Genomic DNA, 72089 nt, shown 5'->3' with positions numbered 1-72089 from the left:
ACAGTGCAGTGTATAGTCTCTCAGACAACATTTGCACTTTTGTGCAATTACCACCCTCATGAGTCAGCAGTCTGCGATGCAAGTAGTACAATATTGCTTTGGGGTTTACAAAAATAAGTGGAAGTGGAGAAAATAAGAGTGATGGTACTAAGGAAAAGGTGACAAGAGTGAAACTACTACCATGCTGAAGTTAAAATATATCAAACCTCAAATGGATGCTCATTTGTCTTAAAGTGGCCATTTACACATTCATTTTTGAATGGAAAAACAAATAAAAATGTGTAGAAAATGCTAGAAATAAATATATGGAAGTGTGTCTGAAAGGTGATATGTAATTTGGACTTCAAGAAAGTGTATATACACAATTGGAAGACGGTGATCTGACTACATTTATCAGCAGCTCCTTTTTGGAGGAATCCTGTTTAATTGATCTTTATACTCCAGCAAAAAGCACAGTGGTATCTTTTTTTAAATTAAATTTAATGGGGTAACATTGGTTATTAACATTACATAAATTTCAGGCATACAACTTTATAATACAACATCTTTATACTCCATTGTGTGCTTATTACCCAAAGTCTAGTCTCTTTCCCATCACCACATATTTGACCTTCTTCACCCTGTTGTCCTCCCCTCAACCTCCTTCCCCAATGATCCATTGCAGCATTCACAGTGGCCAAGACATAGAAACAACTTGTGTCCTTCAAAAGATGAATGGATAACACAGATGTGTTATATATACACAATGGAATACAGTCAGCCACAAAAAGATGAAATATTGCCGTTTGCAATAATATGGATGGATCTTGAGAGTATCATGCTAAGTGAAATAAGTCAGACAGAAAAGGACAAGAACCGTATGACTTCACTCATATGCGGACTATAAAACAAAGAGCAACAAACAAACTTCCACACACAGGCAACACTATGGCGGTTATGTCCTAATAGCACTCAAGAGACCTGTGTGCTGAACCAACTCATTTAATTGTGTACCAGCCTCTATTTCTAATTACTCCAGATACGCAAGACCACTCTCATTACATAAAAATGTAGAGTATTTAGTGGTTAGAGTTTTCCTTTCATTCTGTTCACCCACAAGAAAGCATTCCCCTCTAAACTACACGTACAACCCTTACCAAGATTAAGCCACTCATATAGTCTAAACAGATGCTGACTCTGATATAAGTGCCAAAATTCAGCTTTACACTTCTCCTTCTTCTTACCTCTCCATTATTGCATTCACCAGCCACCTTAGTGACAAAATAAATGGATGCGATTTTTACATATGACCCCATTTAAATGAATTCCAGGCCTTCTGCCCCTCTGTGCAAGCCTTTCACGGCTACCAGTGATAGCCTGGCTAGCGAAAGCCTGAAGGGATTGCTCCGTGATTGGAGAATGGAGACGAAGGAGTGTTTTATGAAAGTGGGATCATTATACTGTTTCCTGTTAGAACATTTTTAGTGTTCACATTTCAAGCTTAGCACAGTCTACCTGTAAGTTGGCACTATCCCAGACCTAAGAACCAATACGCTGCTCAGTGCTTCCTGAGGCTTCTCTGGGAATGAAGCAGGCAGCTCTCTCTTCTCATCACCATCAAAAGAATAAATTACTAAACAATAGACAATCCTGCTTCATTTAAAACATATGAAACACTTCGCAATAGTATTGCTGTCTTTTTCCATCAAACGGAACAGCTGTTTTAAAGGCATAGCTTTAGACTTTAAAGATTATGAATGGAACTTAGAATGATTTAGTCCATTAAAATACACACTTCACACTAAATGCAGGCTGTCGATTTCAATGAAGTTATAAAATTGCCTTACAAAACGGTCTTAGAAAAATCTATTTCTTTGAGACAATGTGATATGAGCTTTCTTTCAGAATGTTAAAGACCTTACTTAATAACTGGATCTTTTTAAAAGCCAACAGATCATTTTTAAAATAACAATGAATAGAGACTCCCTATAAACATATCTCTACTCTGAATGCTTATGGGGCTGTGGTCTGACCCTGTTAAGGTTTTCTCGGTTGTGAAGTGATGCACTAAATCATAACCTTGGTTTATTATCTTTACTACCTGTGTATTGTTGCTGATCTCACCAGGTTGAACAATGTCTGTCAGTCAGTGCCACACAAGTCAAATGTCTTTTATTTCTAAAGTTTCATCTATTCTGCAACCTCAAAAAAGCAAATGACGGATTTAGTTTTACCCTTGTTACTAAGCTACTGGTTAGCAATTTCTAGCAACGTAAAAAGAGTTTGGAACCAATGGTTTCAAGTTCAGATTAATATATGGTTATTTAAGCCACAAAGGAAATAACGACGTCTAATCAAGATATTCTTGAACTCAGTAGAGCCGCCTGCTTCCAATCAGAAATCCTATATGCCGAAACATTTTCTGAGAAGTACATTTATAGACATATTTTTGAACTTCCTGTGTGTCTTGCTGTGAGAAGAAAAACATCCCTAAAAGTATAATCCTGCAAAACAGAAAAAGGCATGAGAGCTATGAAGCTGACATATGCTGTTCACGACCCTCTGAGACTTCCTTTTAGGTGGCAGTTAGCAATATTGTGTCACATATGATCTGGCAAAACAGGGAGTCACAAAATCTAATGTGTCAGCAAAGATACCTGACAAGAAAACAAAAAAGCTGTGTGTGTGCCTGTGTGTGTGTCTGTGTGTATGTAGGCATGTGTATGTCTGAGAACATAACAAAAGAAATTATAGTTTATTGGTAAAATTTTATACTAGGGGATTCTATAATCAAAAGTTATTGACTACGTTTCGATCAATTAATATTTTTTGAACTTTATGTGAAGAATTGCTCTAGACACCATAAAACGTACAAGAGAAGTAATTTATTAGGGACCCACCTTTAAGGAGCTTATCGCTTAGTTGAGCCAAAAAGACCAACATATAGAAAGATGACAACTCTCCGAGGTAGAATATAAATGACGAAGAAGTGGCAGAGACAGTACATATTGTGCCTCGAAAGATTATTTTGAGCCAGGGAGGTCAGGAAATATTTCTAAGAAGAGGGAGATATAAGTGACCCTGAGCCTTGTCGGTCAGAAGCTCATCCTTTACGTTCTAGGGTTCATCCTTGGGAGAGTTCCTTGATCATGAAACGATTCTTTAAAAATCAGTTTACACTCGTAGGCTACTCTATTCACGTGACTTCAGTGTCTCCCTCCTATTTTTCAAGGGCCAAGTCAAAACCTCATTTAGTAAAATACAGTATTGTTACTACTGAACAGATGTTGAATTAATCATCAGAGTGCTTATTCTGAACTCAATCCAACAACAAATATACTAAAAGCAACAAACTTTGAATGTATGAAAAACAATGACTAGTTTTTAAAAAAACAAACCAAGATTACATTAAAATGCTTGCCTCCCCATGGTAAAGTGCAAAAGATCCGGAAATGAGTGAAGATACTCTCATTAATAGCAGAATAGTGCTTAAGATATACTAGCACAGTCAAGGCAGCTTCCAGCTAAATGAAACTTGCCCAAGATGGCAATACAAGTATGTGTGTGTCAGTGTATATGTGAGAACGAGAGAGAGAGAGAAGGGGGGTAGAAATGGAGCAATCCAACCTCCAACTAGTAGAGATCTTAGAGGAAATAGAGCCAGCAATACTAAAAGAATACTCGAGGAAGTCAAGTTCAGCTGGATACAAAGAGAATCCCAGTGTAGACATTATAGTAGAACCACCAATTTCTATGAGAATAATACAGGCCTTGAGAAAACAGATGACATGACAAATTAGCCACACATGGTTCTAAACACTAACAAATATAACAGGGCCAATGAGGAAAACAATGACTGGCAATGAAATGTCTGGAATATTGGATATTGGTATGAAGAAGAAATAAATTAGATCCAAATGTCACATCATACACCATAATAAATGAAAGTGTAAAACACACACTAAAAATTATATCTAAGTCAGAAAAAAAATAGAAAAACACATTTGTAAAATGACATGGAGAAATGTTTCAAAAAGAAAGCAATGAAATTCCAAACTGACAACATAATTAATAAAATATATAAAGAACAGATACAAATAATGTCAATGCTCACATTTCACTGACATTAGAAAAGAAATATACATCAAACTTCAGTTCCCACTACACAGCTGTGGAACTCACCATAATAAGTACTACTAATGAGAGTCAAATGTTAAAGACAAGAATTCTGCAGGGAAGGCAAGATATTCACAGTAAACTATTTGACTTAATGTCAAACAATATTTACCAAGCCATAATAACATAGCGTGTCGACGGACATAACCATGGGAGAGTGTGGGGGGTGGACTTGAGAGAGTTACAAAAGCTAAGCGGATGCAGTAGTTCATTTGTAAAACTTGTAACTAAAAATTAGCAATCTAAGCATTTAAAAAAAAATAATATGGACCTAATTACCTGAAGAAACAGATAAAAAGAGTTGAAGGTCATGGCTCTGGAGGCCAGACTTGCAGAGGAGAAATGTGGAACAGAAGACTTCTCTTTTTCATAAGCCTTTTAATATGACAGTCAGCTTTGCAATAGTGCTTGCTTTGAAAATCGAATTTTTTCCAACACAGTTAATTAATCTGAGAACAATTTCAGCATACCACAAATTTCCCATTTCCTTATATGCGATTTTGTCTGCAAGAAACACTAAGAATATTGCACCCAGCTGAACTGGTTAGGAATGCACGAAACACAGACACACACTCTCAAATATCTACTAGGTCCCTCCATGCATCACGTGTATGAGCCACACCCATCCACATGCCTTACTATGTACACATATCACTCATAAAGATAAGCACCAATAAATACGTACAATTGTTTCTTCTTTGTCACACCAACAATGACAATTTTAGGTTTTTTAATTTTGCTCTCAAAGTATTTTAAAAGTATGATTTCCTTTTTAATCATGTGTCAAATCAAGGTATGTCACTAGTGAAGTATTTGAATGTTATGTGCCTAATCCCGTTTTTTACCTGTGGTGTTCATTTGTTTATTATTTGGCTTGTTTGTTTGTTTGTTTGTTTGTTTTAATAGACTTTATTTTTTTAGAGGAGTTTTAGAAAAATTGAGCGGAAAGCACAGAGTTCCCAAACACAATTTCCCTTGTTATTAACAATCTTGCATAAATGTGTTATATGTTACACTTGAGGAGCCAATGCTGATACGTTAACTACAGTCCATAGTTCATTCTTTGTGTTGTACATTCTATGGGTTCTGATAAATGTATAATGACTTGTATGCACATGTATATCATACATAATAGTTTCATTGCTCTGAAAATCCTTTGTGCACACCTATTCATCCCTCCCTCCCTCCTAACACCTGGCAAGCACTAATCATTTTACTGTCTCCATAGTTTTGCCTTTTACAAAATATCATGTAGTTAGAATAGTACATATGTAGCTTTTCAGATTGACTTATTTCACTTAGTAATGTACATTTAAGATTCCACCATGTATGCTTGTGATTTGATAGCTCTTTTTATTGTATTGCGGTGTAATATTCCACTGTATGGATGTACCACAGTTTGTTTATCCATTCACCCACTTGAATTGACAAATTTTGGCAATTATGAAGAAAGGGGTGATCACTTTGTAAGTTATATAAATGTCCAATAACTATGTTATAAACCTGAAACTAATATAATATTGTATGTCAACTGCAATGGAAAATTTTTAAATTATTTTTTAAATGAATAAAGCTGTTATAAACAATTGTGTGCAACTTTTTATGTGAACATAAGTTCTCAACTCATTTGAGTGCAATTAAGTTTTCAACTCAAGGAGCATAATTGCTGGATCATATGGAAAGAATATGTTTCGTTTTGTAAAAAACTGCCAAACTGAAATGCTGTACCATTTTGCATTCCCATGAGCAGTGAATGAAGATCCTATTGCTCCACATTCTTGCCAGCATTGGGTGTTGTCAGTGTGTTGGATTTTAGGCATTCTAATTGATGGGTAGTGGCATCTCATTGTTTTAATTGCAATTTCTAATGGCATACACATATGACATTGGGCATCTTTTCATATGTTTATTTGCCATCTGTATGTCTTCTTTGGTGAGGTATCTGTTCAGATCTTTTGCCCATTTTTTAAATTAGATCATTTATTTTCTTATTGTTGTATTATAAGAAGTCTTTGTATATTTTGGAAACCAGTTCCTTGCAAAATATGTGTTTTGCAAAGATTTTCTCAAAATCTGGCTTGTCTTTCATTCTCTAAAAGGTGTCTTTCACAGAGCAGAAGTTTTTAGTTTCAATAAAGTCCAACTTACCGTTTTTTTATTTGTGGGTCATGCAAAATTTTGCACAACTCAGTGGTTTTTAGGAATTGATAGAATGTGTAATAGCCATTCACTGAATTTCTCCTTTGCAACCTTTCGTTTATTTGACCAGATAATTCCATTTTGAATAAAGTCCCCAAAATAATTGGTACAAAGGTACTGAGTAGCATAACTTACGGTGAAAAATTGAAACCTAATGCCAAACAGTTGAGAATAAATAAGTAAGATAAGGGAATATTAACAATATGAAATACTAATATTGTGTTAAAGATTGCTAGCATATCAACATTCTTTTCATACAAAAATAAATAGAAATGTTAAGCAAATAAAGTAACATATAAAATATCATTCATACATTAATTTCAACTAAGAAAAAAATATAATTTGACAAACAGAAATAAAAATCCAGTAACATGTAGTCATTAGAAAAGTAGCACTAGACGCTGTAAAACAAATCCTATAATCTCATAGTAAAAGTTTATTTTTCATTCATGCAAAGTTGAATACAAATGCCTCAGGCAAGCGGCAGCTAAGGGCTCAAGCTCGTCCCATCTCCTAGGCCATGGAGTCCTTGACCAATTACTTCCTCGGCATTTGGCTGGGAGATGAACAAGAGTGTGAGGAGGGATCACACAGGAAGTTTTTATAGGCCAGGTTTGAAAAGTTGAACTCACTTGCACCCACGTGGGCACACCTACTTTTAAAGCAGGCTGGGAAAACTGTTCTAGCTGTGTGCACAGAAGACAGAGGAATGCTTTTGTCCCCCATGGCACTCTCTGCATTGGACAAAACGAGACTGGTTTTCTTAACCCTTTTGCCATGATGGTCAAATATTTCCAAATGAATATTTCTGTCCACTGACTGCGGATGGAAACTTCAAGAAAAGAAGTTCAGGAAAGCAGATGTATATTTTTCTATATTTTGTGTTTTTCAAGAATGAATAACAATAGGAAAATTTTATGCATAAAAATAATGTCATTTATATACAAAGCAGCTCAAATTGTTATTAAATGCATAAAATAGTCAAAAATCAACTTTTTGCTTTTTGTGAGTTTCTGAACATTTTGAAGAAAAAAAAACACTTGAAATCAATTAATGCAGTGAAAGAGTTAAGGCTCCTTTCTCCTTCCAATTTTGCTTGATCAGTAATAATATATAATTATCTCTTATTATCTTAATCTATTTTGTTTCTGAGTCCAGATTATAAGAGTTTAGATACACTTATCCAAGCCTATTAAGTTCTTGTGTTCAGATAGGAAGAGTTTTGATGGCTAGAATTTATTCATTCTTTCTTTAAAAAAAGAAAATTAAAATTTCCAGCCTCTCTGAGCTCATCCCCACCCTTCATTTCAGCAACACCTCCTAAATCAACTCTGAGTATTGCCTGTCCTATTTAAAAATTTTATAGCCAGATTACACATTTTGCCAAGGAAACAATGTGTAGCAATCCTTTCCATAAGTGGTGCCTCATTCCTAACCTACATCTTTTTTTTCTTTTAAGATAAAGCAAAATGTCAAACGTTGTTTTCTAAGTAGTACAAAATAACTCTACTTAAATCTTCTAGCCTGCATATTAAGTACTAGTGTTTCATTACGCATTGGTAGCATTCATCAATGTCAATTCTTATAGAACTGTTTTATGTTAACACATATTTTATACAAGGATCTGTAAACATGCTATATTTGGAAGTGAAATATGTTTATCGTAATAATCCATTCTAAAATGTCTTTTTTTCTATCTCTATGATCACCTTAACATTGTTCTCCAGTTGCCATTTAATTTTAAGAAAAGTTTTGTAAAGTGTTTGGAAATTTTTAGAGTAAGTCGGTTATTATTGTCTTTAAAAAATTTTTTATGTATTTGCTTCCTGGTTTTTCCAGACATTTACTACTGTCAACTTGTATAAAATGTTCCATACAGGTACCTAAAGTATATTTACATTTAATCTGTGTTTAAAATAAATAGTATTTTTATATTCACTATATTTAATCTCTGTAATTATGAGTGTCTTTATGTATTTTTCCTACTGAGGTTTTATTATATTCTGTTAATACATATTTTATATTCCAAGATAAATCACTATTAGTTTATGAAAGGCTTTTGTTGCTTAGTTCTTACATTTATTTCTTTATTTTCTAACTACATGTCATTAAGGTAACTATGCAATTGATTTTATGAAGATTACATTAAAGTCTTGCAACTTTGTGAACTTCAAATTTTTTGGTTGATGTCCTTGACTATCTGAATAATTATATTATTAGTAAAAGTTAACTTTCTAACAAGATATCCAGAGACCTTATTTGAGGTTGTCCTTCAACCAGATCTTCTTAAACAGTATTTTAAAGTTTCAATAAGATAAAGTTTAATCGTTATCTACTCTTAGTCTTCAATTAAATAAATTGATTAATTAAAACAAAAACTATTTAGAAAGTTATTCAAATTAAAGAAAGTGACAGGTTGGAAATCATGCCATCTGAAAGCAATTGGAATTGGAATTTGATTTCAATTGACATTAAAAGAACAAATTAACAATAATGTATATCTTAAATGAGTATATTAAATATAACAAAATAAATTTTATACATGCACTCTTTGTATAACATTGACATTTTACTATGATGGCAAAGGATATCTCTAAAATGAAACCTCAGGGGAGAATTGCTGTCAGTTACTAGATCATTAACTATTTTGGATGTTATAACATCACCACCTACTGGAGAATTAAAATCAGAAGGTTTTTGTTTCGGAAATCCTCATAAATAACTATATTTATTGAATTCAGACATTCCTAGATTCATAGCATTTTTTTCAGGTATTGAGATCCTAACCCCTTTCCTAACAAACATAATAAAGTAGACATAGAAGGACTACACAGTTCAATGATTTGCCCCAAATCACACTACTAATTATATATAAAATGATTATATAAGACCAATTATATATCAGCCTATACTTCAGGTCGACTAATTCTCACCCCTGTGATCTGTATTCTATAATTTTCCTTTCCAGCGTGACAGACACCATGTTTATTGTAATAATGGCTGAAACACTTGGGACGTGAAAGCAAAGTTGGTTTTCCTACCAAAAATATTTATCGCAATTTCCCATTTTTCTTTTACTGCCTCATAGAATAACTAAGAGCTAAATGTCTAAGTTTTGTGTTTTCTTCTACAAATGCAATCTAGTTTCTCATATCTCCCTTTTATTTTCTCACCCATAATTAAAGAAAGAAGATATCACTTTTGAACTCTCTGACTGACAATTTAAGACTATTGGAAATTGTGTGGGAATAATAGGCTCCCTCTTAAACTGTAAGTCAGGGAGTAATTTGGTGCCAAAGTTTGCTACTAATTTTACAGTATCTATCAAAAATTTAGATCACATAGCCTTTGACACTACAATTCCACTTCTAGGAATTTATTCTACAAATATTTTTGCACAAATATTCATTATAGCATTATTGGTGATAGCAAAAACAAAACAAACTGGAAACAACCTAAATGTTATTAATAGGAAACTGATAAAATAAATTATAGGACATTGATACAACCATACTATATGTGCAACTATTTTTTAAAATGGCATAGTTTTATGCACACTTATAAGAAGACTAAACTTTATATTTCAAGAAAAAGAGCCAGTATTTGCATTATACAAGGTCTGACAATTAAGTTCGTGAACTTTGTTGCAACAATGTTGCTAACCTTTTTTATATCAGAGGGATTATTCATTATGAATTTGTACCAATTAGATAATTAACCAAGTTTACTATTTGGAAGTGCTGAAAAGGCTGTGTGAAAAAATTAGACGACCTGAACTTTTCGCCAACAATTCATGGCTCTTGCTTCACAACAATGCACCAACTCACATAGCACTGTCTGTGAGGGACTTTTTAGCCAGTAAACAAATAACTGTATTGGAACACCCTCCCTACTCACCTGATCTGGCCCCCAATGACTTTTATTTCTTTTTTTTTATTTATTTATTTTCCAATGACTTCTTCCTTTACTCGAAGATAAAGGAAATATTGAAAGGAAGACATTTTGATGACATTCAGGACATCAAGGGTAATACGACAACAGCTCTGATGGCCATTCCAGAAAAAAGAGTTCCAAAATTGCTTTGAAGGGTACACTAGGCACTGGCATCAGTGCATAGCTTCCCAAGGGGAGTACTTCGAAGGTGATCGTAGTGATACTCAGCAATGAGGTATGTAGCACTTTTTCTAGGATTAGTTCACGAACTTAATTGTCGACGTCATATGTGTATTATTATTCCACTGTGTAAAACTTTATAATTTATAAACATTTACAATAAATACATATCAATATACAATTTTACATAAAATGTATTTTATAAAAATATAAATATACATAAATATATACATAAATAAATAAATGCTTTTGTTTATACATTGAAAGGTCTCTAGGACATGTTACATCTTTTTCAAGTTATGACTCATAGCAAAAAAAGTTGTCCTACAGTCTGGGATAGACTGGAGGGGATTTAGGAACATCCATGGCAGAAAATGGCTGCCCATGCTTTGTATGTTTTAACTCCAGCCCCTGGCACAGTCTATCCAAGTCTGAATCCCACCTCCACGTTCTGGGCGAGAGAACCTGATTAGCCAAGCTTGGGTGACAACTGCCAACCCATCTATCTGTGTTCAAGGGTCAGAGTCATATTCGTGGCTGCCAGCCCCATCTCTGTGGATAAGGTACAATCATGAACTATGGAACACCCCAAACCTTAGCACTGCTGCTAACTACTTGTGCTGCCTGGGTCTTCTCATAACCTGTCTCTTTTCCTCAACCATTAAATAGAAGAACTGAACTATGATTTCTAAAGTTCTTTTGAGTTCTAAATTCTATGGTCCAATGAGTCAAATAGAAGGGATTTTAGGAAGCACAGCTGATAAGCAGAGGCTTGGAGTTGGGAGAACTGAGATGGTCAAGACCCAGCCTTCTTTGAATGATAATCTAGCCACTCTGTTCTATCTGTGAGTGAAGTCAGTTCCCCTCTAAGGCAAACAAACAGAAGCACATTTGGTTAAAGAGCCAAATTGTCTTAGATGTAGGCAGATACATATAGCAGGTCCTTGAATAACATCGTTTCATTCAATGTCATTTTGTTGATGAGATGCTGTAAGACTTAACTCTATCAATTAGCCTGTGGTATAATTGGTTTTCGTTATCCATCATTTTGATTAAAGTAACAGGACCTATCCACTACATTGAGGGCTTACTGTATTCTCAAGGTCTTCGGTGCTTTGGTGGCTGGGGTCCAGAGTCAATCGACCTAATCTCCATGATGTACTCATGTGGGCTTAGAACGGGGCTAGATACAGTTGTTCAAAAGGAATATAATGTTTATAATATAAAAATATTTATACAATATCACTTCTTTAACAGTACCTATAGTTCTAAAAATATGCAAAATCAAGGTTTATAAAAGTATGTCAACATTCTCTAGAATGTTTTTATTTATAAGACCCACAGAAAATATTCTTTTGGAAAGGGAAAATAACCTCCTGAAATAAAAATAATTATTTCTTTATTTGTCTCTTTTCTTTATGTAGACTTTGGTACTTTAATATCCTTAAGGTAAAGACCGTTAGAATTTGTTTTCTGGAATAAATTTTTGTTTGTTTTTAGAGCTTTTTTGAGGGGAATTGACAAATAAAACTGCAAGATATTTAAAGTGTATGTGATAGTTAGATACATATATACTGTGACAAAATTCCTACAGTGAAGTTAACACATCCATTGCTTTACATATTTCCTTTGTTTCTTGATGAGAACACTGAAGATCTACTCTTATAAAATTTCAATTACACAATACAGTATTATCAACTATAGTCACCATGATATCTATTATACCCTCAGACCTTATTCATCTTACCACTCGAAGTTTGTACCCTTTTACCAACCTCTCCCCATTTCCCCCACCTCCAGTACCTGGCAACCACCATCTACTCTCTGTTTCTATGAGTTTGGCTTTTTTTTAGATTCCACATATAAGTGATACCAAGCAGTATTTGTTTTTTGTCATTCTCCAGCTTATTTCACTTAGCATAATGGTGTGAATTAATTATTAATTCCTGAGCTCCCCAGGTGGGTATCTCTTCCTGGCCAGTGATGCTTTTTGAAAATCTCTGACTTATGACTGGGCAACAACCGTGGGAAATACCCATTACTGCTGCTTTGGGCAGTCCAAAATGCTCCACTTACCTTTAGCCATATTTACTTATTTAACAGACTTGTTCCCCTAACCCGTCTCTCTAAGGCTGTTACTCCCAGCGTCAGACACTGTTATATATGAGGGCACGATGGCTGAAGAAGGACAATAGGAGCCTGAAACTAACTCTTGATCAAATTAATTCCCATTACCTGGAAAAAAGTGGAAGACAAATAAAATCTTAAAAGAGGGAGCTAGCAAGAGCTTCTCTCTATTTTTTCCAACTGTAAAGAGCAAAGAAACATAGACAGAAACAATATCTAGGTTGTTTAACCTTGGATCTCATCTTTTCTAGGCTAGAGAAGAATCAAATAGCAACAGGCCCAAACCAGTCTCACCCAGTTTCAAAGGCCAGACGGTTCTTTTGATTCAAGAATACAATCATTGTTTTAGTCTTATACCTCATAACTCAAAGATTTTTTGTTTTTCAGATTTATGCTGCACTTTGTCAATGAAGAATAACCTATTGGTTCTATGAATGTAAACTCAACTGTCAGGCTCACTTCTCTTGGCAGGGAGGATCCTTGTGTCATAGAAGGAATTTAGGGTGAAATTTTATGGTGCATTCTTGTTATTCGTCTTTACTGCCCTAATTCTTGTCCTTACTCTGAGAGTGGTGAATGAGAGTGTTTGTCTTGGGACGAGGAGAGGGGTGAAGGGTGGGAGTTGGGAAGGGCCTGGGGAAACGGAGAAGGAAAGCAATGGGTATTTATTAAATCTCCAGAGAGAGTACTTTCCACACAGATGAAGGTTTAAAGAATAGCTTGGTTAAAATTTACAATCAAATCAACTAATAAAATTTGATTATATGAGATACTTAATTTAAGTAATTTTTTGAAACTTTCTTTCCCAGGCTATTATGAAATGAATGGAAACAACCGCTGAGAATTTCACATCAGTAATTCATCTCTCTCTCTCTGTCTCTCTCTCTCTCTTCCTCTCTCCCTCTCTCTCTCGCCCCCACTCTCTTTTGTTGTGCCAAATTTAGCTTTATATTTCAACATAATAACAATTACAGTAATATATTTAATCCTCTCTTACCGTGTTTCCCCGAAAATAAGACCTAGCCAGACAAACAGCTCTAATGCATCTTTTGGAGCAAAAATTAATATAAGACCCAGTCTTATTTTACTATAAGACCGGGTATAATATAATGTAATAATATAATATAATATAATACAATACAATACAATACAATACAATACAATACAATACAATACAATACAATACAATACAATACAATACAATACAATACAATACAATACAATACAATACAATACAATACAATACAATATAATATACCGGGTCTTATATAATATTGTATAAGACTGGGTCATATATTAATATTTGCTCCAAAAGATGCATTGGAGCTCATTGTCTAGCTAGTTGTTATTTTTGGGGACATAGGGAATGTATTTTTTATGTAACACTGTATTCCTGAGAATTTCACCTTCTCATGTTCAATAAAGGTTGAGAGGAAGGTGAAGCTGGAGCTGGAGTCTCTAGTTACAGTTGGTCTGTTGGCTGGTGCTCCCTCTGGTGGATCTTTTCTGCATTGCACAGGCTTTTTCGTTTTTTTTGGTTTTTTTTTTTAATGCAGGAACACTTCATTCACAGGCCAAGAAACATCACATAAAGCCAAGAACGATCAGGAAATCAACTCAGAAGATTGCTGCATGATCACAAATGCATGAATCTGATTAGATTGAGCTGATTATATTCACCAGAATTCTTCTAAGGGAAATAGTTAAAAAGTAATGGCTTAATAACAGCTCCGAGTGGCAGATAAAACTGCAAGGGAGTGCTTAATAATAACTTTTAAAATGTTTGCTCTTATTGATAAAGTATGGGAAATTTGGATTTGGGGATTGGAAAAGGAGAAATTCCATCCTCACCCTGGGGACAGTGTAGCATAGTAGAGTAGGGGCCACAGAAAATATATGCTAACTAGTGTTTGAGTGAACCGCTTGGAATAACCTGGGATGCGAAAGCCTTCCCCAAACCCTTCAAATCTAGAGCTGAGAAGACAGAAAAATAGAGGCCTTTGCAATAAGCCTAAGGAAATATAACAGACATGAACCTCGAGTTTAGATATGAAACTTTCTGACATTTTTGAGGAGTGAGGAAGGTAATGTGTAAGTCAAAGAAGATGACAGCATGTGCTTTGGCGAAGTCATTGATCATGGAGCTTAGAGAAAACCTTTTTGTGTTTCTATAGAGTTGGGGCGTACTGAATACATTTTGCTTAAAAGGTTGGATCCTGGGCTGAGAACAAGCCTGGGGAAGTTAATTTACAACTTTATAAATATAGACAGCCAGAGAAAGAACTCCAGAAGTTCTCACATTTATGCAGCAAGGGAAAATGAGGCCCAGGACTATAGGGCCATCTCAAGGTTATAAAAAAGACACCAGGGCTCATGTGGCCCTTGGAGAGATGTATTTACATTCCAAAAGATTAGCGTGGGAGCCCAAGACTCTTTCCATCCCATCTACAGGAATCAAAGGTTTGTCTCCCTCCTTTCAGGCCTCTTTCTCCAGTGTATAAACAGAAAAAAATTCATTTTTTTTCTCCTTCCCTCATCTATTGCAAATCTAGCCACTTGTCAAACCAGGTGAAAGCACTGGAGAAAAAAAAAGAGATTTTGATTTGAGACATCTAGATGAAAGCAACAGTTGAAAAGACAGTTGAAAATGCAGGTCCAAAGTGATGGTAAGAAGTAAGTTTTGGAAAAATAGATTGGGGACTCCTAAATGTAGTTAATCCTCTATTCCGAAACTCCATCTTTGCAAATTCACCTGCTCAATAAAATGTATTTGCAACCCCAAATCGATACTCATGGGGCTTTTGTGGTCATTTGCGGACATGCACAGAAGCAAACAACTGAGTTGCCCAGTGAGCATGTTCCCAGCTGAGGACAAACAAGGAAACGTTCTGCTTTCTTGTTTCAGCTCTTCTACTACAAATGAATTCATGGTCTATTTATGTCATATTTTTTGCATTTTGTGCAGTTTTTTGGTGATTTTGCTGTGGAAAATGGCCCCAAGCATAATACAGAACTGCTATTTCTCAGTTCAAGTTCCTAAGTCCAAGAAGGCTGTGATGTGCCTTCTGGAGAAAATGTGTGTATTAGATAAGGTCCCCTCAGGCATGAGTTATGGTGCTGTTGGCTGCGAGTTCATATTAATGAATCCGCAACATGTATTAAATAAGATTCATTCAACACAAACAAGCATAAAACAAGGGTATATATCAATCAGTTGACAAAACTGTGCCCGAGACCTTGCAGAAAACTGACCCTGTATTTCTAGGAGCAATGGTTCTGTATCCACTAATTCAGTGTTCTCGACATCTTCATAGAACTTAACTACTGCAAATAATGAGAATTTTCTGTGTACAAATAGTATGCATAAGAGTGGATGATACTGAGTAGTGAAAGCATACACAGTGAGAAAATAGAGGGCTGAAGACAGATCTCTAGGGAACACCACTCCTTAGAGGGTAGACAGGAGATAAAATGTTAGGGGAGCTCAAAAGAAATGGTCAGGTAAGTAAGGAGAAAATGATGAGAATTACTTTCAGGAAATTACAGAAAGTGAACAGTTGTGAATGTCAGAAGCTGCAAAAAATCTCCCAGAAGACACATAGAGGAATAAAAGAAAAACATATACTTTAAAGTAAAATGGACCTGAATTTAAAATTTAGTTCTGCTACCTCATAGCTGGGTGATATGATCATGGAAATTCATCTTATTTCTCTGGTCCTCAATTTTTTCTTTTGTAGAATAGAGACAAATCCTAACTAGAAGGTTGTTATAGATTACGGAAAAGAACATACTCGTATGCAACCCATGAAAATAAGCAAATATATTCTGTAAATATTAAAAAGCCAAGATTAAACTGTTTAAAGGATGAACTAAGGCCATTGTGTCCTACAACAACCTCTGATCATGGCTTCAGTGACGTTCCTGCGTAAGTAAAATGATACAAGTGTGAGTTTCATTTAGGTTGGGCAGTTGAAATTGGATATGTATTAGTCTATGATGATAGGCCTTCATTTTATTATTTCTTTGTTGATATACCTTGTTCTTTCTGGACTTTCCATGAATGGAAAATGAGAAATAGTCCAACCTGGGTTTGAGTTATGATCCCGACTTCCTTCATTCGTCCACTCGTACTCATTAAAAAGTACATATTATGTTCCAAGTTCTATGTTAAGGCACTAGAGATAAAGATGTGACCAATGGCCTCCATGATATTACAGTCTAATGGAAGGAAAACAATAAGTATAACAAGTATTAATATTGTTTCCAGTTTAAGCGGCCCCAGAAACAATACATATTATATATTGAAGCAAGTGTAAGACAGAAATTCCTAGGAGATAGTTTATATAGAATAACTTCCATGATTCTTAAACCCCCAGGATTACTTTGAGAACATAAAATAGTTAGAGGATAAAGGGGGAGTGAGATACTTGTGATCCTATTTCTTTGGAGAACAATGGGAAAAGGCACTATATGAGGTCTGACAAATAAGTTCGCGAACTCATCCTAGAAAAAGTGTTACATACCTCATTGCTGAATATCACTAGGGTCACCTTCGAAGTACTCCCCTTGGGAAGCTATGCATGACACCAGTGCCTAGTCTACCCTTCAAAGCAATGTTGGAACTCTTTCTGAAATGGCCATCAGAGCTGTTGTCACATTACCCTTGATGTCTTGAATGTCATCAAAATGTCTTCCTTTCAATATTTCCTTTATTTTGGGGTAAAGAAAGAAGTCATTGGGGCCCAGATCAGGTGAGTAGGGAGTGTGTTCCAATACAGTTATTTGTTTACTGGCTACAACCTCCCTCAAAGACAGTGCCCTGTGAGCTGGTGCATTGTCATGATGCAAGAGCCATGAATTGTTGGCGAACAGTTCAGGTCGTCTAACTTTTTCATGCAGCCTGTTCAGCACTTGCAAATAGTAAGCTTGGTTAACTATTTGTCCAGTTGGTACAAATTCATAATGAATAATCCTCTGATATCAAGAAAGGTTAGCAACATTGTGGCAACAAGTTCACCGAACTTAATTGTCTGACCTCGTAGTTTTCATCACAAGCTAAGAGAGGGGGGCTTCAAAGGGACCACGTGACTATCGGTTGATATTTTTATTCATGTTAACAAGATATGAGTGAAACAACACAAACATCCGTGATAACTGAATGATACATGAGTAACTTCTTTCTTGAATTGGCTAATAATTTTCAAATATAGGAAGAATATGTCCTCCCCCCCCCCCTTTTTTTGCTATTCACAATATAACAGCTACAGGCATGGCATGCCTTTAAGTTTTAACTTCACTGTAGACATTTTCTCTAACACATTCTTAAATCTAGAGTAGCCAATCAACAAAACAATAGATCAAACTCTTATTTGTGATGTTTTCCAATTTCTGAGGTGTGAATACTCCCACCATGGTAAATTTCAAAACACCAACATGCTGTTACTGAATGCAGAGTTAGGAAGAGGTGTGCAGTAGCATATGGTATGTCCACCATTCAGATACAACAGATGTAAATAACTGCAAGAGCATAAGTAATAATAAAAGGTATTGCAATGATTAAGAAATGATTTTTGAGTATTTATTACACTTTTTCTAATGTGGTTTCATTGTAAGTTTATATAATTTTTAGCAGTGTTTAACAACTGCCTATAACATTTCTGAAAACTTAACAATAGGTTCTCAGGAATCAGTATAATCTACCCTCTGTACACCACTGACTTTAAGTACATTGAAAACATAACCTTTACTCTCCTTACTGTCACTCTCAAACCACTAAAATATGGATTTTCCTATTAAATTAGTTGTAACCTTTGGAGCAGCAAACTCCTCTTCCTTTAATCCAGTGGATAGTTTCCCGTCCTACACTTACTTGATTATCTGTGGGAAATTATACTTTTGGTCTCTTACTTGATACCGATTTGTCATTAGTTTTTCCAGTCTCTTCATCCTACCTCTGACTAATCCTTAAGTTTACTTTGAATGGTCTCCTTTCTTCATTGAATCCTTGAGTGTTGGTGTGTTTTAATATTTCCGTCCTCACATCTTCTTACATTTCACATTGTCTCTGGAAGCCTCATCTACTCTGCTGTCACTTGTATGCAATCAACACCAAATCTATATCTCCAAACCAAAATTCTCTCCTAGCCTCCTAATATCTAGACCCATATTTGCTATTGCTTCCTGATGTATTTTTACCCTAGTGTCCCACATAAATTTCAAATTCAAAATGGCCATAACAGTTGTTTCTTTCTTTTGAAGTTTACTTTGCCCCTTCAACTCAGTAATTTACAGGAAGCAGCATTAACCATATAATCTCACCAACACCCTGGATGTCATTCTTCATTCCTCCTTCCTTCATATATTCCCCATATATTCCAGCACCTACTGAGTCTGACCCTAATAGCTCCACCAACTATTGCTTCTCTCTATACTCACTGTCACTGACACAACTTGAATCCTAATTATCCTTCATTGTTGTAACAACCCTCTAATTTCCTAACTCTGGGTCATCCTACACAGGGATGCCTCTGTGATCTTTCTAAATCACAAATCCTTTAAGGGCTCCCAATTGCCTTAGATCAGTGGTCCTCACCCACTATTGTACAACAGAATCATCTGGGTAGGTTTTTTTCAACCAACTTTATAAATGTGTAATTTACATATAATAAAGTGCACCCACTTTAAGTAGATAGCTCAGGGTGTTTTGATAAATGTATATACCTGTATAACTCCCACCACAATCAAGATATAAAACATTTCCATCACATCAAAATGTTCCTATATGTCCTTTTTAAGTCAAACTCCCCAAGTTCATCCTTCCCCAAAGAGATAACCCCAAGCAACCATCAGCTTTCTGTCAGTAAGGATGAGTTTAGCCTGTTCTAGAATTTCATGTAAATTGAATCAGACAATATTTATTTAGTCTTTTACTCAAGATAATGTCGTTGACGTTCATCCATGGCATGTGAAGCAATAATTTATTCCCTTTTTACTCTTGATTAGTATTCCATTGTATGAATTTATCAAAATGTTTCTATTCACTTGCTAGTGGACTGCTTTCAGTTTGGGGCTATTATGACTAAAGCTTCTCTGAACATTCAGGTACAAATATTTTGTAAACACACGTTTTCATACCTCTTGGGTGAGAATTTAGAAATGGAAGTGCTGGGTCTCGTGATAACTGAATATTTAACTCCAGAAGAAACTGTCTATTTTTCACAGTGGCTGTACCGTTCTCCATTCCCACCAGCACTGTATCAAAGTTCCAGGCAGAGAGCCATAGCAAATACAGCTCGTCTTGCTTGTTTTCCTCTCAGGGATATCACAAACCTCTACTGCCTGTTATTCAATGCCTGAAAACAGTTGTTTCATATTTTTATCTAGTTTTCCAGTTGTTGAGAGTGGGATGGCAAGGCCAGTCCCAGTCACTGACAGAAGCAAAGTCCACTTGGGGAACTTCTTAAAAAACATGATGCTGAGTTCCACCCCGTAATAATTAAATCTGAGTTCCTGGTATGAGGAGGGCAGATGAGGCGGTCCTAATGTGCAGCAATATTTGAGAATCACTGGCCAAGAGAGTAATGTTTAATGTCTTCACTAAGGCAAGATCCTTCAAAATCTGTCCTAAGCCTACATCTCCAGTCTAAATCTTCCCATAACCATCTTGTCATTTCCCTTAAGCTTCAATCATGTAGTACTTTATGAACCTGAACATATTTCAAACCTATGCCTTTCCCTATGGTTCATGTTGGTCCAAAGTCTACTGGAAGTACTTATCCTTAAGATTCAGCCAAAATGTCATTGGCTCTGTGGGACATAAAGGAGAGCCAGGGATTTCTGGCGCAGAATGCTGTGTTAAAAAGAATACTGGGGATACAAACGCAAGATTTAGTATCTGGTACTGTCATTTACAACTGGGTGAAATTCAGCCATCATCTGGTTTCCTCGGGTATAACACAGTATTAACAATACTTACCTGGCAGAGGGGTATAAGAGATAACACACGGAATGCACCCAACATGGTGCACATAGGAGGCGCCAACAGAATATTCCCCTCCACACTCCATATTCCACGCAAAGCTCTATGGCAAATTGCATTCTACTATTTACATTTCTTTTTTCCCCACTAGATGGTGAACTTTATATTGAGCGGAACTACTTTTTACTTTTGCATCCAGGGGGCATAAAAGGGACTGGATAAGACAGGAGCTCAAATAAATTTCAGATGCATGAGGAGGGTCTTGTAGTTTCTAGTTGTGATTGCAAAGAGCATTTACGGTGTTCTTCATTCTCAACACCAACTCGTGCTTTGGGGTCGGCGTGCCACCCAGTCCTTGGTAAGGAAGACGAGGGAATTTGACCAAGACTAGAAAAGTACGTTTGCAATTTTGACCAGATAAACATCCAAAGGACGTTCTCGTTCTCGCCGTTGAGTTAAAAGAACTTGCAAGTCTATGCTGCCCTCTAGCGCGGCCTACAGCACCTTCAGGCGTGCAGCGCAGGAAACACCAGGCTCACGCGGAGGCGTCTCCGGGCAGAGACGCTCCGACCCAATTCCTTTAAGGGAAAAAGGGGGGTAGGACAGGTGGGCTGGTGCGGGAACTGGAGTCGCGAGCGCGCGGAGTCAGGAGATTGCGGGGCGCGCCAGGACTGTCCCCCCTCCTCCCCGCGCGGTTGCCAGGCAACCGACCCCGGAAATCCCGCGAGGTGCGTTGGCTGCAGGCGCCCGCACGCGGGTAAAAGATGGCGGAGGGCGGCGAAGCGGAGCCTGCGGAGCAGGAGCGGAGGTCATCTGGGCCGCGGCCCCCGAGCGCTCGGGATTTGCAGGTGAGGCGAGCGGCCGAGCGCGGGTCGTGGCGGAGGAGGGAAGGCGCGGGTCGGGGCGTGTCGGAGGCCGCCTCTGGCCCCCGCCGTGCCTTCCCCAGACCCAATTTGGGGACAGAACTGGTTTCCCGCGCCACAAGTCTCCCCAGGGCGGCGCAGCGTACAGTCGTGTTCGTGGAAACAACTGTCCGTTTCCTCTCCACCCCGTTTGCAACTTAAACAACTGCCCGTTTAGAAGGGCATTTTGTGGGGTCGGTTGAGCGGTTCACAGGTTGACACTTCCTTAAGGAGACTTGCTGGGGAAGAAAGCTGTGCTGTGCTGCGGGGAAATCAGCGGTCCCTTGATATAACAGGTGCACTGGTTTGATCTTTTTTGTCTTGGGTGCTGCTTGTCTTGAATACATATACTGGGGTTGCCAAAAAATTGTACACAAGTGGACACTCTGGTCAACATTGCTTAAGCAGTAGTTCACGGTAATCAGAAGTGTCTGGACACTGATGGTGACCGCTCTGAGCACCTCTTGTTATTGCAGAAGTCAAACGGGACTTGTATTCATTTTTTGCTACCGGTATATACTGAGGGTTACAATTTTAAGAAGTTTTTTCCTTTCTTAAAATGTGTATACATTTTTTTGGTACCCCCAGTATATACATATCTATATATGTATGTATGTATATGGTTCCTTTTTTATCAGGTTCCTTTTTCCTTAAAAGCGTTGAGCTAAAGTATTCCATCCTACGGCTGCACAGTCTAGTTGTAAAAGCTACAGTCTATAAAACAGTGCACAGGAGGAACGGGGAAAATAAAGCATTATAATATTATAAGATATCAACATTAGGTAGCTAAATAGGACTGCTCCAGATTTTGCTTTATCAGATGTTTAACACTACTTTGCTCAATTTAGGCTATGTTTTGGTCTCCTTATAAGGAGCTGTAATTAAAAATAAACAACACTGAATCCACAGCCTTGGTAAAAAAAAGTTGTATTACTTTTAGAGTCACACCTTTATTCTACTCTGAACATACATATTGACCACCTGCTATGTAGTGTACTGCTAAGCCCCGGGGAATGCAGAGATAAATAGGACATCAAATCCACCGTTGACACTGGTGCTGGACACTGTTGAAAGGGGTAGAAGTGTAAAAGGCATTTCTACCTATTTTTTGCAGAAATAAGATATGCATATATTTAATCTAATATTTTAAGATGGAGTGTGAATGAGTCCCCAAATAAGCAGTGGATATAATGAGGAATTTGGAGAATGGAGAGATCACTGTCAGGTTAGGAGTCGCACGAAATATAGAAGAGTTTCAATGCCCCTGGGTCAATTCTGTAGTAGTAAAGAGACTGAAGGACTGGGAAACTATCATCTACTTCGTCTTTTCTGTTGTAGACCACCATCGCTAAGTGGCAACAGGCAATGTTGGGGGAAAAATGGAGTATCTGGTCAGACCAACTTCAGTTTGCATCGTGGTCCTGCCACTTAGTAGTTGTGTGAATATAGGAGAAGTGTCTTAACCTCTCTCATCCTCATTGTCTTTATTTGTAAACTAGGGGTGATGTTAATGGTGTCAAGGATGAAATAAAGTAATGTCTATAGGTGCCTATGCACAAATACTCCCATACTATCCTGGCCCATACTTGCTTGGTAAATATCTGGTTTCTTTTCCCTTAAAAGAGAAAAGTACTGGTTAGTACTTTTAACTTACTGGTTAGTCCATTGTAATGCCATTAAAGTTAAAACTGTGTAACTTAATAATCTTTCTCTCATTTAAATCCATTTCTTTTTATGTGAACAATAGGACAGTTTGGTTAATGATCACCTGATACTTGACAAATTTACAGACAATCCAGTGGATTACTGTATTGTGCTGTGTGTAATGCGCACACACATTTTTGGCTCAAACTTTCAGGGGAAAATATTTTTCATTTGAATTTTTTAATTCAAATTTTTCTTTGTTTGCATTTAGGTACTTGTTTTTTGTATTATAAAGGAATTTAGCATTTATTTTTAATATAGTACAAAAAATTTTATGTAACAAGTAATTACAAAACACAAGAATATACTGGTGCCAGAAATTTTATGTACCAGTAACAAATGTATGATATTTACGCATCATAGAAGGCCAAGAACTCTTCGTTGTTGCAAGTTCATCATAAGTTCAACAAAACCGAGTATCGTATTCCACGGTATTATTTTGCATCTGGATATCGTTATTGATTTCTGGAGTTACACTTTTAACTCATAAGCATAAATAAAAAAATTAAAAACACTTGTATAGATACGGAATTAGTACTACCCAGGTATAATGCACATCCTTATTTTTCCGTCATAAATTTGGGCAAAAAAGTGGGCATTATACATGGCAAAATATGGTAATATATGATTAATGAATAGAGATATTCTGGTAGATGGCACTAATGAGAATGCCTTTGTTTCCACTGTCACTTAGAAGGTAGAGATTTTTTTTTCTGTCTATCTACTTTCTGGTAAGTACGTTAGTAACAGATTTTTTCATGCATGTGAATTGGTATGTCAAATACACTAAGTATTGCTAATCTTTCCTTTAGAATTTAATAAGAATGTGAAGAACTTGCAAAGAAACCTGAAAACAACAAGTGATGACATATGAAGAAATAGAGTATGTATCAAAGGTTTAAAAGAATTGATTAAAGTTCTTCTCCCTGACTGGTTTCTTGGATATTGATTATTTTTGGATTATTTTGTTATTGTTTAATCTAGCCATGCTTATTATAAGTTATGCAGTAATGCAGTTTTCAGTAGATACTTGTTACTTTTCTGACAGCTTGCTCTGAGAGTCTGTTAAGGTATTATAGAAGAAAAAGGGTGACGTATTACTAATTGGAACAGCAAAAGGACTAAGTACATATATCTTAGCTGCCACATAATGTAGGGTTTGTCAGCATCTAAATCAGGAGAGATTCCCCCATTTCTCAAAAGGGGAAAGATAGGTAGTTGTCTGCCAGAAAACCTCCCAGCTCTATGAGCCTCTGATTTTCAAACTGCAGAATTCTGTGAATATCAAACCAAGAGTAGATCTTAGGTCCCTTCATTCCCCCCAAATTGGGAAACATTCTATGGGAAAGTTTGGGATGGATTTGTTAGTGACAAAACTAACCCTGAAAGCCTCACTATTCATTATATTTCTGAATATTTTCAGAGACCTTTGTCTCTTCTTGTGCCCCTCAATCCATCCACACGCATGGTTTTAACAGTAGGTTAAGGTATTTAATCACCTTATGTACGCTTTTGTCCCACTTCCTCCAGAAAAAGATCCAAAGAAAAATATTTCTGTTCTAAATCCTGTATTTCCATATAGGTTGGAGTTGAGGGGGAATTGAGATTAACCTCAGTACTTATTAGGGTTACGATTGGGCTTTGAGTGGGACAAAGAGGGAGTTCTGTAAGTGAAAAAAGAAAAAGACTATCTGATACTATGTTAAAATTGCCACAAGCATTCTAATCCTGTTGGATATTAGTATTCGGTATGGTTGGTTGTCAATTTTAGTGTGCATCCCAGACAGCAGAAAGACTTGTTAAAGCACAGGTTGCTGGGCCCAACCCCAACCCCAGAGTTTTTACTTCACTAGATCTAGGGTGAGGCTTGAGCATCTGCATTTTTCAAGGGTCCCCAGGTGATGCTGATGTTGTTATTCTGTATAAAAAATCAGTATTGTACCTTCTGGCTGTTGTCACTCAATGTCTGAGAATTCCAGTACTTTTAATCTTTTGTTGTACACTTGATTTCCTCATTCTCAATTGCCTTACCTTCAGGTGTCTTTACATGTTCTTCACATTTCAGATTCTAGAGAAAAGATTATCAGTGCTTACATACATACTTTATTCTCTCTGTGTAATTTAAATATCTTCATAATCTAATTGTTTCACTTGTGGAACACTCCTGATAATTCATAATGCATCGTTACTTCATAATGTACATGTTTTTATCTCTTTATTTGACTTGAGATTTTGTTGTTTTTGTTCTATTGGTTTTGACCAGTATTTCAATTTATGTTGATCCGTTTAAATAATTATTTCCTTTGCTGATGTATCATTTGCTATGTCAAATAATGTAAATTAAATTTCTTTGTAATATCTACTAATGAATTAACTTATGCTATGTGATGCTACAGGGAGATCATGACTCGTTGCATTAATTCCCTGTAAATACCATTCATTTTCCTCTATATTAATGATGTACCGTTAATAACTAGAACCTTTCAGCTAGGTGGATTCCCTGCTCTAATACAATTTTCTCCATATTCCTATTATTTTAATACATTCCTACATCCCATTGATTCAAAGGGGATTGTTTGCTCTATTCATTTAATTCACAGAAGAGAATTATTTGATTGACCAGATTTATGCAAGCTTTCTTAAAACAAAAACCTAACAAGGTACAAAACTGTATAGCAAATATAATCTCAATTTTAAAGTCTATAACTTTATCTATATCTCTTTATGATTTATGTTGTGTTATGGTCTACATAATTCGACATGAATTTGTTGTATGCCTATTAAGTACTAAATTAGAAATAATTTTGAAAACCTGAAATATAGAAGGGGGATAAAATAGTAAGAAAAGTACACAAGTGATGACAATATAATATTTAATATAAACATCAATAATAGGATAGCATGTGCTATGAGGATTTAGAAAAATATCATTTAGCTAAGAAAATTAGGAAAGACTTCATGAAGGTTGCTGAAATGGGTCTTTGGAATACAGATAACATTTCCATTGATGGGAAAAGGAATAAACATAAAAGTAATTCATAGAGCCAGAAGAATATAATCAGCTCAGGAGGAAACCCGTAAAAGGAATACTGTTTTGAAGAGATTCCAAGGAGGTAAAATTTCTGAAACCTTTAGGTCCAAGTTGTCAGTCAGAGTCAATCTCTCTCTCCTTGAAGGGATAGGGTAGGAAAAGGCCATAGGACATATATAGATGACACTGCAGGAAAAAAAAATCGAGGGGAAAATGAAACACTGATATCATTATTAAACTGTTTAAAATAATACTGTATAGTGATGGAGCACTTGGTCTTGTGCTTCACACCCATTATGTATTCCATAAAACAGCCCTCTAAGGTAATTTTTTTAATAGACATTTAAAGATGAGAGAACTAAGTCTCAGGGAAGTTAAAAATTTTGCCCAGCATCACACAATGAGAGCCTAAGTTAGGGTTTAATTCATTTCTTTTAGCTTATAAAGCACTTTTATAACTAGGATGTCTAGCAGAATTACTGTTAGAAATATGAAAGTTGATGTGTATGGAGGTTGGGTGACGGTAAAACATGTAGGGAGGAAAAAGAAAGCCTTTCATTTTTGTTTTCTTGTGTGTATATTTTAAAAGTTGACTAATAGCATCTTCAAAGAATTAACTTTGCCCTAATTTCCTGTTCTTTTTTTCCTTACTGAGGAAAGAAGCCCTGGAGATAGTTTTCATATCTCTTGTGTTTCTGGAAGGAGCGATTTATCTGGGGTTTTTTATAGGTTTGGTCTTATGTTTTTTTCCCCAAAAAAAATGTTTCCCAAAGATTATGGCCATGCCAATTATAATTGAATAGGAAGGTTTTTGAATTGTTGTCCAAAGATATCAAAAGTGGAAACAAAATAACTTAATCGATACTGAAACATTTGGATAACTTTTTAAAATTCTAGTTTCAAGAGCTATGTTTTGTTTATTTCATTTCGAAGATTCCCAGCCGTATATCTATAATACATAACTTGTTAGTATTGCTCTCTAGAAGTTATACAAACCATAAATATGTAATTCACTGCCTTTTCTTTTTCAGTGGCTCAAAAACTATGAAATTTATATGTGTGGTAGACTTTTAAATAGAATAATTTTGGAATTTTTTTATGTGTTTGGATTTTGGAAACTTAAACCGCTAAATGAAGTAAATTTTGAGATCTGATAGGAGCAAGTTAACATTGGCGCGAAACATCTTCAAGTATTTTTTAAAAGGATTGTAGAATTGTGAGTTCAGCTTTGGAAATGATCTGTTAAAAAATACATCCAATCATTATTGTTAAATAATTATTTGAAAATAATAAAATACAGAGGCCGGCCCGGTGGCTCAGGTGGTTAGAGCTCCATGCTCCTAACTCCGAAGGCTGCTGGGTCGATTCCCACATGGGACAGTGGGCTCTCAACCACAGGGTTGCCAGTTTAATTCCTCGAGTCCCGCAAGGGATGGTGGGCTCTGCCCCCTGCAACTAAGATTGAACATGGCACCTTGAGCTGAGCTGCCGCTGAGCTCCTGGATGGCTCAGTTGGTTAGGGTGCAGGCTCTCAACCACAAGGTTGCCAATTTGATTCCTCGAGTCCCTCAAGGGATGGTGGGCAGTGCCCCCCTGCAACTAAGACTGAACATGGCACCTTCAGCTGAGCTGCTGCTGAGTTCCCAGATGGCTCGGTTGGAGCACGTCCTCTCAACCACAAGGTTGCCAGTTTGATTCCTTGAGTCCCGCAATGGATGGTGGGCTGCGCCCCCTGCAACTAGCAACTGCAACTGGACCTGGAGCTGAGCTTTGCCCTCCACAACTAAGACTGAAAGGACAACAACTTGACTTGGAAAAAAATCCTGGAAGTACACACTGTTCCCCAATAAAGTCCTATTCCCCTTCCCCAATAAAATCTTTAAAAATAATAATAATAATTAAATACAGTGGTACCTTGGTTTTCGAGTTCTGAAAACTGTTCTTGGTTACCATTCGAGTTCTGAAATGTTCGAAAACAGCCGACAGCTAAGCCTCAGGATCTTGCACTCAGTGGAAGCAACGTGACATGTTTGACTTCCAAGGCGTGTTCGAAAACAGAATCATTTACTTCCGGGTTTAATGCATTCGTAAACCGAAATGTTCGTCAACGGAGATGTTCGAAAACCGAGGTACTACTGTAATTACTGTAACTAATTCTAATATATGTCGCATTTGGTTAGTTTTATAAAATGAGAGGTGCAGTGGTTTTATTTTAGAAGGGCATCACCCTCTGAAGCAGAAGCCTTCGTTTTTCCTTAGAAACTTTTACTATGCAATTACAAATTAATATTCTCCTGATCATTTCTAGTTGTATGGAAGAGTTTGTTTTTGGTGTTATATTTTATAACAAGTACAAGTCTGTTGTTTTACAGTTGGCTTTAGCAGAATTGTATGAAGATGAAGTGAAATGCAAATCTTCCAAATCTGATAGGCCTAAAGCTGCAGTCTTTAAAAGCCCACGAACACCACCTCAGAGGTAAGTTTTGTTTTGTTTTTGTCTTGTTTTTAAAAATTGTGTCCCTTTTTGGTTCACTGATCCCAAATTATTATAAATGGCCTCAGAATTTTTTTTTAAATCTACAATTTCTTAAAATAAACATTATTTAGGTACTATTCCTAAACCTAATACTCAGAAAGTTAGAAGACAGTTGTGGAAACATTATCTTAAATACCTAATATTTTGGTAGATATTGTGGAATTATACTCATATATTGAATAGTATTTTTCTTTGTGTTTTTGGTGTGTTTTTTTAACTTGTCCTTTAAATGCCTTTTTTTAAATTTATTGGGGTGACAATTGTTAGTAAAATTACATAGATTTCAGGTGTACAATTCTGTATTAACATCATCTATAAATCCCATTGTGTGTTCACCACCAGAGTCAGTTCTCCTTCCATCACCATATATTCGATCCCCCTTACCCTCATCTCCCACCCCACCCCCCACCCGCCTTACGCTCTGGTAACCACTAAACTATTGTCTGTATCTATGAGTTTTTGTTTCTCTTGTTCTTTTGTTGTTTTCGGTTTATATACCACATATCAGTGAAATCATATGGTTCTCTGCTTTTTCTGTCTGACTTATTTCGCTTAGCATTATACTCTCAAGATCCATCCATGTTGTCACAAATGTTCCTATATCACCTTTTCTTACCGTCGAATAGTATTCCATTGTGTATATATACCACAAGTTCTTTATCCATTCATCTATCGAAGGACATTTTGGTTGTTTCCATGTCTTGGCCACCGTAAACAAAACTGCAGTGAACATCAGAGCACACGTGTCTTTATGTATAAATGTTTTCAGATTTTTTGGGTAGATACCCAGGAAAGGGATTGCTGGGTCACAAGGTAATTTTATTCGTAATTTTTTGAGGAACCTCCACACTGCCTTCCGTAGAGACTGCACCAGTCTGCATTCCCACCAAAAATGTATGAGGGTACCTTTTTCTCCACAGCCTCTCAAACACTGGTTACTATTTGTCTTGTTGATGATAGCCATTCTGACTGGGGTGAGGTGATATCTCATTGTGGTTTTGATTTGCATTTCTCTGATGATTAGTGATGTTGAGCATTTTTTCATATGTCTATTTGCCATTTGTATGGCCTCTTTGGAGAAATGTCTCTTCAGATCCTCTGCCCATTTTTCAATTGGGTTGTTTGTTTTTTTGTTGTTGAGTTTCAAGAGTTCCTTGTATATTTTGGATATTAGCCCCTTTTCGGAGGCACTGTTTGCAAAATCCTCTCCCATTCAATTGGTTGCCTCTTTATTTTGTCGATGGTTTCTTTTGCTGTGCAGAAGCTTTTAAGTTTCATATAGTCCCATTTGTTTATTTTAGCTTTTACTTCCCTTGCCTTTGGAGTCAAGTTCGTAAAATGCTCTTTGAACCCAAGGTCCAGAAGTTTAGTACCTATGTTTTCTTCTATGCAGTTTATTGTTTGAGGTCTTATGCTTAAGTCTTTGATCCACTTTGAATTAATTTTGGTACATGGTGACAAATAGCAGTCCAGTTTCATTCTTTAGCACGTGTCTATCCAGTTCTGCCAGCACCATTTATTGAAGAGGCTGTCTTTTCTCCGTTGTTTGTTTTTTGCTTCTTTGTCAAAAATTATCTGTCCATATTTATGTGGTTTTATTTCTGGGTTCTCATTCTATTTCATTGGTCTATGTGTCTGTTTTTCTGCCAATACCATGCTGTTTTGATTATTGTAGCCCTGTAGTACAAGCTAAAGTCAGGGAATGTGATACCTCCAGTATTGTTCTTTTTTCTTAAGATTGCTTTGGCTATTTGGGGTCTTTTGTGGTTCTAAACAAATCTGATGATTTTCTGTTCTATTTCTTTAAAAAATGTCATTGGAATTTTGATGGGGATTGCATTAAATCTGTGTATTGCTTTGGGTAATATGGCCGTTTTAACTATGTTGATTCTTCCAATCCGTGAGCATGGAATGTCTTTCCATTTCTTTGTGTCTTCTTCAATTTCTTTTAAAAATGTCTTATACTTTTCAGCATATAGGTCTTTCACATCCTTGGTTAAGTTTATTTCTAGATATTTTATTATTTTTGCTGCAATTGCAAAAGGAGTTGTTTTTTGTATTTCTTTTTCTAAGATTTCATTGTTAGTATATAGGAATGCAATGGACTTTTTTTGAGGGGGAAGGGGAACAGGACTTTATTGGGGTACAGTGTGTACTTCCAGGACTTTTTATTCCATGTCTAGTTGTTGTCCTTTCAATCTTAGTTGTGGAAGGTGCTGTTCAGCTTCAAGTTGTTGTCCTTTCAGTCTCAGTTGTGGAGGGCACAGCTCCGGGTCCAGTTGCCGTTGCTAGTTGCAGGGGGCGCTGCCCACCATCCCTTGTGGGATTCGGAGGAGTTGAACCGGCAACCTTGTGGTTGAGAGCCCACTGGCCCATGTGGGAATCCTTTATTTTGTTTATGAGACGTATCACATTGATGGATTTGCAGATGTTGAACCATCCTTGTGCCCCAGGGATGAACCCCACTTGGTCATGATGAATAATCTTTTTAATGCATTGTTGTATTCGATTTGCTGGAATTTTTTTTAGGATTTTTGCATCTGTATTCATCAAAGATATTGGTCTGTAGTTTTCTTTTTTTGTGCTGTCCTTACCAGGTTTTGGTATCAGGGTAATGTTGGCCTCATAAAATGAGTTAGGGAGTACTGTCTCTTCTTCAATTTTTTGGAAGAGTTTGAGCAGGATTGGTATTAGATCCTCTTTGAAGGTTTGGTAGAATTCACTAGTGAAGCCATCTGGTCCCGGACTTTTGCTTTTGGGAAGGTTTTGGATGACTGATTCAATTTCGTTACTGGTGATCGGTCTGTTTAGATTTTCCAGTTCTTCATGGTTCAGCCTTGGAAGGCTATATGTTTCTAAGAACTTGTCCATTTCTTCTAGGTTATTGAATTTGGTGGCATATAGTCCTTCATAGTATTCTTGGATGATCCTTTGTATTTCTGTGGTGTCCGTGATAACCTCCCCTTTTTCATTTCTGATTTTGTTAATTAGTGTCTTCTCTCTTTTTATCTTAGTGAGTCTAGCCAAGGGTTTGTCAATTTTGTTAATCTTTTCAAAGAACCAGCTCTTTGTCACATTAATATTTTCTATTGTCTTTTTGTTCTCTATTTCATTTAGTTCTGCTCTGATTTTTGTTTTTTACTTTCTTCTGCTGACCTTGGGTTTCATTTGTTCTTCTTTTTCTAGTTCTTTAAGGTGTAACATGAGGTTATTTATTTGGGATTTTTCTTGTTTCTTGAGGTAGGCCTGTAATGATATAAATTTCCCTCTTAAAACTGCTTTCGCTGCAGCCCAAAAATTTTGGTAGATGTATTTTCATTTTCATTTGTTTCTATGTATCTTTTGATCTCTCCTCTAATTTCTTCTTTGACCCAGTCGTTCTTTAAAAGTATGTTGTTTAATCTCCATGTATTTGTGTTTTTTCCTGCTTTCTTTTTGCAGTTGATATCCAATTTCAAAGCCTTGTGATCAGAGAATATGCTTGGTATGATTTCAATCTTCTTAAATTTGCTGAGGCTGATTTTATGTCCCAATATATGGTCTATCCTTGAGAATGTTCCATGTACACTAGAAAAAATGTATAGTCTGATGTTTTAGGATGAAGTGCTCTATATATGTCAATTATGTCCATTTCATCTAATGTGTCATTTAGGGCTGCTATTTCGTTATTTATTTTCTGTTTGGATGATCTATCCATAGCTGTCAATGATGTATTTAAGTCTCCTAGTACAATTGAGTTTTGGTCAATTTCTCCCTTTAGTTCTGTTAGTAGTTGCTTAGTATATTTCCGTGCTTCCTGATAGGGGGCATAAATATAGACGACTGTTATGTCTTGTATAGTCCCCTTTACCATTATGAAATATCCATCTTTGTCTCTTACCTTTTTCACCCTGAAGTCTGTTTCATCTGTTATCAGTATGGCTACACCTGATTTTCTCTGGATACCATTTGCTTGGAGTGTCAATTTCCACCCTTTCACTTTGAGTCTATGCTTGTCCTTGTAGCTGAGATGTGTCTCTTGGAGACAGCATATGGTTGGGTTTAGTTTTTTGATCCAATCTGCTACTCTGTGCCTTTTTATTGGTGAGTTCAGTCCATTTACATTTAGGGTGATTATTGATATGTGAGGATTTCCTGTCATTCTATCTTTAGTTTTCTGGTAAGGCTGTGTCTCCATTGTTTCTTTGCCTTTTGTTGTTGTCTATTATTTCTGTGTGGTGGTATTCTATGATGTTTCCCTCTGTTTCTTCTTTTATTACAGTATATATTTCAGTTCTGGATTTTTTTTGAGTGGTTACCCTTAAGTTTATGTAAAAGAAAGTTTGATATTTAGAGTATTCCATTTTCTTCAGCACGCTTACTTTCTCCATTCCCATATTCCGGTTCAGGCCTTTAGTCTCCCCCTTTCTATGTTTTGGTTGCCACAAATTGTCCCTGTTGATGGTGGTCGAATAGCCTCCTTTAGTATTTCTTGTAGTGCAGGTCGTGTATTAGAAAATTCCCTCAGCTTCTGTATGTCTGGAAAGGTCTTTATTCCTCCTTCATATCTAAAGGATATCTTTGCTGGATATATTATTCTTGGCTCATAATTTCTCTCTTTCAATAGTTTGAATATTTGGTTCTACTCCCTCCTGGCTTGTAGAGTTTCTGCTGAAAAATCTGATGATAATCTAATGGGCTTTCCTTTGTAGGTTACCGTCTTCTTTTTCCTGGCTGCCTTGAGGATTCTTTCTTTGTCGTTGATTTTAGACAGCTTCAATACAATGTGCCTTGGAGAAGGCCTGTTGGGATTGAGGTAACTAGGTGTTCTATTTGCTTCTTGGATTCGAGGATCCAGTTCTGTCCACAAGTTTGGGAAGTTCTCATTGACAATTTGTTTGAATATATTCTCTGTTCCCTTCTCTCTTTCTTCTCCTTCTGGTATGCCCATTATTCTTATATTGTTCTTTCTGATGGAGTCAGCAACTTCTTGTAGAGTTCTTTCATTTATTTTAAGTCTCAAGTCTCTTTCTCCTTCCATCTGTGTCATTTCCAGGTTTCTGCCTTTGGGGTCACTGATTCTTTTCTCCATCTGGTCAACTCTACTACCTAAGCTGGCTATTTCATTCTTAATTTCTTCTATTGAGTTTTTAATCTCCAGAAATTCTATTTGGTTCTTTTTTTAAATTTCAATCTCTTTCTTAAAATGCTATGTTGTTTTTTGATTGTGTTTCTGAGTTCATTAAACTGCCTTTCTGTGTTTTCTTGCATCTCGTTGAGTTTTTTCAGAACTGCAATCTTGAATTCTCTGTCATTTAAGTCACATATTTCCATATCTTTAGGTTCCTTTTCTGGAGACTTTTCACTTTCTTTCTGAGCTGTCTTGCTGTCTTGGTTATTCATGGCAATTGCTAATTTATTATTTCTCTTCCTAGACATCTACAGGAGTGGCTTCTGGAACAGGTTGAGAGGAAGAGGTCTTTCTTTTGTTTTCCAGTACTTGTTGGTAGAATGTTTTATTTTCTCTAACTGCAGCCTCTTTTTCTCTTTCACATGGTAGTGCTATGTTTTGTCTGCACTATTCCAGCTTCTCAGACAATGGGGGGATTCCCTGGGAGGTGGGCTTCTCCTCTGTTAATAGTTCGCCTGGGTCACAGGGTGCAGTGTCCATGTGTTATGCGGAGAGCTTTAGAAGTTCCAAAGCTCTTCCTGCACCAGATTCAGAGCCCGTATGTTTCAGCAGTTCTGTTTACTCCTGCAGGGTCCACCCAGATAGGTGGGGCCAGGGGTGAGGTGAATTGTGAGAGGTGGCCCAGAGCAATGGTGGTGACCACCACCACAGCCGGTCCTGCTTCCACAGCTCCCTCCCCTTTGCCAGAACTAGTTGGGCTGCAAATCTGTCTGCGGTCCACAGTTCTCAGAACAGCAAATATTCTGTTCTTTTGATCTGACACTGCTACTGTTCTGCTTCTAGGACTGGGCAGATGGGGCGGGGCGAGCTCTGGGAAGGTAGGGAGGGGATCGCTAGTTTCAGTGCCTAAGGCTTCTGTTCTCTGCAGCAGTGAGGGCTTAAACCACCGTTTTCAGCCTTCTTCCCTCAGTCTTTTCTCCGAGGCCTCTGCCGTGAACGTTGGGTTCAGCCATGTTATATGCTGTCCCCTCAGCCCTGTGGGCCATAAGCGGAGCCCTAGCAGTCCGAGTTCTTCCCTCTCCCGCAGCTGCGGTAGTTCCGGGAAGCAGCGAGCTCGGAGCCCTGAGCTAGGTCTGCGTCCTGTGCCCCCACGGCTCTGTCTCTGCACTTCTCCCTTCCTTCCTCCCCGGCTCGTGCGATTCGCCCACCTTTAGGTGAATTCAGTAGTGGGCCTCTTCGTCTTGCCTGTCTGCTATGCAGGGAGTCTTTGTGGAGTTTTAGTTGTTCGATTAGTTGTAAATCCCAGGCCATATTTACAGAGGCTCACCTCATGCCGCCATTTTGATGACGTCTACCGTTTCTTTGTTGTCATAAGACTCAGTGAGGATCTGATGAAAGCTACAGCCCTTCTCCCCCCAAAACAGCATTTATGCACAATTTTGTCAGGTGTTTTTAGGGGTTTGTATGTTTCTTAAAGCCCATCTGTGGAGCCTCTGTGTGTCTTTTGTCCTCCATTTAAGATTCTGTAACTAGGAATCTGTCTTTGTTTTCACTGAATGATGACTCACCTAATAAGTTAACTCCAGATAGTATTTACTATTGCTAAAATCCTTGAACTATAAAAAGAACCAGCCACAGAGACTTAAGAGATGAGAGCCAAGTATATTTTATTGCCATGAGTTTTCTTGTTTCCCAGAATATTTTCATTAACGTCTTTTTAGTACTGCAAATATTATTTCTTGGGAAAAACTTGAATTTTCCCATTATACCTCATTCTCATAAAGTTTGTTTTACCAAAAGCTGAAAAATTCACTGAAAATTGTTTTTCCTTTTTTGTTTGTTGCTGCTCGACATCCTTTCTTTCTGTAGGGGAGATAAAAATGACATACCTTTCTCAACCTGAAAGAGAGGAAAGAATGATATTCATCATTTTTCCCCTTTCTTTTTAATTTACAAATTTTCAAACCCATAGATAATCAAAGTATTAATACAGTGACTATATGCTTCACCTGTTAACATGTTACAGCATTACATTCATGTAAGCATTCTTTTACTTAGCTGTTTGAAAGTAAATTGCAGCCATCATTATACTTCACCCCCGCATACTTCAACATGCATCCTCTAATAAGAAGCACACCTTGATAACATATCACACCCTAGACAATGAACAGTAATTACATTAAATCATTTGATATATAGTCCATAGTCAGATGTCTGTTAGAGCCTTTTTTGCATTTAGGATCCAGCCAAGGGCCATGCATTCCATTTGAGGCTGCCCCACATCCACTTCCATCCCTGCCTCAGCCTCACTTTAGTGAGTTCTGCTTCCTGCTGTCCACTTGTTCTCCAGGTGGATTTTTCCTTCGCTTACAGTGAGTTGAGTGTGGGCTTGTCTGGCCTTCCCTCATTCTGTTCAGTTTGCCTATACTAATTTTGGAGAAAGTATTGAAGGTGACCTCCATTCTTAGTCTCCAGTGCTGATACAGTTTACCTCCTTTGTTTTGTTTGGTGAGTCAGTTCAGTGCAAATTTAAAACTGGATTGGAGGGTATGGGTAGTTAAGCACATGCACTCTGATTGTCATCTTATACTGGAAGGCTCCATGCTGAGACTTCATTGGTTGTATTTTCTGTTATTCTTGATGGAAAAAAAAATCTTACAAGATAAAATAGGGTACTAATTTCATGTAAAGGAAATGTTTATGTTCCCAAGGACTATTATGAAGTTGGAATCAGAGTAAAAATCAGTTACTACATAGTTCATTCACTGAAAAATTTGTGGGCTAAATTATTTACTTTAACACAGGGGATTATTTTTCAGTCCAAAAATTTCTGAGGTGTAAACCCTCTCTATATAGCCCTATGGTCTAGATTTAGATGTTCACACTATCAAAATCTAGAAGTCTCTTTACTAACTAGGTCCCTACTGAGTGTGGATTCGTCAGGAGAAGAGACTTAACTTCTGGTTGTCAAACCTGCTCCACCTCATGCACACCAAAAGTGCTTGAGTTGTGAAAGACATGTATTTAATAAGCAATTACAAAGGGTGAGGGAGGAAGAAACAAGCTAGTTCTCATGCCAGATGGCTGAACTTGCTACGAGAATCTTCATAAACTCCATCAGAAACCATATGACCTCTTCACTATTTAATTCCTTAATCCTATTTTAAAATATAAATATTTCAACAGAAGGCATACAAATTATTTTTTTAGATAAAAGTTATTTCCTAAGATTGTGTAGCTTTTTACTTTAAAGTAGTTTATGTCTGCATTCTAAGTTTTTATTCACAACTGTGATGTTCAAAGGTTTTATTCAAGTGAACATGAATACAGTGGATTACATATAGTTCGACCTTCAACTGGGAAAATTGTGAATGAACTTTTCAAAGAGGCGAAGGAACATGGGGCTATCCCTCTGAATGAAGCCACAAGAGCTTCAGGTGATGACAAATCTAAGGTAAATGCTCAATTTTAAAACTAAATATTTAAAACTAAAAGTGCTATTTATAGATTTGACCTTCTCTGTAGTTTTTATATTATTGTATTACGGCATTCTTTTTCTAACTGTATATTTCTGTTTTAAAGATTTGATTCATTTTTATAAGATTGTAATATTTGTATTGATGATTGAAAGTTGAAGCAGTTTCTTACATTTCAGTGTAAATGCTCTATTTACCTTTTTCATTTGAAATAGTAAAGACTCACAGGAATCTGCAAAAAGTATCCAGAGAGGTCCTGTGTACCTTTCACCTAGTTTCCGCCATTTCCCTAATGGCTCATGATGTTATTTGCGTTGGCCTGTGATGTTTAATATCTTTTCATGTGCTTATTTGCTGTGATCTTTATTATCTTCTTCAGTAAAACATCTTTCTGATTTTTGCCCTTTTTTAAATTGGATTTTTCATTTTGTTACAAACGAAATTGTTTGAGAGTTCTTTATGTTTTAATATATACGGGTTCTTTGTCAGATACATGATTTGCAAATATTTCCTCCTAGACTGTAGCTTGTCTTTTCATTCTCTAACCAGGGTTTTTCATAGAGCAAAAGTTTTAAATTTTGATAAAGTCCAATTTATCCTTTTTTTTTTATTTTATGGATTATGCTTTTAGGGTCCTAAGAACTCTTCACCTAACCTTAGGTCCCAAAGATTTTCTCTGTGTTATCTAGACAAGTTTTATGGTTGGACATTTCACATTTAAAACTATGACACATTTTGAGTTGATTTTGCATAAAGTTTTATATCGAGGTTCATATTTGTACTTTTGGAGGTCCAGTTGCTTCATCATCGTTTGTTGGAAAGGCTCTCTCCTTCCTTCCTTCCTTATATTATTTTTGTACCTTCTTCAATTTATACAAAACTTTTATACAGCTTTTATAAATATATCAACTTACACAGTAGTAGTATATTAAAGAAAATTTCAAATGTAGTTTTGTGTATACTTGTCATGTATTCTCATAATTAACTTTTCTCCACCTGAATTCCCTTATCATATCATTTGGGGAGGTTTTCTAAACTACCTCATGGCCTCAGGTGTTAGTGTTCAGTAGGTAGGTACAGGTGTGCCTAGGCATGTGTCATTTGGAAAAGCATTTCTGGTCATTGTGACAGACATCCACTGTTGAGAACCACTATTCTAAATGAAACATAAATTTTAATTTTCATTATTTACCAATAGCTTGGAATTCTTTTTCAGTCAAATCTAAGGTAATTTTCGTTCTTGCAAGTTCTCCAAATCTCTAAGAAAAATGTGGAATTGATATGGTCTATAGAAAAGAAAGCAATGTGATAATTAAAAGCTTGTTTGTGATATAAATGGTGATTAAAAGGAATAGGGTTTTTAACCTTATACGCTGTCCTACCTGAAAAATAAAAGACCTTGTGATTAGTATAGCAAAATAAAAAGCACAGTTGTAGTTGATTTGTTATAGTTGAATAAAAAACAGCTTATAAAATAAGTATAGAGCTTTTCTTCAAGGTAATTTGTACCCATTTATAAAATTTTTCCTTTACTCTATGAATCTCTTGTTTACTTTGTGAAATATGGTTTAAGCATTAGAATTTTTACTATAAAACTTGTCATAAAAAAGTGGTGACTTTTTAAAATCTGTTTATGCTTGGAAATATTTTTTTCAGTGTATAAATGTATTTCATTGTTTAAGATTGGCTAAATTATTTCAGCTCCTGAGTTGCTAATTTTTTTATGGGAAGAACCATAATTTCTTATTTGAATACACTTCTCTGTAACATAACACTTTAATTTTAATATAAAATTTTCTTGGAAAGTACAAACCAGTTTGGCTAATCACAATTGATCTAGTTTTAAAATGTATATCACATGTTATCATAACATTTAGCTTAATAAGCATGAGTGGATTTTTAGCTCACTTGTTACATATTTTAGTCATTTGCAGGTGGAGGCTACAGATTGGGTAGTTCCTTTTGTAAACGGTCTGAATACATCTATGGAGAAAATCAGCTGCAAGATGTAGGTACAGTAATTAAAATTAAAAAGTATAGATACTAGCCTCTAGTTACTGTTTGTTTCAAATTAAAAAATTCATAATATAAATATAATCTCTTTGTTTCGTTACTTTGTGAAACATGGATTAAAAGGACTAATATTAATGTGTAAGTTTCAGTCTCAAATTTTATATTTTGCATCCCACTTGTGCCTTGCACTTAGAGGTACATAACTATTTGTTGAAAGAATGTATGACTCATTGTAAAAATGAGCTTACATATAGGTATATTATAATGATTATTATATATGGTGTACTGTCATAATATAGAATGAGTTGTAAACATAGAAATACCGAAAGTCATTCTTTATTTCTGTTGCCTTTTGAAATTTTGGAGGTATAACCATTTTAAACATGTACAGTTTAGCCTTGAAAGGTCGCTGGAAATTCTGTCTTGCCCCTTGGAATGACTATTTAAGCTCCGTAGCAGCGAAGAACACAGATGCAGATGAAGGACAGCGGTGGGTATGGAGTGGCAGCTGGATGCTCACATTGCTTTCGTTTTCTCAGTGAACGAGAAACAATTGTACTTTGAGGACAGGGTCCAGCAGGGACCTGTGAGACCTTTGGTATTTCAGCTCTTGTCCATTTGTTAAGCTAAATACAAGCCTGCTTAACAAACACATGCTTTCATTGGAGTCTTTATTTTAAATAACTATGACTAATGATAGTACAAATAACTTCATATTTTAAATTAAGTAAATGGTTTAATATGTTGTGAAATATCACATTTGAAACTTAAAATTTTGTGATACAGATAGATTTTTGTATTTCTTTTTTTTGTTTTCCTATGCACAAAAGGTTCAGATTTTGCTTAAATTGTGGAGGAACGGTTTCAGTTTAGATGATGGAGAATTGAGACCTTACAGTGACCCAACAAATGCTCAATTTCTGGAGTCTGTTAAGAGAGGGTAAGATGTGTTCTTTGTATTCTATTCGTTACTTAGGGTGGGACTTTTTTTTAACAGAGTACCATTCAGTAGTGCACTGTTGGTTTTTAATAGTTATATAAGTGGTTCTTGGGAGGAAGGGTATTTTTAAGTATATAAAGTACATATTGCTATCTGTAAGTCACTGGTTCTCAACTGTGAGGGGTGGCGGGACCAGTAGACATTCATCCCTTTTAAAATCTGATGAAGCTATGGTCCCAACTCTGAGAAGAATCGTCTTAATATGATGAATCAGTGAATTGCTCAGCGTGAAGCTGCCCACCCACTAAGCCACTGTCCTGCTTACTGTTGACAGGGTGACTCTCATTGCATGTATGCCTGAAATTCAGCGGCTTATATTAGAAATCTTTTAAGGTGGCATTGCTTCTGGCAGAAGATTTCAAAAGGTTAGTTTGAAGTTACAATTTGTGAAAGTAAACCAGATACATAGTACTCTGACCCGTCTAAACATCATACCTCATTAGCTAGCCCTTCTTGCTAAAGGATGAGCTATTTTGAAGAGATATTGGTGATAAACTGGGAGATTTAAGCAGCAGTGAAAGGACTGGAGTAGGAGGTTATACATCATCCAGGAGTTGAGGGTGGGCTTTTCCAAGTGATGAAATGTATGTCCAAGCAGAGTGGCTGAAGAGGAGTGGAGATGAAATTCACTGGAGTTGGTAGTGAAGAAACACTGAAGGAGAGGTATTTTAGGACACTAATTAGCCTCAATTTTTAATTTGAATTCTACAAAGATAATGTCAGGATACCAAAAAAAAAAGGCCAGAAGTGCTGTGAATGGTATGCTGAAGTCATTGAGAAAAGTGGGAGGCTGTCCTCGGAAGCAGCATATGGTGAGATGTAAATGCAAGGATATAATAGTTTAATGAAGTCAGTGCTGTGGACTTGGAAACCTCAGAGTCACTGGGAAGGAGCTGGGAATGACCAAGTAGGGGACGTGTTCATCTGGTAAGTGAAGATGTTGAAATTGATGGCTCATTTCAAGATGGTGGAAGAAGAAAGGAATAGATTGATGGTGAATGTACTGATAATATAGATCGAAAATTATATATTAAATGAAAGTAATCCATAAACTCTGTAGGCTACTGTTCACACAATCACAGTATATGAAATATTGGTGTTTTTCTTTAATTTGAGCCATACCATATCCTCAAGTACAAGTTATGATCAAGAACTGTTTTAGAAAAGACTGAAAAAAATGATGTCAGCTAGTGATTGTCAACTATATATAATCGTTGTCCCATTTTTATAACAAATATTCTGTAACACTACCTTCACTATCCTCCAAGAACTCATAGATAATATAATCTATATAGGCATATTGTTTCCAAAAAATGATGTAAATTTTATCTTAAAAATATTGAAGGAATAAAAGGAAGTAATTTATCATAAAATTATACATATTTAATTTATAAATACCTGGGTATGATCACACCAGAAGACGTAATGAAGTAGTCAGATAGTTTGCACCTACGTGCAATCTAGCACTTCTCATTTAAATGTGACAGACATACAGACGGAATAATGAGGTATGTGAAGTTGGCAACTTCATTACAATAAGTGGCGTTGCAGTCAGGGACTTGGTAAATTTCCAAACAAAACCAGGTGTAGTCTTCCCTCAGTTTATATGGAAAATGGAAATTTCAAAGCATATTAATACAGTACAAAAAAAAAAGTTTTGCTTATATGTACGACAGAGCCTAAGCCTAACGTTTTAGGCTCAGACATTATAAACACTGTTGTCATCATGTGATGTCTGGCAGGGCAGTCAGTTCTGTGGAACCTGAGACAAGCCTTCATTGTACATGAATTCTGCGTGGCAGAGCAAGCATCTCTCACCCCGCCCTGACTGAGCTGCAGCACTCGCGAATGACACCACGATTCAAAACACCCCTCTCAATTTTGAAAACTTCCTCCAGGGAGTTTAGAAAGAAATATCTGCATCAACTATTGTGTCCTCATAGGAATTTTCTAGTGCTAATTTAGGCATGAGTTGCTGTCTTACAATTTGGCTTTCTGAATGTCAGAAGCACACCAAGATCACTATGATAACAAAAAACCCTGTGCTGAGAATCACTAAGGAATAATGTGATGCAACTTTAAGAAAGAAATATCTACAGGGACTAATCAATCATCATGGAAATTTTTCTATTATAATTTAAGCAAAAATTGCTGTTTTACAGTGTAGCTCACAACTTAATTATAGTAATCTCATGTAATGATGAGCAGAGTAAAGAAAGAGGAGGGACACACTAGAGAGGGGGTAATTAATTTATTTAGCAATATACAATAGCAAAAGACAAAGGCATTTAAAAGAATGTGTTAATGACAGAAAGTAAAGGTGGTTAAGACTAAACTATATACACTGATAATGTCATGTCAAAGGAGTATACATACATACAAGTTTAAGAGATCCCAACATAGGTTTACTATTTGATCAGATATCACCTGGCTAAATACACAAATAACATCAATAAGGAGTATCTAAAAGCATTAATAAAGTTTATGGGATAGCAACTATTATAGTAGATGCCAAAAGCTCACCAAACTGTGGGGAAACAACAGTGGAAAGATCAGGAATCAAAACCTTGCCAGGTCCGTGGCTGGAAAACTGAGGCATCTCCTGATGCTACAAGCTGCAAGCTGCATACAAGTTTCCAAAATGCTACCAAGTTCTCAAGAATGCTGCTGCTGTTTCTGTTGTTGCCGCCGTTGTTGTTGTTGTTGCTGCTGCTGGAAGTTAGGGCATCTCCTGATGTTGTAAGCTGTAAGCTGCATACAGGATTTTAAAATGCTAACAAGTTCTCAAGAACGTTGCTGCTGTTGTTGTTGCTGGAAGTTAGGGCATCTCCTGATGCTGCTTTATATAAGTTTCTAAAATGTTAACAAGTTCTCAAAAAGGCTAACCATGGGGAACAACACTGGAGAGGTCAGGAACCAGCCAGACCTCACCAGGTCTGCTGCTGGAAGCCAGGGCCCCTCTCCTGATGTTGTAAGCTGCATGTTACAACAAGTTTCCAAAATGTTAGAGTGACACCAGTGACAAATGACGAATTTTACACTGCCAACTGAGGTCTGTCTTACATATTTTTTCAGATGTACCTTAGAGCCAAGCTGGTTGTTCCTGCCTCCCCCTCAGGGAAAATGGCCAGTTCTGGGAGGGTTCTGCAGGATAAAAATACTGTTTGTCCAGCTGAAGGGCTAGTTTATTTGGACAGACAATACCTACTGTTCTCGCCGGGGACCATTGGCCCAAGGCCTTCCAAAGCCTGGCAACATGCCTGTCACGTCATTCTGATATAACTTAGTTACTTCTTTACCTCATCTGCTGATGCGGGTGAAACAGACAAAAAGACTCTTCGTCACCTCATATCTCCCCTGGCACGGATGAGATGAGGGAGAATTTTCTTAACCATAAGGTAACCATCACCTCACATGCAGTTTCATGTGAGGGAACAAAAAGCTAACATCAGTCAATGAAGGCAAATTTTTCTAACATCTTTCCCACATCTAAACAGTATAGATACATTTTTTTCAAAAAGTTAATGAAAACCCTTTTCCCCTTTTTAAAAGAGAGATTCCCCCGGAGCTTCAGAGACTGGTTCACGGTGGCCAAGTGAATTTGGATATGGAGGATCATCAGGGTCAAGAATACATAAAACCCAGGCTGAGATTCAAAGCTTTTAGTGGAGAAGGACAAAAACTTGGAAGGTAAAATCCTAAAATGAGATAAATAATTGTCTTTGTTCAACATGAATTTTCTTTGAGAATAAAATAGCAAGTAACCTAGAAAGTAAAACCTTAGATATAAACTATGAAAACTTGCTGATGGAATTAGATATGCAAATCTGGTGCTGATATTAGTAGCTAATACTTAAGTAGCAGTTACCACATTCCTGGCCCTCTAAGCACTTTACATACATTAACTCACATAATCTTCACAACAACTCTTCCATTAGCATCCTATTGTTCCTCCATTGGCCGATGCAGTATTTTACCCAAATTGATTGAGCTGAGAACTGGTTAGCATGTGGGATTCAAAACAGGCACTCTGGCTCTAGAGTGTGTGGTTTTACCACTGTACTGTCCTGCCTCTTTCTGATTACATGGGTTTGAAGAGGAAATTGTAAAGGGTTATTGATTAAATGAAGCAATAGGTATCTTAGAGCATCGCATTAAACATGCCTGTCTGCCATAAGTAATTGTTAAGCTCTTGCTCAAGAGCAATGTGTGTAAGTTGGTTGTTTTCAATATATTTTAAGCAGCCAAATTCTTTCTTCAAGTTGTGGAAGCCCAATATAAACTCTTGTTGCAGAAGGAAGGAATTGTCTCTAAGACATTTCCAGAGAACCCCTCAGACTTTGACAAGCACAATTTAGAAACCAGTGTGCGTGGTACAGTGTATGAATAGACTCCTTTATAATAGTCACAGCTTATAAGACTCTTCATAAACCTTGTAAAATATGTTGGTAAAAAGTATCCCCTATTTGTCCACATATTACTACAGGTGAATTGTGGAATTGCAGCATTGGCCATGTTTGCAACATACTCCTTTGTACATGCTTTGTTCCTTTTCAAGTACATGAGTCCTTCCCATTCAAGTTCTTTTCAATTGTCTCGTGTACACTGGTTTTCTATTCCCCTCTCATTTCTCAAAATAGGAAAGAATTCAGTATTGGTTCTTTGTTTGTCTTTCACATCTCAAGTCTCCAATTTTGTATCCTTTTCTGCTTTAGAGACTGATTTCTGAGACATGTAAGAAATACAGGAACATGTGTTGACCTGGATTTTTTTAGGACCCAGATCCTACACTGCCCAGTCACAGGTCTACTTTGAAATGTTCTTCCTCATTTCTCTTTACTGCCAGTACAGGTCAAACTTCTCCTGGGTTGGTCTGCTTCTTCCCTCCTTTTGTTTTTATAGCTATGACCCCCAGATTTATTTTTTAAAAATATTTTCTAGCATTTCTCATTTTTTACTAATATTTATTGAGATTACAGTACTTAATTAGAACACAGGTAAAATGCCCAGTCATCTCTTAGCTTTATACATATTCATTTTCTATTATTTAAATTTATGATGAAGAATTAATGTTAGAATGCACATCTTTGTTAGTAGAAGTACAGTAAATCTAGAATTGAAGAAAATAGCATAAAGGAAAGATAGTTGAGAAGAGCCAATGATTATAATTGGTAATTGCAACTCATAAAATTAAGGATATTATCTGGTTATAGTATCTTACAAAGGCCAACCTTTTTTCTAATAAGGCAAATAGCTAGAGAAAATGTCCAAAAAGAAAAAAAAAAAAGGAGAAAAAAACAGGAGAATGACAAAGATTAGTGGTGATAATTGTTCATTGTTAGCCATACTGGTCAGGGGTTTTGATTGTATAAAACAAAATCTACTTCCTACTTGAAATAGTAAAGGTTTTTTTCACAGAACCTTGGATAGTTTGTAGAATTTCTGAAAGAGATAACAAACCAAGCATTCCATAGTCAGAGAAACAAATACAACAGAGAACTTCCTAGAGAAGACACCTCCTGTGCCCTCATCACTTTGCTCAGTGCCCTTGAAACTAGGAACCAGACACTAGAACATTCCATCATGACTGCTCTAAAAGAAGAAATTCCTCCAACACCTTGGTAACCAGAAGAGCTACATAGCTTCCACTTCCAGTGCTTAATTTCACCATACATGTATTTGTTCACTTGGTAGAAAGATGGAATCATATAAAATCCTAGCTGCAAGGGAGTCTGAGAAGTGTAGTCTTTAGAATTTTTAGCTTCTGATGTGTAGGAAATTTATACTAGGAGATTTGTGTGGTGCCTATATGATGCACATGAATTCAAATACTAAATAGTTGAATATATATGAGGTGTGATCAAAAAATGCTGTGAATGCTGCTGCTGAGTGCCATCCAGTGGAAACGCAGGGGTCTTCAATATGGGAAGCAGCGCGTCAAATCTTAGTAACAATGTATGACAAGTTTCAAATTGTTCGGTACAGTCAGGTGTGAGCTATAATTGAGAGAAGGTGTGTTTTAAAGTGTACTCTAAATCCTCCATCATGACAATGCTCTGTGTCACACATCGCTTCTGGTATGGCAATTTCTGTCAACTAAAAACACTACGCAATGTGTCCTCATCCATCTTATTCACTGGATCTGGCACCATGTGATTTCTTGCTCTTCCTCAAAGTCAAAATGACCATGGAAGGTAAATATTTTGAACTGATTCAGGGCATCGAGGCAGCCACAACAGCACAACTAAAGACACTCACAAAAGAGGACTTTCAGAACTGCTTCAGAAAGTGGCAAGAACAATGGAATAAGTGTGTTTGAAATAAAAGGGACTATTTTGAGATGGATTAATGGCAATATGTCTTTTATTGTAATAATTTTTTTTATTTAAACATTCATTTTTTTATCACACCTCATATATTCTAAGAAAGTGAAGAATTGCATAGAACATTTTCAACTTTATATTAAAAAATATATTGAATATAAAAGTTCTAATGGTTAACCTTTATTCAGAAAATAGCTTTCTAAAATGGCTTATTTCCCAAGAGTTCCAGCAACTATTTACTGAACAGAGAAATAATTTTAAAAAAAGAAAACAAAGTAGAAATGGAAATAATTCCATTGTCTTCCGTAGCTGGCAGTCTAGGTGGAAACTAAACTAATTTTTATTGTGACATACAAATAATTTTGAGGTAAACCTAAATGTAATAAAAATATTAACTAGTACCCTCAGTAGATGTAAAACTGCAAAGTTACAATGGTAGAGCAAATGGTGTTATTTAATAAAAATTACCTTAGTGAGCTAGAGTAGAGCAGGACAAGCAAAAAACCTAGAAAACCACAGAATCATTTTTGATAGGCAGGGCTAACAAACAGACATTCACTGCAGGCTTTTGAGCTGGTGTGTATGAAGATAAAGTCATGATGTGAAGCCAATCTCTTTCTACTTAAGAACAATCACTGCCTGTTTGTCATACTGTTTCAGTCCAAAAGATTCCCTTTGCCACTCATGCTCATCTCACCACTATACCTGAGGTTTGACTTCGTCGTGGTCACTGGACTCTTTAGGGCTGTTTTTCCTATAGTCTGACAGCCCCTTCTTTCCTGCCTTGTCTTCATCCTCTTATCGTAGTGATTCTGCAGCCCCTTTGCCTTACTGCACAGCGACTGTGTTTGTCTGACCCTGTGCAGTTCAGTGCTGCTGGGGCATTCGCACACCATGCTGAGCAGGCAGGCTGTGCCTTCCCATTCTCAGAGGACATTGCCACACATTCTCTGCTTTCCCTAAGCGTCCCTCTCAGCGGAGTGCTCTGCTTCCAGCTTCACTGAGAAAACAAAGCCTGATAAGAATTAACTCTCTTGATATATTCCTCTTAGCCTCTGAGGTGTTAAAATTCATCCTTACCTTCCTGTTTTAAGTCTGAAGAAGATGTTTCTCCTCCTGTTTGAGGGAATTGCTCTGCTTACAACCTACACCCTTTCCTCCAGTTTGCCTAGAAACCTTGTTTTACCAATGCCCTCTTTTCCTTATTTTAAAATTTTCTTTTTAATGTAATACTTGAAACTGTTTATTAAAAATGTCGCTATCGTTTGATTAGTTGAATGATAAGGAGAAAGTTTTAAGCAGCAAAAAGGTGTGACTTTGAAAGCTAAATACTGAAGTTAACATAACTAAAATATCTTATTTAATATGATTTAATATGAGTGATTTAGTGCTAATAATGTGCAAAAATAGCTGGCATCTGATGAAACACTGTTCTAGGACTCACAGGTTTGGGCAGACCTCGTTTTATTGCACTTCGCTGCATTGCACTTCATATATTTTGCATTTTTTTACAAATTGAAGGCAAGACCCTCCACCAGGAAATAGATTATGACTTGTTTTATTGCAATATTTGCTTTATTGTGTTGATCTGGAACCAAACCTGCAATATCTCTGAGGTATGCCTGTATAACATATCTTCATAACAGTATTATTTCCCCCATGTTATAAATGATAGAATTGAGATTCAAAAAGATTATTTAATGTTACACAATTAACAAAATGGGGATATGAAACCAAGTCTGTCTGTGCTCTTAGTCACATTAACTCAAAGTCACTTAGATTTCTGACTAAAGACTGTTGTGCTAAACAGTCTCCTGAAATTTCAGAGATAAAGGAGGAAAGAATACAAACTTAGGCTTTTGCAAAAGATTGGATAAACTAAATCAAAATCATAGGAACCAAAATAATTACAATGAAAGAGGTTGGAAGAAGTGTAGGAGACTCAAAGGAAGCCATGTTTTTCCTAGTCCAGACCGTAGGGGGAGAACTGGAGAATCGGTATGAGTGGTTATTCCACTGCTTTCAGTCTGTCACATGTATTCGGATTTGTGCTCTAATTCTTTAATTCTTCTTTCTTAGCCTTACACCTGAAATCATCAGTACACCTTCCTCCCCAGAAGAGGAGGATAAGTCAATACTTAATGCAGTTGTTCTTATTGATGATTCAGTGCCAACAACAAAAATTCAGATCAGGCTGGCAGATGGCAGTCGTTTGGTACAAAGATTCAACAGTACACACAGGTAAGCTTCTAGCTTGCACTTACACATGTGGTTACTCATCTGTGTAAAACTGTATGTGACTTGAGGAATGAAGAAAATGAAATTATATTTGCAGTACGGTTTTGACAGAAGAAAAAAAAACTTTAGTAGGATAATACTAATGCAAATCCAGATATCACTCAAAAAAATAAAATTGTTAAAAGCTGTTTTCACACTGTTTCTAAAGCCATGTAAAGTGGAATCAGATTTAATTTAATATGGTAAAACCTTATTTGAACTTTACTCATAAAATTTATAATTCTGGTTAGGATTAACTTTCTACATAGAAAATCTTCATATAAATATGTAGTTTAAGTTTCATTGGGCTGTTGTCAAGTACTTCAGATAAACTGTTTTAAATGTCATTTTAACATTCACTCGTACATGGACATTTGTTGTGCTAATAAGATATTACTTTAATTTGTTGATTGTATCCCTCTAAGAGATACACTTATGACCTTAGTTGAGTTATTATGTATATATGAAGTGAATTTTTAACAATTATCCTTATAACTTAGACTTTTCGTAGTTTCAGACTCTCTTTGACAAGGCCAATCCAAGGTACCTTTTGCTGGGTCTTGTACTGCTAAAATACTTTATGCTCTGAAAAGAGTAGGACCTGACTTTCAGTGTAATAACATTGTGACATTTATTTTGTGCATAACTCATCTGAATACTGTCTCTGTTTCATAGTAAAAGTACACTCCAAAAGTAATCCTCACATTTTATCTTAACACTAAAATAAATCCACCCATTGAAATAATGTAAATTGAAGAAAGTTACAACACATTTAAATAAGGATTAGAAATATGCAATTTTTATTATCTAATTTTAGCTAAAAGCTTATGTGACAATAAAGCTGTATCACAAATTATTTTTATCTTATTTCTCAGGATCCTGGATGTTCGGGACTTTATTGTACAGTCCCGCCCTGAATTTGCAACTCTTGACTTTATTCTTGTGACTTCATTTCCAAACAAAGAGCTAACAGATGAAAGCCTGACGTTACAAGAAGCAGATATTCTTAACACTGTGATACTCCAGCAACTAAAATAATATTGTTCCTATTCATGCAGTAACATGTAGTGAGAGAGGATGTGCCATATGAATAAGGAAAACACAGCATAAAAAAAAAACAGGTTATTTTTATTATTTGTACAGATACATTTTGAATTTATTCTTATTCTATCCTCCAGGCTTACTGAGACTAGAAATAGGCTTTGAGATAAATATGTTTCAGTTTTTAGGTGTAGGGCTGGCTTACGTTGATAGCTTTTAAATATCTGAGTAAACCAATTTGTTACATGCTCAGCGTTAATATAACAACACCTGCTGGCAAAGAAAATGAACAAAACCCCATTTTGATAAATGCATTTTGTAAAATTTACACTAAAGTTTCTTGATGCTGCATTGATCAAGAGCCGTTAAGAAATCTTCTGATCAAATATTTTGAAATTTGTTCTGTGATATATACAGAAAAGTATCTGTATTCTGATTTTGAAATGCTTTGATCATTTCTCTTCTTAAGATATTAGGCATCCTTTTTACTTACTGATTTAACTATATTACTGTATCAAAAAATACAGTTTGGTCTTGTATTTTACAGAACTATGACCATCATAAACTAAAAAAGGACATAAAGGTCAGCAATTCTTGAGAAGATGTGGTAAACAGCACTTTAAAATAGAAGAATTACAATGCCTCCCAGAGCCTGCCTTGATCACATTCATTTATTCGTTCAACACATTTTTCTAGAGGACCCACTATATATATACTAAACACTGTTCTAAGTGTTCAACTCAGAATGTATTCTACTCCAGGACAAAATGAGTGTGGCAATACAGGAATGTAAATTCTGTCAGGCAAATTGAATCTGAAGAATGACCAGCAGAAATGTTTGTATTTCTGCAGAAGCCAGGGGTTTCCTGAGTGAGGCAGGCCACATCAGGAATGATAAGAAAGCTTTTTCTTCTTCCCAGACACCACTAAACTCCTGGTTAGTTTTCTATTGCTGCTACTATTACTAACTACTACAAACTTAGTGGCTTAGAATAGCACAAATTTACTATCTTCTAATTCTATAGGTTAAATGTTCAACATGAGTCTCACTGGGCTAAAGTGAGGTGTCGACAAAACTGCATTCCTTGTCGGAAACTACAGGAGAAGCATTTCTTTGCCTTTCCAGCTTCTAGAGGCCACCTGTATTCCTTGGCCTGTGGCCTCCTGTGTCCATCTTCAAAGCCAGTGACATTGTATCTCTCTGACCCTTCTCTGTTAGCGCATCTCTGTGAGAACAGCCAGGAAAGGTTCTCTGCTTTCAAAGACTCACGTGATTACGTTGGCTCCAACAGATAACCCAGGATTATCTCCCCCGTCATAAGGTCTGTAGTAACCTTAACCACATCTTTAAAGCCCGTTTGCCATGTAAAGTAACATGTAACAGGTTCCTTCTGGAGGCCCCACGGCTAACTCTGTTATTTGCCTCTTCTGACTTACAGAGGCTGCTGGCCGTCCCGTCATTTATGGCTGTGTCCATCCAATCTCTGCTTCTGCCCTTAATCTTTTACTACCAATTTTAATTCTCTCACTTTTGTCTTACAAGGACCCTTGTGGTTACATTTAGTTTATCTGGATAGTCCAGGTTAATCTCCTCATCTCAAAATGCTTAATTTAATCACATCTGCAAATTCACATGTTTGTGGATTAGAACATGAACATTCTGGGGGATTAGAACATGAACAACTCTGTCTACCACAGTTCACTCCTGCCTCAGAAGACCACATCCATCCCAAATGAAGTCACCCATCCAAAGGTGCTCAAAAGTCTCAAACTATTACAGCATCAACTTAAAATGCAAAGCCTTACCTAAATAAATCTCACCAGCCCAAAAGTCCCAAATCTCATTTAAATCATCTAAATCAGGTGTAATAGAGGATCCGGTTGTGATTCCTAGGACACAATTCCTCTCCACTGGTGAACCTAGAAAAGCAGTTATCTGCTCCCAAATGTAGTAGCCCAGGCATAGAATAATAGTTACAGACATTCCTGTTCAAGAAAAATGGAAAATGGAATGAAAGCAGGAGTCACCAATGCCAGGTTCACTGCGTTAGGTTTCAAAGCCTGAGAACAGTCTTCTGTGGCTCACAACACTGTTAGGGTTTCCAAATTCCTGACATCTTGGAACCTTTGGCAATCAAGAATGGGAAATTGTATTTTTTGAGAATTCCCAAAATAATCTTTTTTATTTAGTTTTTGTTGATCATCTGTAATAATGGCTGTAACAGTAAATGTTAATAAACAGACAAGCTGTAGAGCAGGTGGGGTAACCAGGGTTCATGGCCCTGGCGCAGTCTTTCAGAGGTTTCGAGACACTCCTGTATGTAAAAGGTCAACGCAAAACTTGAGCGAATAAAATGTCCTAAATGGAGGTCAACTGGAATTTCATGACAAGTGCATCTCTTTCCGTGAGCGCTAAACAGGGGTCACTATAGTATCATTTTGGCTAGGCTTCTGTTATAGTTCAGGTTTTTTCAAAACATAAACAATGTAATTAATACAAACTTTATTTAACCAAACCTTATAGTATACAGTGAGTTTTTACCTGTATCACACAATGTATTAACATTCCCAATCTCATTTAAATATTTTATTTATTAAATTAAACATTAATAGAAAACAAATGCAAATATTCATTTGAAAATTTAAAAAATACTTCAAATAGTTTTTATTTGTTATTTTTAAAATGAAACTTTAAGAAACATAGAGCATTAATTGCCCGATCAGACAATCATGATCTTCGCTTTGTAACAAATATACTTGATGTGGAAAAATTTCTTTCATTTTCTGTAGACATTGGTCGAATTGTTATGAGTGCATCTAAAAGCATCTTCAAGTTGGGAGTGAGAGAATGCATTGCTTCATATAAGCTCATTTCCTTCCTTAGAGAAGCAAATATTTCGTCTGCATGCATACAGCTAGGCTTTGATGTCGAAATTGATACTGCTTTAGTCAATTCACACTTCAGATCAGATTCTGATGTAATGTCAGAACTCTCTGTAAGGACATCCTTTATTTCTTCTCTTGGAACTTCTTCTGCTGTAAATGTTCCTTTAAAAAGTCTTTCCGTTAATGTCTTCGCCAGTCATGCAATTTCATTCTTACTTGACAAGGCAAAAATATTCATCCATCTCACATAGACAATTAACGTCGCTCAAGTACTCTGTGAGAGACACAAGATCTCTATTTCTACGTTTAACCAATTCAGATTTTATTTCCTTTTAAAGCATTTGGCTCATTGAAGAATTCTGTTTTTCTAAATTACTGAACAGGAACTTAAAAATTCCTTCACTTGTGAGAATATTAGCTTCTCTATTGCTTAAGCCTTCGACTGATAATCTTACAGGTTGTAAGCAATTCAACATACCTCTTAATATTTCATAATACTCTTCTTTCCATAAGTGATCGAGTTTTAGCTCTCGTAAAACAGTCTTAATTGGATTTACAATCTTTAAAAATCTCTCTATCATTCTCTCGAGTGTGTTCCAGTGTGTTTTACAGTCCAAAATGACTTCTAGTTCCCTCTTTTCACTCCTTGTTATTTCTTGCTGCAAAAGAGAATTTTTTTCTGTAGAACATTTAAATATTTTCACAATTCTTCATACGCTGCTAATTGCCGAAGATAGATCATCTTGCAAATTATACTGATCAGCTCGGGCCACACCAGCTAAGAATCACTGTTATCATCTTTCTCATATTCAGAATCTGTATTAAATTCACTATCACTGCTACAAGTCACTGATGCTTCACCTTTCAACTTTTTAACATAAAAACTTTTGTTACAGCTAGATGCAGCGCATGGTTGTAGCAGAACTGTTGAATATTCGATGATAATTTTCCAAATTTTTCCATAACAGCTGCACTGTCACTTGTAATTCCAACAGCATCACTTTCAAGTTTTAACTGAAAGTTTTGTAATCTTTCCTGAAGCAAGGATAACACTTTTTCCACAGGACAGTTCCCATGTATCCTTATTAAACCAAGGTTCATAGAGGCCTCACTGCAGTATACGTGAACATTCATGCATCTGCGATTCTTGCAACTGGTCCACTCGTCTATTGAAATACTTAAGTTTTTTTATCATCACATTTGAATACATCCAATTTCTGGATGTACAGTTGTTTCACTTTACTATAATAATTATGTATTAGTGTCATAACTGAAGATGGACTTCTTGGCAACTGCATTCCTTTGCTTGTGAAACTTTCCCTAATAAACTCACTTTTTGTGATGGTGTTCACTGATATCCCATCCAATGTTGCTAATTTGCTTACATTTTCTTCTAAATCCAATCCCTTGACATAATGTAAAATTGTCGTTTGTCTCTTAGAAGATGAAGGCATTGGCTCATTATTATTTAATTCAGACGTTTTTCCCTTTTCATTCCATGGATGTATCCTAGGTGCTTATATAGACCGCTGGTTGATATGCTTTGCATTGCAAAGTTTTGGAGCATATCTGGCAACGAGCTGATTCGTTATCTTTTCTAAAATATTCCCAACATTCTTTATACTCTAATCATTGTGATAGCAAACTATAAAAAATATTAAAATATGTATTTATTAAAAATAATTGATAAAATCAAGAAAGACCTATATTGTGCAACGAATATTTATAGCTAAAAAGTGCCACAAAACATTATGAGATTGGAAATTATTGTAATATTGGAATAAAATATTAGCAGTGCAAGTTGTTTTTAAATAGACTGACTTACCCACAGCAGCTGAGAGAGCCAAGAACACTCACATACATTACAATCGTCAGCCGAAAACAAATTGATCGAATGTGGTTGGAAGTATCTGCCATCACTTTGTGGAAATGATTCATCGTGGAGAACAGAAAACAGTTTGTATTTACACAGAGAAATATTTATTTTCACAACCCAGAATTTCACTACAATGTCATATTAAGGTAAACTACCTTAGATTTCCTTAGTTCACCTGAAGATGACTGTAGTCAAATCCTGGGTTGTGAAAACAAATATTTCTCTGTGTATATACAAACTGTTTTCTTTTCTCTATAAACAAATGTGCTCAATTTACAAGAGCCGAAATTAGCTGGTCATGTGATATCTGATTCTGGTGTTGCGGGAGCATGTCTGGTGGTGTGTAACATTGTAACACAATGTAACTTTAGATATCGATAAATAGGAAAAATGTCTAAGAGATACATTGTGAGTTGCACATTTATTTCCCATTGTGGGTATTACTGGGTTCAATGACCCAATTTTCCCGATTTCCTGACCAACTGTACTCGGGACTTGAGAACCGGAAAGCAAAGAAAAATTCCCGAGAACGGGCGGGAAGGAATTCCCGCCTGGAAACCCTAAGCATCGTCCTCTGCACTTGTGACGCCTCAGTCCTGAAAGGTAGCACGTTAGCAGCTCAGTAGTTTGCCAGCGTGCTTCTTGCCTGTGGAATTGTGGGAGGTCCAATCATCTTTCATTTCATACTTGCTCCATCCCTTTTAAGTTTAGGATGGCAATGTCTACTGGTGTTAACAGTCTCAAAAACCTTATGGATCTTCTTTGATGTTACAGGAATTTACTCCATTAGACCAGAGGCTCCTCCACAGGTTTTTCCTAGATAATCCCATCTATTTTGGGTATTTTTCTGAAATGGCTGAGAGGATCTGTAAGTCACACTCTTAATCTCTTCAAACAGCCTTTTGTGTGACGAAATATTCAGGCCTTTTTTATCTTTCTCAGGTATTAGCAAAAGGTTGTACAGCACCCTCATCTCTTTCCCTAGAGCAGGCTTTCCTAACACTGAATCTCTTAATGTCTCTCAATCGGATAGGCTAAGAATTTCTAAGTCAGCAGGTCCTGTTTTCTTTATATTTAACACTTCTTTCCTCAATTTGTCTGTCTCCCCTCACATTTTATATAAATCTGCAGGAAGGAAGCAAGCTGCACCTTCCACACTTTGCTTAGAAATCTCTAGCTAAATATCTTAGGTTTATCACTTAACAACTGCTTTCCATGTACCATATTTCCCTGAAAATAAGGCTGGGTCTTATATTAATTTTTGCTCCAAACGACGCATTAGGGCATATTTTCAGGGGTTGTCTTATTTTTTCATGTACAACAATCTATGTTTATTCAAATACAGTCATAACATCTTCTGGAACATCGTCATAACTCTCCAAACCCCAAATTCTGGCTTGAATTTCTTGCGACTCCATTTCCTGTAGAACCATTGGCCCCAATCTCTCACATCCAGCAATAGAGCTCTCCTTACATGAGCACTTCTTGTCCATGTAGCCTGCTCGTAGTGCATTGGCAACACAGCTGTCTGTGATTTTATCCCATGAATTCTTCACCCAAGTCACGACCTCTTGCAGATGAGGCTTCACAAAGTTTCCACGCTGATTTCTCTCCATTCTATTTTCAATGTAGTCATTGATTTCCATGCACAAATGGTCCTTGAATGGCTTGTTTCTTGCAATATCAAGAGTCTGGAGATAGGCAGTCATTCCTGCGGGAATCATTATTTGATCTATTCTTCTCTCTGCAAGGAAGTTCTTCATGTCTTTAGCGTGGTGAGTGCTGGCTGAATCCCAGACTAGCAGACCTCTTTGGCCACCTCGCAAAACAAGTGGCAGCATTAAATCAACCCACTTTCTTATAACTGCTTGTGTGCACCAGGTTTTTTTGGTTTCAAGAACATAAATGCCTGAAACACGTTCAACCTTTTCTTTCTTGCCCTTAGTGATGATTAGAGGTGGAGCTTTCTTTCCATCCAGACGAATTGCCAAAACACAGGTACCACATGCACTTTCATAACCAGTGGAGGGAATGCAGATTGACGAGGTGCCCCTCTGATCAATTGTCATTTGAGATCCTTGGCCCATAAACGCTGCAGTTTCATCCATAGCAATCATGTTGGAGAGTTGGTATTTAGAAAAGTCGATGCCATCAACAAAGGACTTGAATGCAAGTGCACATTTAATAACTTCAGTATCTTCCAGCTTGAACAGTGTTGTCGATCTTAGAGACAGTTCATATAGCTGAAGGGAGCCATCCAGCCAGTGTTGTGATGCTTTGAATTCTTCTGGGGATATATCTAACTGTGGTGCCATTGCAAGGGCAAATACTTGAATATCAGCCCTGTGCACAACCAAAGCCTTTGCTGTCCTATCAGCAATCCATTCACAGAAGATGTCTTCCAGTTCAGGAAATAATGGTTGCCGACCTGATCCACACTTGTGCTTCTTAGCATTTCCCTCGTCCACCTTTTGACTGAGGTTATACTCTGCTCGCCATCAGAGATCCAACTTCTCTTTGCAGAAAGCCATAAGATTCTTGCCCTGGGAGTCCTCCATGATTCCTTTCCTGTGCTCGACAGAGTAGCTCTTTCTTTTTGCACTCATCTTGCCTGGGGGTCAAAATATTCCCTTTAAATCTACCAATTTCAATCAAGTGTTAACTGAAGACTTGCGAGACAGGAGTAGCAAAAAAATGATGACAGTTAAGAATGATGATCCACACAAAAGCGACAAAAAATCGCAGGCACCAAAATTTGGAAAACATTTCTTTATTTCACATGAGTACATTACGTCCGTTACAACACACGATGTATTGAATTATGAAGATTTATATTAGACACAACCATGTCCGTTATCAAGTGAGCACGTTATTCGTGCAGTTGTGTCTGTACTCCGATTGGTCATTCGGCAGTAAGTCTCAAGTTCATCTGTTTACACAGGCAATTACCTCTCGTCCAAAGGTGCCCGCTTGGGTATTTACAAATAATTATAATTTATATTATCATTTAAGTATTAATGTCAATATTTATTTATATGTATATATTATTATTTTATAATTTAATACGTCCGTCGTGTGTTGCAATGTATGTGCTAAATGTGTACATCTGGCTGACGATTTTATTGGGGGCTTATTTTTGGGGTGGGGCTTATATTACGAGCATCCTAAAAAATCATGCTAGGGCTTGTTTTCTGGTTACGTCTTATTTTGGGGGAAATACAGTAACTTCAGGACACAATTCAGCTAAGCTTTTTGCCATTTATACAACTAATCTCTTTTCCTTCAGTTTCCAACAACATGTTCCTCATTTCCTTCTGAGCCCTCTCTTGTAGCACCTTAAATGTCCTTATTTCTACTAACAGTCTGTTCAGACAGTTGAGATATTCTCTATGGCAATTTAAGGATTCTCTACCACACTCCCTACTTCCTTGCAGCCGTCAGTAGCATTAATACCCATTTATGTACTAACAGTGTTTAAAGCACTCTCAGCTTTTTCTGTCATGCTCCTAAAATTTCTTCCAGCTACTACCCACTGCTTAATTCCAAAGCCACTTTTGTATTTTTAGGTATATGTTACTGCAGCACATCTAGAAAAGTCTTCTGTGCCAACTCACTTGAACTGTGCCAACTCACAAGTCTGTGCCAACTGACTTGACTGTGCCAATAGGAGAGGCTTATTTCAAGGCAGTGAATTCACCTGTAATGGGGGTTTGAATGCCAGGAGTGCTACCAAAACTGCCACAGATAGAGGTGTTGATCCCATCCCAGAGAAAATTTTTGCTCGGTGTCATAGAGGAAGAAATTATTCCTAAGTATTCCCCTCAAAATAGGAAGCCCTGGTGCTTTCCATGAATTGAAAACCACTTGGAGAATATATAAATAATAGCTGAAAAAGTCAATCTCGATTCAAAAAGATGACCTAGGGGTATGCTGCATTTTCACAGGTGCAAAATCATCTTCCTAAGGAAATAATCTATTGAAACAAATGAACATTTTAAATAACAGCACATTACCCTGTTTGAATTAACAAAATGGAAAAAATTAAGCAAACCCTGTAAAATTAATTGACATTTAATTCTAGTAGTTTCTTTTTATTGATTAGGTGGAGTGCCTATAGATGCACATATAATACAAAATGAACTACTTTTTTTTTTTTTAATATAATGGTCTTTCAAAATACAGAGATTTACATTAGGAGAGAGAAAGAAACACCCAGAAGGGATGAACAAGACTTTCACATGAACTACATAGTGTTTTTCTTTAGTTAGAGTCATTTTCCTGGTTTCTTTTTACTACTGCAGTCACTGTAACTTGTAAAATCTATAATCATGTCAAAAAAGATTATGTCACAATGAGCAGTTAGACAACCATGTGTGAGGTCAGTTGTTTGGCAGGATGTATGTAATCAAAAAGTTGTAAGTGTCTGCTTACCAATAAAGAATGTTTTCACTGAAACTCATTGAAAATCCTCTTCAAAATTTCCTTTATTGACAGTTTTATTTGAGTGGCTTAATAAAGTATTTTAAGCAGAAGTAACATTTCCTGTGGTTTAATTTCCTGTGGTGCATCTCTTTGATGGGCAGAGAAGAAACTGAGTTGTAGCAATCTTATCTCAATTTCCCATTACTGTTTCTGTTTTTATTCCACCAAAATAAAGGTGCAAATTTTTCTTAACTTTTTGCTAACAGTGGATTTCTGAAAACCTAGGCACAATGTGTGTTGTTGATAAAGTGCATCATGCTTTTCCCTTCAGAGTTTTTGTCCTGATCAGTGATACAAAAACTTCAGTGGAGTAAATTTGAAGATCTGATTGGCTTTATCGAGCAGTTTATGAATCAGGCAGCATCTCATCCAGCAAGTAGAGAGGAGCGCCAAAGGCTACAGAAGAGGAAAGGTTTTTAAAGGCCAGACAAGGAAGTCATAAAAAAATTATTTCAGGTTTAAGTAACCCATCTACACATGTAGAAAAGAAGGGGTCTATATGGCAGATTACTTCCTGTGGTAAAAAGGGGTTGTGTAATAAACTTCACAAGCTCAGGGGGCCACATGGCAGGCCTGACAAGTTCAGTGACCAAAAGTATCCACACAGGTTGGTCTGATCACAACTTCCTAACTGGGCAGGTCATGGTGGGTAGTCAAGCCCCTGGCCTATCGCTTCTTTAGCAAAGGTCAATCTTTACCTCAAGTGGGCCCTGTCTTGGTTCTTATGCATCTAGGACAACATCCCTTTGAAATGTCAGGGTAATTTTCTTTTCCAGACCCCTCGAAGACACAACAGCAGGCACCAGAGCATGAGACCACAGAACCCCTCATTGTCTTGTTCCCCACATACCATCTCTGTATACGGCAAATGTTAATTATTAACTATCCTGTACCCACCAATGTAAAAGAAGTATGTGTCTCCACTTTGCTATTTACCCAATTCAGGAGATTTCCCCACTTTGCTTTCTCCCACCTCCTTAATCTACCACCCATGGATTTCATGTACCCCCACATTTTTTCCTTTGATTCCAAATGCATAAAAGAAAATGCAGAACTCCCATTCTCCGGAGCACTTTCTCAGTCTGTTGAGAACTTGCTTCCAGTCATGTCCTCAAAACTTTGGCTCAAATAAACTCTTATAAAACTTTTCTATAGGTTTGGACATTCTTTTTTCTAAATTTTTTGGGGGATAGACCAATGTGGCAGGTTACCTCGTTGATGATGACCAGAAAATTCCACACTGCCCAGTTACGACCACATTCCTGGGTGAGGTATAACTGCAGTTAGTTAGGTATTAAGTCTTGAGTTGCTTGGCATAAGTGACTCCGTTTTGCACTTGTCATTTCTTTTTAATAGCAGTAAAGGCTTGTTCTAATGTTAACAGATTTTATCATTTTTATCCTACGATCAGGAATAGTAAAAAGTATGATCTTTAGTTTTCTATCAGTATCTATGTTGGCTAAAGTAACCACTATAAGTACTACAAATATTCAGAACATCAGTAGGCCTGAAAGTGAAAGCATGAACATAATTGAGTGCAACTGGAGGTCCTGTTCCCAACAGCCTGGAATTTGTAATTGGGCCTAGGCTTTTGAGCATAGAAGATAGTAGGATGAAGTAGCATCTTATGGAAAGAAATGTTCATCCTTTCTACAAATCATTGTCAGATTTAACATTCCCTAAGGTGATCTGGTCATTTTTATTAATGTAATAAAACTATATGCAAATTAATGTTTTATATATGCATAGTATAAACTACATGATGACATCAGATAGGTCATTTTTTACCGCCTTGTGAACCTATTATAAATGTTTATAATGTAAATAGATGTTACTGTTTGAAATAGTGTGTACATAGGTGTTCTGTGGCAACTCAAATAATCTGACTTTATACTCTTTAATATTCTTTGCTATGTGTGCTTCATTTGCAATGAGGAGTATATATCTTAGAGCTTACTTGGGTTTAACATTTATTGAAGGCTTACTAAGAGGAGAATCCTATATTTGGCAGGCAGCATGTTGTTTATGGTCAGTGTCACTGTTACCTTGTTATTCCGACCTCAGCTTAAATGTGATTTCTTCAGAGAAGCCTGGTCTCAGTCACCTTACCCTGTTTCTATAGCATTAGCTCTACCTGATATTTTCTTGTTAATTTATTTGACTTTTATCTCCATCTCCTAACATGGAGACAATCTTTCCTGTTTCCCCTGTCAAATGACAAAACAATTCAGTAACTCGTTTGATGTCCTTTATCCAATGGAAGACAATCCATGGATTGGGGGATATAGTGCCTCGCAAGCAGTGAAGCACTGTTTCCAAGGGATTTGGGGCAAGAGAGAGTTTTGTAGAGGTCAGAAGAGGCAACCCAGACACGGCATGATTGGCTGGGAGAGTGGGCATTTCCTGTAAGACCAGCAGCTCCTGTTTCCAGGGGCAAGGTGAGCTAGCTGAAGCTGAGTTGGAGATTGTGACAGGTGTAGGTTTGGTTTCCTTGACAGGTGGTCCCGTAAGTTCAGGCTAACAGGTTTAGATTTGTGACATGGGCCGGCCCATTCCCAATATGCAAATTAACTTTATCGCCCCAGATTCTCAGAAAGTGAGTTTGTGAGAGCAGGGATTTTTCTTACCCACTGCTCTATCCTTAGAGCCTGGAACGACAGTATCTTAAATGTAGGAGTTACTCAGTAAATGGTCATAAGTAATAAATCAGTGACTGGGACCCTCTGAACGCTGGAAGAATGTATGCATTCATGTTATAAAAATGGGAGATTCAGAATAGTGCCAACAGAGTTAATAATGGCGATAGAAAACATTTGTACATTTTGATTGGTTTTGAAAGGAAGAGGAAGAAAAGTATTCTAGAAGTGGCAGCCTTGGTTCATTTCCAGAAGTGATAGCACCTGTCCTTGTAAGTGAATGTTCTGGCAGTTCCCCATGGTAGGATATGGGTGAAGAGGGCTAAGGAATGCCCTCCTGAGAAGCTAACAGTATGTGACATACCTGAGATTGTCTGAATCCCAATAGTAGGTAGGTGCTGAGATTCTAGAAGTTTACAGATAAGGAAGACCACTGTTCTATGAAGACACGGTGGAAACCTCTCAACCTGTTAAGTTCTATTTGATTACTCAGAAAACTATGCTGGTCACTTGTCATGTAATCTGATTGCTTATAATAAGAATTGTCTTATAGATTTTATCTTTATATCAGAGTTAAAATACTGTTAATCTTTTAATAGCTATTAATTTATTAATTGCACATAATTTAAAAATTTTAGCCATTGATGTTTTGTTTTAGAGTGTCATACCTCATCATCATTTATTTGTTACTTGAATACTGATAATCCCCAAAAAAGTGGAAGTTGATTTAATGAAATTAAATTACAATAAATTGGGAGTGTGCTAAAATATATGTAAACACTTGTAAACTGAAAAGCTACAGAAAGATGATACTAGAAGCTCTAATCACATATCACTCATGACTTTGAAATCAAACTAGTTTGAGGGACTGTTGACTTTGGCTACAATCTCAGTTTGGCTGAACTTACAAAGAAAATTCTCACTAGTCATTAGATTTTTTTTCTTGTTCTCTAAATTAACTTCATTACCCAATCTTCCACGCAAGCGAAGAAGACAGAAATGACCTGGAGTTACCGATTTCCAAATAACCTTTAAACAGACAAGGTATCTGCAAACATTTATGAGCTTCAGTGCTCTCGAAATAATTTTTCAGAAATTCAGAAAATATAAAATTCTCCTAATTTTGATATTCCTTAGTAGCAGCCTTTTATGTATATTAAAATACTCAATTTACTTAATTTGCAGTGCTTTTTTAAAAAAATACATTGTAAGTATAAATCTTAAGTATATTTGACACTTAAAATGGCACTAAAACTTATAATTGTAAATGCTCAGGGGTTCTCTGTGCAGTCCTTGAAATAAGAAATGACTTTTAATGTAGAATTATATCCACAGTCATTGTACTCCTTTTGTTTTAGATATAATGAAAAAGCAAAGAAGCTAGATTTAATTCCAAGTCATGTTATGCCTCAGTGAGTGTGTGGCATATATTCATTTGATCTAATCTCTGAAGAAGAGAACCACTGAATGATTTACATACTCTTCTTGACTTGTCTAAATTATTTTTAAACATAAGAGACTCAACCTTAAATCTATTAGTGAAAATAAAATTATAAAAGGCGTTTGCTTTTCTAGAGGTTTTTTAATTTTATAACTTAAATTTTTCTTTTCATAACTGCAAATATGTTCCCTAAGTCCACTTTTATGAATGGTTCTCCAATCAAGATTAAGATTTTACTTAAATAATTACATTTAAGTGTATAAAAACCCATTTGGTTATCTCATTATTCTTCCTGTTGTAAACAATGGTCAATGCTTACTTTTACTCGTAGGATATGTGCCAAAATATCTAAAAATCTTCACACTCTATGTATGTGGGGGTTAGGGGGAGTGGTGGTTTGGCTTGTTTTCTAACCAACACGTAATAAATCTACCAATACAGAAACTTTCACTTCGATTCTTCTCCTGCCTTTCTCTTCTCAGGTTGTCATTTCTCTTTGTTCCCTGTGTACTTCTAAATATTACTTCCTGAACTTTCTGACTTAGTGGCAACTTTCTTTGGAACAGTAAGTTCTCCCTTCTAAAATGTGTAGGGAGAAGAGCCAAGTGTGGGCGATGAGGTGGGGCAAGGCTTTCATGAGAACCCTGAGAGAATAAATGTTACCCCCATTATCCTCATGGGGAAAAGTTAAATGACTCAGGCAGAATCACATTGTGAGTAGAGAGGAAGGCAATGTCTCCTTCCTCTTGGTTTGTTTCCATTTCCATCCTGCATTACTGGCTAAGAACCATCTCCTCATTTCTTATTATTCATCTACAGTGTACACACAGAGATATCTGGACTCTCAGATTATTTATAAGAGGTTAAGTCATTTTCTAAAGGATATTCAACAAATATGGCGAGTACTCAGCATTTTAAGTAATTTCAACAAATTAAGTAATATTCTAAAATACCAGCAAGTATGGTAACTAACTCTTAGCTTCAACACCAAAAACTTCCTCAAGTGAAATGTTAATTTATGATGATTTGGTAATTTTGGTTCTATGTAATTTACATATTCTAAATGTTGTTCAGTGTTTTATTATGTTTTTCCTCAATGTTTGCTGTCTTCATAGCAATTTTATTACATCAAGAATGATGTAGCAGAAAAAGCAGAGTATTTGAAAAGGTCTAGCACTATTTATATAAAAAATGTGTCTTTAAAAAAACTAGATATGAGTATCAAATTCTTATTTACATTAATCTAGTGCAAGAATCTGGTATTCTTATTTAACTGTAAGTCAGAAAGTTAATAAACCTAGAAATCTGAAAAGTTCTTAATGCAACCTTTAAAAATCTTACATATTAAAACGCTGGAGTGGGAGGAGATTATCTTCAATATAAGAAAAGCAGAGATTACTACAGCCGGTATCACTGCTTGGCAGCAATTAACAATATCAAAAATCCTATTGTTGATTGTAATTTAATTTGTTTTACAAAATTACTCCAATTTTATAAAACAGCCCAGAATGTAAGATGAGGAAAACTGCCTTTTCACCCACCAACATGTATGTGTGGAGGGGGAGTCACATAGGTAATAGTGAACATTTGTTTCATGTCATCATCTGGCAATAAATACCTAAGGCCACAGGCCCTGTTAATCTTTTCAAAGATCAAGAAGCTGTTGATAGTAAAACAAAATCCCATAGTTACCTTTGACAAGTTAACATTAGGACACCAGTGAGTGGGAATTTGGTTGCTTATCATCTCCACCAGAGGGTGCGTGGGCCCTGGGACAGAATTTACTTCATTACCTTTCCCTTAGCTGGTTTAATAAAATGAAGGGAGAGGATAAAAGTTACTTGTTAAAATAAGAGTAAGGAATTACCCCAATATCAATATCATTTAACACTGCTTTTTCTGACCTCCTGAAGATAAGGAATACTTGGCTAAATATAATTAGTATTTTCAAAAATGTAATAATGTTAGATTGTAAAAATATTTGTGGTGTCAATGTACTAGGCCTTGGGGTCCTTTTCATTGTGATATTGCCCATGAAACATTGCTCATATATGTATTACTTTGGTGTATTGTCTACTGATGACCATATTCCCTAAAAAGTATTTAAAATGCCCCACTAATTGTCTCAACTCCCTTCGTTATGCATTCTCCATTTTAATGCACTGTCACAAAATGTACTCCTTAATTCTTTTTACCTTTTTGTGTTTTTTAGGCTAAATTCTAATTACTCAGATTTCAATCCTTGCTTCTTTTCTATCTTTGCAGTCACCACTTCTCACCCTAGTGAATTCTATTTTGATCTTGACTGTTCCCTCTTCCAAAATTGTGCATGAAACTTTGCAATCACCGGGTCCACTAATAGAGACATGAATGGCACAATTGTAAAATGAAAGTTGAGACAATGTATAGAGTTGGATGCCCTAAATTCATCAATTCTGCAAGTGCCAATTTTCTCATCCCCAGAATGAGGAGATTAGAACATGGTCCTTCAGTTCTGAATTCTGATTGTTTTTCACAAAATTAAGCACTGACCATAATAACATACCTAAAAATGTCATCATGGAGTTAAAGATGGGCAAATAGTACAACTCAGTTTAAACCAATAAGTAAATCCAAGGAAAATTGTAACTTGTGTGGTTTTTCTATTCCTTTTGGGTTGGTTTTCTGGATCTATCTACTGGTCAGAGGATTTGAGAATTCTTTTTTTTTTTTTTTTTTTTTAATTTATTGGGGTGACAATTGTTAGTGAAATTACATAGATTTCAGGTGTACAATTCTGTATTACGTCATCTATAAATCCCATTGTGTGTTCACCACCTAGAGTCAGTTCTCCTTCCATCCCCGTATATTTGATCCCCCTTACTCTCATCTCCCACCCCCCACCCCCTTACCCTCTGGTAACCACTAAACTATTGTCTGTGTCTATGAGTTTTTGTTTCTCATTTATTTGTCTTGTTCTTTTGCTATTTTTGGTTTATATACCACATATCAGTGAAATCATATGGTTCTCTGCTTTTTCTGTCTTACTTATTATGCTTAGTGAGAATTCTTACTAAAAATATTTTCAAGCTAGTACTATCTATGGAATAGCTGGTTAAAGTATGGCATTAATAAATAGGTTAGTCAATGAAAATTTTGCAGGCCAATACAATTTTCTTAGGACTAATATGTAATAGCTTTAAAAAAAATTTTTGTTAGAGTCTAACTTCACAGCTCTATTGAACAAAAATTATGGTGACTTCATATAATACTTCAATTATTTTTTAAGTGTTTAGTAGAATATTTTATGATGTGAAAAAATTCATGATAAGAACAAAGTTGATTTAGAAAAGATTCACCATAGAATTATAATTTAGTTAGAAAACAAAAACCAAACCTGCTTACCACTTCTAGTGCAAATTTTGGTCTTTTATAGTCACTCACTAAAAGTAGCCAGGGCTCCTTGAATAAATGGCTGATTCCAAGTTTGATAGGGAGAAATCAATACAAGATGAGCCCAAGTTATCTTGTGACTAAAAGTAAGGGTGTTTTCAAAGATCAATGGGATCATGGCAAAAAGACACAAAAGTCAGGTTGAAGTGGTTCCACTGGCCTAATTTGTCACCGTTTCAGCATCAAGATGATAATTAACTGAAATTAGGTCTGAAAATCTGTAAGTCCTTGATTCTCAAAGGAGTCACTAAAACCTCTTTGTCATCATTTGAAGTAGCCATTAAACCAACTCCTTACTTTGAAAACTGGAAAGTAGAGAAAGTGCATTTATTCTGTTTTTCCAATAAGACCTATATTTCTGCGTAACCAGTAGCCCTAGTTAATCAGTAAAAGCTGTACTTTACAAAAAAAAAAAAAAAAATGCCAGTTAATAAATACAGATGTTGATAGAAATATAATCACCATTTTGTAGTCCCTAATGAAATAACTGGCACAAACAAGGATTATCAGTTGGTTTTACAATTATTAGATAATTGATTGATTGATGGGGAAATGAATTTTGTATGTGGTTTGCCCAAGTACATAAAAAAAAAAAAATTTACTCTCATCACAAGGGGAAAATCAGAACAATATAATGGAAGAGGAGCAATAAGGCAGTGTACGATGTCATCACGATTCAACAACTCCTGCCACTCTGCCATTTTCTGACTCTTCATTTAGGACAATATGTTTTTTCTTACTCTTCATAATCTCCTTCAGCTGTTTATTTCCTAAAATAATCCTGCCTGCTTTATTCTCATTAATTAATTCATTCTGCCCCTCCTTTTCTCCCTCTCCTTTGTTATTAAAGAGATATAGGGGAAATAGTTTTTCTCCTTGAATGATCCTATGCTTCTGATGTCTTCATATTTCCTTTATCTTGCTCCTTAGTGGAGTCTGAGTTAAAGTTTGCCTCTGAAGTGCTTTGTGTAAACCCCCGAATCGCCTCAGCTATCCACTCTTCAATTCGCTCCTCAATTTGGTCTCTGACTTCTGTCACCCTCAATTGTCAGAAACAGCCATGATGAGACCTTCTTTAACCTCTTCTTTCTTAACTATATCCAAAATCCGCACCGTGATCTTTAATCTTCAAATTTTTCAGTTGCTTGTGAGTGTGATTAACATCTGATCTCATCTATATTAATTTACATATAACTGGCTTTGTTACTTTTCTAGTAATTTATTCAAACTCTCATTTGATTGCAGCCTACTTGTCATTCTCTCCCATTTGTCCCTGATTTCCACATAATGAATTCTTTCCAATATTTTTATCGTACTTATTTTCAAATTTCTGCAATTTCTGTAGAAGGAACAGAAATATTGTATTTCCTGGAACACATTCACCCAAGAAAACTGACTCTAATGAGGTACTAATGTTGAAAGACAAAATGATGATACAGCAAAAGTCATTCATTACTTTTAAATTTCCTACTTATTTCTTTAGGAATCAGAATATATAAATCAATATACAGTTAGAGTTACTAATATATAGCAAACTGAGCTTTTTAGATGATAAGTCACAAAAGGTCTCTCTGCCCCCAGTGTAAGCAAGTAATCTTTTCAGCGATTTCAAGGGGGTCCATGTCACTTCCGTGTAGCCTGGTGAAATAAACTTCACTCCAGAGTCAGATCCCAGTTTAATCCCTAGCTCTGCCACTTGTTCCTGAGTGGCCTGGAAAAGTCACTCAGGGCTCCGTCTTCATTTATAAAGTTAAATAGAAGCTAATACACACACACCTCTGAGATACTGCAGTTTCGATTCCAGACCACCGCAATAAAGTAAGCCATAATCTTTTTGCTGGTGAAGTCGTGCCTTCGATTTGTAAAAAATGCAACATCTCTGAAGCACAATAAAGCGAAGTGCAATAAAATGAGGTACGCCTGTAAAATCTCCCAACAGTGAGAAAAATTTAAAGTTATGTAAAGATATTTATGTATTTGTTAACTATCCCCCTCCTAAAGAGAAGAAGAGAAAGGGAAGAGAGAGAATAAGACAGAAAGATAGAGAGAATACCTCTACTAGTAGTAGCTATGGTTTCTCTTCTAATTTCTAGATGAGATTGGTTCTGACTTCCATCCCATGTCCTATGGAAACCAAAAGCCTTTCCAACATTCCTCCACATTTATTTTGTCTTCATGAGCATCCCTGCCCCAAGCTCCTTACTTCTATTTAATTAGTTCTATTTATGGAAAGTCACCCACTGTCCCTCATATGTGGCTTTTATTCTGTACTACACTGACACATACATCAAACGTAGATACTTTGTGTGGCTTCCTCACCTATCTTACCCTCCCAAAAAAACAAAGCTCAGCAAAAACAAAACTTGGCACACAAGATTTTTTTTCTTCTGGCAGCCAATTTTAATAAAAGGAGATTGCAGGGAAGGAGAAAGAAATATTTCAGCAATACAAACAACTTTACTAGAACACTCAACATTTCTATTTTCAAAAGTCCTTCTATCATCCATCTCTAGAGTTTCCTTTGGCCACCTTGTTCCATGCTGCACCACCAGCTTTATGTCATGGCACCAACTCCACGCTCCCTGTTTGGAGGTTAGTGCTTCCTAGAACTCCAAATTCTTTCTATTAAGTACAGCCAATTGTGCCTTTTCTGCCTCTAACCATAAACTTCGGCCCTTAGCCAAACTAGTTGAGGTCCTCAGTAGAAAAAGTTGGGGGAAAAAAAAAAAGAAAAAGAAAAGAAAAAGTTGGGGAGTTCATTCAATAGGATTTGCCTTCCTTAAAAGTTGTAAATAGCATTTTCCCAATCCATTATGTAATAGTTTGGGGTTTTTAGTGAAAGTGTGGTTATAATATAGCAGTTTGTTTTTTTTAATGCCACTTATCTAGTTTATAGACCTAAAACTAGAATACTACCTCAGCATAAACATAAGCAGTAGAACACACAAAGGATCAAGGCCTAAGCACAAGTCCAGTTTAGTTTCAATGTTTCCAAATATCTGTAGTCCTTTTAAAAAAGAAAAAAGAAAAAGACCTTGATAAATACTGTTCAAGGTCTGCTCTTATCAGTAAATGGCCTTGATCTTGGCTATTTGGTCCAGAGTTGAGCAGCCTCTGTATATAACCTACTTGCTTATGTTGACTTTGGAAACTCTACAGCTCTTCAGTGACAAAAATGCTTGCCATTTCTAAGCTTTCTAATATTCACACAAATGCACACTTTACTTCTACTGATATTTTGTCCTAATAGGTATAGTTATGAGTTTGACTACCTTTACGTGTAAACCTATTATTTATAAGCTTTGAAAACTGCATCATTTTAAGGTGAACAGAACAAAGAGGGGGGAAATAAAATCAATTAACTAATCGCAGTAGAACCAATTATAGGTTCACCTGCCTTATTTGAGATATATTCTTAAACACTTATGGAACCTAATGTGCGGCCAATATAAGATGAACCCAAGGTGAACTGCAGGCTGGAATGTGGAGAAAGTTCTTGCCATCTGTCTTCGAACTTCAGTTAAGCAACCAACAAAAACTGCATGTCCCATGACTTCAGATGCTTGAACCAGTTTTTCAATTAAGTTTTAGTAGATTAACATCATGGTAATGACCTAATGGGATAACATATTTGTAGCTGTTTATTTCTCAAATGTCTGTATTTCATATGGGTTTCTATACAAATAATGTGGTATATAGCTACAGCATAGCTTAGGGAAAAGAAAATGACTATAACCTGCATCCATGTCTTTATTTCTCCAATTACCATTACTGTAAAATGTTATACAACACAAAATATTATGCCTCTATCATCTATTGATGTAAGGCCTTCTTTTTTTGGCTCATTACTATCTATGAGATAGAAATCAGTTCCTTTTAGTTGTTAAAAAATTTGTTTACAACTTAAACAGTCTAGTACTTTGAAATTTGATTTAAACAAAGTCGCTCTGTTGGCAACTGTCATGATCTTAGAATCATCTCCTAAAACTCCTCTCAACACTTAATAATAACATGCTGACTTAGAAGCCTACTTATTTCTCCCAAGATAGGAGATCAATCAATTCGTGCTTATGAAGATTCTTTCGACCTTGAAATGCTTTAAGGATTTCTTGAGGATTGTGACCAGAATGGCAAGAGGTAAAACAAATATAGATGCAAAATGTTAGTTACTTATGTCCTAAGTATTATTTGAATTTTTCTTTGAATGAATTATCTCTTATTTAGCTTAGGTTAACTCCATCTCGGCTTTTCTCCCCATTTTTCCTAGTTTTGTGAGAAATGTCTGAAATAACTTTTTTCTGTTTTGGTTTTGAACTCTAGACAAAATTTTTAGTCTTCAGAAGTTAGTATTTTACGGGGATGTCCAAGATTACAGTCTGCCACAAATTCATTTTCCAGAACCATCACTCTCAAATATATTTATATAAAATGACATTTCAAAAACCAAGATGGAGTCTTAAAGTGACATAGGCAGCATTTTATCTAAGATACAGAAAGATTTTTTTTTAATTCTGGAATTAAATATATCCAAATATAATGCAATGTGTAATAATCTAGTACAATGCTAATGCCCTATTTTGGGGATCCATTTTCCTTGTTAAATGTCTTCAGAAAATACTGACTCCAGGTTATGATAAGTTATGTCATTAGAAGTCATAGATGGGTGGATAGGAAAAAAAAATTAATGCTTCCACGAGCAATTAATACAGTATTTGTATTTGTATCCAAAAGTAATACTAAATGCTGCGAATAGTCTCTCAGGGTCTGGTAGTTGTGCTTTATCTACTTTAATAAACAACTAATGATTATTCTTATTTTCAACCTAGTCTCTCTCAACTAACATCTGAGGACCAGCTAAATAGCAGTTCACATCACCTGTGATGTTTAGATTTTACAGATAAAATTGGCAGGCTACAAAACAACAACAACCTGAGTAAAACTGCTCCATCTCTTTAGAGCTACAGGTTGCACAAACTTGCGTTGTCAGGTTTAACTGACGTCACTATCATGTGAACAGAAGCTGCAGATGGGAGGTTCCCAGCACCTGAGCTGTGAATAGATGGCTGGAGGACAGAGATAATCAGCTCTTGGCAAGGTGGCTGGGTGCTAGAACAGCTAGAGGCCATGGACCAATGACCTCCAGCTTCAGGCAGGCTCTTCCAGTTACCCACATGTGCCCAAAACAGAATTATTTTCTATGTGTACCATGATACGAAAAAATTAAGAACCACACACCTGGATAATAGTTATCATCAAATTTTTAAATATCAAGGTGGGAAGGTCATCAAATACCTAGACTAATTTATCAATGAATAGATTTCTAACAACAGCAAGGCTCCATCCAGAACATT

The 72089-nt window shown here is 36.4% G+C and overlaps 1 protein-coding gene across 4 annotated transcripts; it reads left to right on the top strand.

Moving 5' to 3' along the window:
* Positions 1–21086: 21086 nt before the first annotated feature.
* On the top strand, positions 21087–59279 carry UBXN2B (UBX domain protein 2B). Of its 4 annotated transcripts, XM_019756953.2 has the most exons (8): positions 21098–21420; positions 28582–28685; positions 37159–37309; positions 39256–39339; positions 40175–40284; positions 43897–44034; positions 48747–48908; positions 49820–59279. In XM_019756953.2, exons 1-8 carry the CDS (start codon positions 21337–21339, stop codon positions 49980–49982), a joined length of 996 nt encoding a protein of 331 aa, XP_019612512.1. In that variant the 5' UTR covers positions 21098–21336; the 3' UTR covers positions 49983–59279. The 4 variants fall into 4 exon arrangements, with proteins under 4 accessions (XP_074175339.1, XP_019612514.1, XP_019612513.1 ...); XM_074319238.1 differs by lacking the exons at positions 43897–44034; positions 49820–59279 and adding an exon at positions 40619–40709 and having other exon boundaries at positions 21087–21420; positions 48747–48861; XM_019756955.2 differs by lacking the exons at positions 48747–48908; positions 49820–59279 and adding an exon at positions 40619–40709 and having other exon boundaries at positions 21087–21420; positions 43897–44031.
* Positions 59280–72089: the final 12810 nt, after the last annotated feature.

Source organism: Rhinolophus sinicus, linkage group LG14 (assembly GCF_036562045.2).
Source record: "Rhinolophus sinicus isolate RSC01 linkage group LG14, ASM3656204v1, whole genome shotgun sequence".
Classification (NCBI taxonomy): domain Eukaryota; kingdom Metazoa; phylum Chordata; class Mammalia; order Chiroptera; family Rhinolophidae; genus Rhinolophus; species Rhinolophus sinicus.
The sequence above is the reverse complement of the archived record's forward strand: the minus strand, read 5'-3'. Positions and strand labels throughout refer to the sequence as shown.

Bases quoted from the DNA above. Each gene is read 5' to 3' on its own strand.
- UBXN2B (XM_019756953.2), top strand. From the start codon at position 21,337: ATGGCGGAGGGCGGCGAAGCGGAGCCTGCGGAGCAGGAGCGGAGGTCA. The intron at 44,035-48,746 runs GTAAAATCCTAA...CTTCTTTCTTAG, and splicing joins GAAGGACAAAAACTTGGAAG to CCTTACACCTGAAATCATCA. The intron at 48,909-49,819 runs GTAAGCTTCTAG...CTTATTTCTCAG, and splicing joins AGATTCAACAGTACACACAG to GATCCTGGATGTTCGGGACT.